The sequence below is a fragment of the Melospiza georgiana genome, chromosome 6, assembly GCF_028018845.1.
Source record: "Melospiza georgiana isolate bMelGeo1 chromosome 6, bMelGeo1.pri, whole genome shotgun sequence".
In the NCBI taxonomy this organism is placed as follows: Eukaryota; Metazoa; Chordata; class Aves; order Passeriformes; family Passerellidae; genus Melospiza; species Melospiza georgiana.
This window is the reverse complement of record NC_080435.1, coordinates 61,187,800-61,259,432: the sequence shown is the minus strand read 5'-3', so window position 1 is coordinate 61,259,432 and position 71,633 is coordinate 61,187,800. Positions and strand designations below refer to the sequence as shown.

The following is a 71,633-nucleotide window of genomic DNA, read 5'->3' as shown; positions in this document are numbered from 1 at the left end:
TTTACAAACATGCAATAAAAACAAAATCATAATTATAGCAATACAGAAGCACTTCTCAGATGTCTTGGCTCTCAGAGTGTCACTGAGCAAGTTTCCTATGGGATGAAATGTATTGATAGCTCCATTATACAGTTTGGACATCTGCAAATTAAATTGTTTTGCCAAAGGTCAGAAAGAGCATAAATTAGTGGGAGAACTAGGAAAATTACTCCACAGCATCTTCCCCACTCTCCATCCCAGGCTGCCCATGGAACTGCAGAGCAGCACTGAGTGGCTTCCTGTTTGGACATGTGGATTTGATTAAGGCAGGCCACAAGTTCCCAGAATTTTTGGCCAGGTGGTGATTTAGCTTTTGGGTGTTAGAGAAATACAGCACCTCTGCCCTGCCCTGCTGGCACCCTGCAAACCCCCCTGCATGTAGGGAGCAGCCCTGCCCCATGCACAGCTGCAGGCTCAGAGCAGAGAGGGAAGGAGATGGGAGTGGGAATGTGCAAGTGGAGGTTAGGGGTAGCACTAGACCACAGCACACTGATTTATTTTGGCTTAAACTGCTATGGAATCACAGGTTCAGTGGAAAATGCTCCTTCTAGAAATAGAGCCAGTGTTCCTGTCCCTTGAATAGACTCATAACTGAGACACAGTTTTGTCCCACATTTTAAACTCCTCTCTGACACCCAAAATGCCTCTTTTCCTTATAAAGGAGTAAGATTTGCTCTGTCTTCATAAAAGATACAGAAAAAAAAAAAGCTGTAGTTTTCTGCAGCAGCTGTTTTGGGGTGGTTTTGTGGATCAAGGAGAGATGGCAGAAAGTGTTGCTGTCACAGCAAGCTTGTTGGGCAGCCAACCAGGATCACTGGAGCACTCTCAGAGAACCTCAGGAGTGCCTGGAAGTCACTCAGACACTGGGGATGTGTGGCTTTGCCAAGGAGCTACCAGAGGTTTCCCCAGTCTGAGCCTTTCCATAAAGCTGCTGCTCTGCCTTGCTCACCAGTTCCAAGCTGTCAGAACTGGAGCAGGTGAGACAACAAAGCACAAAATGCAGCTCAAATCTCCCCAGGTTTCATGATGGTGCTTCAAAGGGAGCAAAGGTGGCAGCTGACAGCGGAGGAAATTTGGGCTTGGGACTGAAGTACAGAAGTGAGGAGTAGAAAGTACAAAAATTTTTCCCATTTGACAGAGGAAAGTCACACAAGAAGTTGCCAGAGCTTTTACTGAGCCACACGGGAGATTAATAGAGGAATAACCTCCGTTTCCACTTACTATCCTGCTTAGATTGGGACAGGCTGTTTAGATGAAGACTCCAGTTCTGCTGAAGGAAGCACATTTTCTAAGTAAACCCCATTTTGAGCACATTAGCAGAAAAACAAGAGTATGGATAAAGAGTAGTCCCACTTCACATTTCAAGTGCATCGGAATAAAACAGGAATTTCCCATTGCCTAGCAATGGGAAAGGAATATGTGTTTCTCTCTGGATTCATAAAAGAAATAGAAGCTGATCTGATATTTCTCCTTATTTTTTGAATTGTCTCATCATACAGCTGGTTTGATTACAATTTGCAGAGACCTTGGAGATATTTAGATGAGAGAAGTAACAGCAGCATTCACACAGTGTATTTTAGAAAAACATTATCCCCTTTCTATATAACAATATGGACAGGCACATGAAAATTGCTGTCTCTTTTTCCTACAGGCCACAGCCAAGAGCTAATGATTCATATGTAAAAGCACAAATGCCATAATGCACTTAACCAGATGTGGAAAGCTGAAAATGGAGGTGTCAGTGGATAGCTGTCCTTAGCTCCTCAGTGTTGCAGTCATCTCTTTCCTTAAGACCTGGAGTGGAAGAGTTTGAAACTCCTCCATGCCAAACAAAGACAACTCCTCTCACTAAGAGAGTCAGTTCTTTTAAAAATAAATTGTTAGCTGGAATATTCTCTAGACTAGCTGTCAGCTCTTTGAAAATCCACTCTTTCACATTCCCACAGAGCTTTGGTACCACCAAGTGCACCAAGAGACAAATAATTACCTGAAGCAAACCTCACCCAAACACACCCTTGAGCTCCTCAGGCCAAATCTCAGCACAGGAGTGAATTCTGCCAACAGCAGCTTTTTCTTGACTTCTCAACCGCAGAGAGCTGAAGGGAGGCTCAGGCAGAATGGAAATGTGCAAAGTTACAGACTCTGCAAACATCCTCTCCTGGATCCAGCAATACCTGTGGAAAATGGGACAGCCTTCAGTCCTGTCAGCTTCCTAGGAAAATTGCTCATGGAAGCACTGGATAGCAGGCAGAATTAGCAAAGGTCTGCTGCTTACACCCTTTAAAATTGCCCTGCTCTGTTAGCCTGGCATGGGACACTCACAAGGACCTTGTTGGGACAGCTGGGGTGGCTGTGACAGGACAGAAGGGCAGGAGAGCAGCAGCAGCAGGGTGGCTCCAACATCCTTCCCACCCCACCTGCTGTGCAGGGCAGTGTCTGTCTCCAGCAAGAAAAGGGTGTCCAGGGGCAGGGAAGTCAGGCCTCACACTCTGATTACAATTTCAATGTGATCTTGAGCAAATTGTTTGGATCCAGATCCTTCAGGGGACTACTTTTACAGAGCCTTGAGTTACTGCTCAGAATTACACACTTAAATAGCTTTGTCATCTCAGTTAAAATTTCTCTGTTCCAGTGGTTCCAGTGAAAAATAAGACATCAACCCTTCCTTGCTTCTGTGGAATGCACTAGGAATAAAGAAAAGTCTCTAAGATGGCAGGGTAAGTATCAGCAGAGATATTTAATGAAGTTAACAGAGCTTGTATTAAAATGTCATTTTAAAAAAGAGGGTTTGGCTCAGCTTTCTGATCATACAGAGTCTGTTCTCTCCACAAACATCCTCACTTGCACATTTCAGTCATTAGTGCCTGGACTGAGAGGAAGAGGTTTCAGAGAAATTAAAGCCATTCAATGTTTTAAAGGAAGGTACCTCTTCTGTGAGAGCTTGGTTGTGTCCCACCACTGAGAAAACCTGTGGGACAAGCTCAGCCCTCATCAGGCTCAGGAATCCACAGGGCTAAGAGACTTTAGCTCTGCCCCAAACACAGAAAAACTTCATTCAGAAAATCCAATGACACACACTAACACAGGGACCATGAATAATTGTTCCACTCTTTGCCGAACTTCTTGTTTAAAAATCCTTTTCACTGCTTCAGGCATTATCACTTTTCCTGATGCTCACTCCTCTTTTGTGAGCACTTTGAGGAAATGGTTTAGTGGTGAACATGGTGGTGGTGCTGGGTTGAAGGTTGGATTTGATAACCTTAAAGGTCTTTTCCAACCTTAGCAATTCCATGATTCTATGATTCATTTACCTTTTCTTCTACACTTTATACAGGGTTACCAGACTGCATAGATAAATCTCTCCTTTTTCTTGATTTATCTGTTCAGCAGCAACCATGAGGACAAACTGTACCTACAGTCCCACATTCCCTGGGTAGTTCCACCCATCTCTGAAATTCCTTCATGCTCTCCCAGCACAGAAGTTCTTACCTTGTAGTTTGTCATTTGTGAAGTCCTTACAGTCCTTCCTGGACTGCGGAGGACACTTGGTTCTACAATGGTCCTGAAGCTTCTCTCTCCAGCTGGATCAGAACAATCCTACTGAGTTGTTATTTTAAAAAAATTTAAGTGCATTTGGCACCTTCTAGTATTGCTTGGTTTGATCAGCCAAGGACACAGGTGCTACAGTTCCTATTTCAATAATCTGTTGCAAAACAGGGAGGAAATGGTTTCTGTGGCTGTCCAGTGAAGAGGATATGGTCTGTGTGCCTCTGAATGGAAATCTTTGTACACACACATTTCCAAACCCCAAAACAGCATCAGAGACATCAATTAGGATTAAAGCCAGAGCAGCTCAAGGAAGAGCACAGAAACTGCCCACTGTGTCAGATCCAAAATCTCCTGAGCTCACCCCTGTCCCTGGGATGGAAGAGGGGAGAGAGTAGCAGATATTGAAGGAAGAATGTGCTCAGAGAGGATGTGGACTGCCCATCCCTGAAGTGTTCAAGATCAGGCTGGAGGGGACTCTGAATTACCTGGGGAAGGTGTCCCTGTGCACAGCAGGGGCTGGAGTGAGATGGGCTTCAAGGTCCCTTCCATCCCAACCCAAACCATTCTGGGATTCTGTGAATGCAGGGCCCAGGCCAGATATAGCACAGCTCAGTCTGAACCCCACCAGCTTCCAGCAGTCAAAGGGGTGTGGAGCTTCTGAGCCAGGGTTGCCACAAATAAGCATTTGCAAAAGTCACCCAGAACTTTATGGTTCTCACTTTTTGCCTTCTCTAAGTCGTTGGAAGGTCAGCTGTGATAAAATTCCAGAGCAATTAATAATTTTGTTATTTGATGAATTTCCTGAGAAAAAGGTAAAATGGCCTCTTTCACATCATCCAGTAGTTTTCAAACAGAATGTTACCTAAATAGTGTTTAGCTTACTTGAATCACCAGTTTTCACAGTTAAGATAAACCCATTTGAATAATTTTTGCATAATTTACATCTCCCTTTGCAAATTCAGATACTGCTTAATCCAACTCCAATTCCAGGAACCAACTCTTGAAATTTGCTGTAGGTCTGATCCCCTGATAAATCCCAGTTACCCATTTCTCCTGCCATGCAGAAGCAGAATTCCCAGTGTGCTCAGAAGAGTTGGCTGTATTGTCTGTTCATCCTTCAAATCTGTTTGTTCCTCACTCCCCAAGTGCAGGGACATGGGAGATGTTCTGAAGCAGAAAAGAAGAAACACCTAACCCCTAACTTTGGGCAGCTTAGTTAGAATTTAAAAATTGTAAGATGTTTTTCTGTAAGCAGAGGCTCAGGCAAAGTTTTCTCTGTGTCACTGAGAGTTTGTTCAACAGTTTTGAGGGACTCTGGATCATTTCACAAATGAAATGAGCTGAAGTTTTTGTGTCAGTTCTCATTTACCATGCAACAATCATGACAGAGGCAGCAGTTACACCCTGGAAGGGTGGAGGATTGGGGTTACTGAGCAGAGGATTCACAGCAACTGTCACCCATCATCTCTGCTGGTGGTTCCAACCAAGAATGCCATGGAAAATCCTGCAGCATTTTCCCCTGAAGGCATTCCCTAAGGCAGAGGGAAAGTAGGTTATAATTTGCTGCAGGAAAACTGGGCATTACTCCATCAAGGCAGAAAAAAAAAAGTGATATTTTAAAAGAAGGTTATGAAATCAGATGCCATCTTGTGGCCAAACCTCATGGAATTGCTATGGGAGATACAAAATCACCACAAAACACACAAATAAAAAAGAAATAAGGGATTAAAAGACTGGTGACACTATGGATACTTTTGGTCTCCAGGTTAAATGTTTTTCTGTTTTCAGGTGCAGAACCAATTTTTCCATACTTCTGACAATTAAACTCCAATAAAAGATTTAATTAATGATGAGATGGTCTTTATGACCCCTTCCAAACAAAACCATATTGTGATTCTATGCACAGAAAAGCTACTTATGGCCTTTTAGATGATTTCAGATCACCTCCCATGTCCCCTATGGCTGTATGTTCTATGTAGAATATGAAACCACCATACAATCAGGTAAAGACTTTACTGCCACCCTTTTAAAATTACCCTCATTCCTGTTTCATGGTTTTGTTAATGAGAAATTACAGGATCACAGATTGGTTTGGGTTGGAAACAACCTTAAAGAACATCCAGTTCCACTCCCTGCCACGAGCAGGGACACCTTGCACTGTCCCAGGCTGCTCCAAGCCCCATCCAACCTGGCCTGGAACACTGCCAGGGATCCAGGGGCAGCCACAGCTGCTCTGGGCACCCTGTGCCCGGGCCTCATCACCCTCCCAGCCAGGAATTCCTTCCCCATATCTCATCTAACCCTGCCTTCTGTCACTAGGAAGCCATTCCCCTCTTGTCCTGTCCCTCCAGGCCCTTGTCCAAAGTCCCTCACCATTAAATCATGTGCCCATCCCATTGCACTGCTGGAGGACCTCAATTCCTCACTGTGAACACCACAGATATAAAATTAAGTTTCTGACATAAACACAGGCACCCAGTGCCACTGAACACACCTTCAGCCTCAGGGACATCTGCACAGGATGGGGGAGACACCAGAGGAGCTGGAGGAGCCCCAGGCCCTTCAGCCCAGGTGGGATTCCTGGTGTGGACATGGTGAGAGATGCTGTGTTTAGGGAAATGACCTGCTCCCACCCAATGGAAACACACAGGACTATACAGCTGAACATAGAAAGAAATCCTTCTGAGCTGGTAGCAGCAGCAGCTGTGAGTAAGGGGTTAACTAGCAGCCATTACTACAGTGAGGAAATTACCCCAACAGAAGTATAATCCACATGGTAGAAGACAAGTGTTATTCACAAGTTATTAATAAAAGAGACCAAAAAGAAGGCAATGCTATACTGTTCTGTTAATCTCATAAACCCAGATGTTCTTGAAATGAAAAACAGTCCAAGTACATGACCTTTCATACTGATGTAAAGGAATGTTTAAGATATGATGGGATGTTATATATCACAGGATGTTAAAAACATCACAGAGAAAATTCAATATGGATAGCAAAAATGTAAAGAATTGAATACTTACAAAAAGATTTATCTGATAAGATAAAAAAAGCAAAAAAAAAAAACAGATTATAAATTTCCATAATCATTATTTAACACACTTTCATAGACACCACAGGTTTTACAGTGCCAAAGTACAGTAATGGCAGGAATCACCATGGCATGGAATTGCTACAAGTATTACACACTTTCTGTTAGCATGTAAGGAACTGTTCATTCTTGGGAGGACATGACATGGCTTTATGCACAGCAAAATGTTATGCAGAAAGCACCCTACATGCAAGAGCAATTAAAAATCTATGGAGTCTATTGCAGCCTGCTCTTGGAGTCAGTTCCTGAGGTAATCAATTCATTTGGGTGATTAGAAAAAACTGAGATTCTAAAATAAGATATCTCTGGATGCTGGTCACCCTTTTCTGTTCCAACCATGGTGAATGAACACAAGTGAAGAGCCACAGGTACTGTGGAGAGAACAGAAGGAAAATCTGTGTGTGCAGACAGCAAAGAATTCAGACAGAATCTTTTGGTCTTTCCTCTTGTTTCTTTTCTTTTGAGATGCTTCAGTGTGAAACATGTGGTTTACACTCATCTTTGTGTAAACTTCTCTGGGGTGATTTCAGAGCCAGATCAGGCCCTCTGTAAACAAGGTGGACAAAGCTGGGCCTCAGAGTGTGGAACACGTGTCCATTGTAGCTCTTTACTCCTAACACCACCTGGCTGAGAGGATTCTGGATTCTGAGCCACAGAGCAGCACAGATCTCTGGGAAGTGATGGAGTAAAGGCAAAGAAACCCAGCAAGATCTAAACTGGGGTCCCCACTCTCCTCTTGCAGCATCCCCACCCTGGCTGACACTGGTGAGGGGAGCAGGGGCAGGTTTGGGAGGTCAGTTTACACCCAGGTCAGCTCAGACATGCTGTGTACAGTATCAGGGTCTGTTTTCTATTTGCTTGTCAAATACCAACACCAGAAAGAAAGGAATAGTACTAAATCCACCATTTTAACCTTACACATACCCACAATTACAGCTGAAATAACTCAGCAATTTTTGAGTTACATGAGTGCAAAGAAAGCATCTGCAACCAATCACCTATTTTTTGTTGGTGGGTTTTTTTTTTTTTTCTGGCAATTCTATATCTTAAAAATTGTGAATGCAGTTCTATTTTTTTAAAAAAAACTTGTTAAAAAAAAAAAAAACAACACATGTGCTCTCAGGCTGAAAACACACATGCCAAATTCAGCCTGGAGAGAATTTTTACGGCTGAGTTATAAAACCCTGAAAATAGGGATTTATAATGGAAATGCTGACAGACCATTAACTACAATAATAACATAAATGGAGCAATAGAATTTCCAAGTTATCTCCTTTTTGTTTGTGTCAGCATTCCTGCACCAAGAGCCTGTGTAACACACACACAGCATTAGCAGCACATCACTGAGGGCTCTCTCCTGTGGTGTTCACAGGATGCAGAGGAAGACACAGCAGAGGAAGCAGCAAAGGACAATATGTGTGATCTATATCTTGGGATGCACCACATCTAACTCGATATAAAATCGAATTAACTCTTGCTGGACATGGGTTTTGTGAGGAATCCTGTCACCAAGCAAAGGCAAGTAGCAGACACCAGTTCACCTGTTTTGCTCCGTGCTGTATCCTCAGGAGAGCAAGGCACTGCGTGCTGATCCCACACACCTCCAGTGCCCAGCGTGAGGATTGCTCTGAGCTTTCCTTGTGACCCACAAAAGAAAGAGGGAGGTGATAACTGGGCATGAAACCAGGGCACAGGAGGACTGTTAAAGAGTACAACGACACTTTGTATGTCTTGCTTTAAAAGCTCAAGCTCTGTCTTCTCTGGGAAGATGAATATGCTAAAAGTATGCAAAGTGTCGTGCTGCTCAAAATAATTTGTGCCCTGTTACAGACAGGGATTAATTGTTTAAAATAAGTGGCAGCTAAAACTATAAAATCTGTGTATTCTTAACCCTTCCAAGAAAAAAAAACCTCTTACTGGTGAATCCGTATTTAGCCCATCACTGGAAGTTTACAATGAATTACACATTTCTTATGCAAACGGAATTTCAGATTCATAGAATCCCAGAATGATTTGCTTTGGACAGAACTTTAAAGCTCATTACATTCCAAGCTCCTGCCACAGGCAGGGTCACCTTTCACTAGACCAGGTTGCATCCAACATGGCCTCGAACACCTCCAGGGATGGGGCAGCCACAGCTTCTCTGGGCAACCTGTGCCAGGGCCTCACCTCCCTCACAGCCCAGAACTTCTTCAAATTATTCTGCACAGGGTTGACACTGGGAGCTGGTCAAAGGAAAATGACAGATCCATGTGCAGTCAGGATTTGTCAGATTCAGGCTTTGAAAGATCCTCCAATACAATCAGCATCTGGCTTGTTCCCTGGCTCGTTTGTCCAAAGACACCTGACATAACAGAGCCAGTATCACTCCCATTTTACAGATGGTTAAAGAAAGGCACAGCGGTGAAATAAATTCCTCAATATTACATATCAGATTTCTTTCAAAACCCAGGAAAAGAACCAAGTTTTCTCCTTGTTTTAGTAACCTCTGCTGTACAAAAACCAGATTTTAATCTTTTTCATTTTAAGGGTAAAAAGGCTCAATATGACCCAGGAGTTGAAATAACTCATCTGCTTCTCAAAAGCCCTGGTTAAGTCCAGAAGTGGAGAGCAAACTCTGAGATCACAGAAATTATTTTCTTCACAAAAATCCTGAGTTTTACACAAAGAGAGGAAGTTTGAACAAAAGAACAGTCTTTTTCTGCTAACATCATCAATGACTCTGACAATCCCTCCCTGCTATCACCCTTTGCTGACATCCACCAGCTCCCCCAACGGGGAACCATTCTCCTACAAACATTCTTCTCTATTCTCTGCATCAAAAGAAGGAAAACCAGTGGCTGTAACTACTCAAGCTGCTTTACTGATCCTCCTGCCACTATTGCTGTGCTTTTGTCCAACACACGTGTCTGAGGCTGGTCTGTGCTGGGGATATTTGGCAGGCCCAGCACCCTTTGTCCCCCTCGCACGCCGAGCGCTCACAAACTGCTCCCAGCAGTGCTCGGTGCTCACGCCACTGTTTGGATTGCAGAGCCTGGAGAGGACACGTGGCTCTGCCTATTGTTTACAGCCCAGGATAGCACAACAGACACTCCGTTGTCCCAGCGTCTCGCCAAGATTAGCACGTGGAAGAGCAGGAGCTGGCCAGGGCTATGGCTCAGCAGGACAGAGGTTAGGCTTGTGGCTAGAGGGAAAGGCTCCAAGGAGCGTTGCAGTTCCTTCAGAGTGAGGACACATGCTCATGGATTATCAGGAGAATCTGTGTCCTGGAAGGTTTCTTTCTCCTTATTGGTACTGAGCTCTCTCACAGCAACATCTGTGAGCAGCACTTTGTACCATCTCTGATAAGCCAAAAGGCTGTGGTACATCCACGTGATGCCCCAGCCTCAGAGATAAATGCTCTCCTCACTTCCCAGCTGGCCATGGCACTGTAGCCCACTTGGACTTGGAGCCTTGGCAGCAAAGAACCTCCAGATGGTACCAAGGGCTGTAGCACAACTTCTTTCCCACAGCCAATGTGGGCAGGTTGTTTCCTTGCTATCACACTGGCTGTCCACAAAATACTGTCCTAAATTCATGGAATCACAGACTGCTCTGGGTTGGAAGGGACCTTAAATACCATCTTGTTCCAAACTTCTGCCACGGGCAGGGACAACTTCCACTAGCCCAGGTTGCTCTAAGCCCCATCCAACCTGGCCTTGGACACTTCCAGGGATCCAGGCACAGCCACAGCTTCCCTGTGCAACCTGTGTCAGTGCCTCACCACCCACACAGCCAATAATTCCTTCCCAATATCTCATCTAACCCTGCCTTCTGTCAATAGGAAGCCATTTCCCCCTTGTTCTGTCACCCCAGGCCCTTGTCCAAAGTCCCTCTCCAGCTCTTTCATAAGTCTGCTTTATGTTCTGGAAGGGTGTGAAGGGAGTTCTGGACTGGAAGGAAGTTCTCATCCTTATTTTCAAAGGACCAAATGGCCTAAAGAAAACTGGTCCAGAAGCCTGTTGGCACCTCCATAGATCCTGTCTCAAGAATGCAGCCACAGCTGATATTAAAATGAGGATTATTGCCCTGAAACAGAGCTAGAATATTTTCTGCTGTACCCAAGCCAACCACAAGCACTTTCACCTTCCTATCCAAGCCCATCCTAAACCTTCCCTTCCACAGGAAAAATGCACTGCTCAACCCATCCAATAAACAGCAAAGCAAAGGCAGTCCTCCCTCCTTTTCCTTCCCACAGTTACACAATCCATGCACTGCCATGCTTTGAAACTGGAAAGAAGTGTTTGGTATTTGCAAATAATCACCAGAAGTGAAGCACTGAAGCAGCCAACAGAGTGTTAACCTGGCAGCTGACTGCACAGGGAATGGCAAGTGGATGACTATTCCCAGGAGGAAAACTTAGCTCAGTAATCCCCAGCCTTGCTGGCACTGCCTGAAGAAGGTTGGCATCTCAGAGCTTGATAATATGGTATTAATCATGTTCTTGTCCTGTACAGTCATCATCAAATTCAAACAGCAAAACCAAGAGGAACAGGAAATGCTGAATTAAGGTAACACTTCCCCCACATAAACCACCACTCCAACCTAATCCTGTTCCTCAGCCATGCCAATCCCAGTAAATGAGACTGCTCAAGCTGTTTGAAGTCCTGAGCAGCCAGCTCCAAAGTGAGGAGTAAGTATATGGCTCCCAGCCACATTTGCATTGCCTCCCTGCCAATTTCATCCCCCACAGATGCAGGTTCATGAGCCATGACAAAATTTGGGGGCAAAGTGGAACAGATGCAGGGAATCGTTTCTCCTGGTTTGAGGTTTCAATAGGAATGCTCCAGACAGCTTTGGTGAGGGCTGAAGGGAGCAGGCAGAGCTCAACACCTGCCCTCACCCCACTCCACACTCGGTGGTTTCACTGGGTCATGGTGAGAGGGACAAACTTTCACTATGTGCAGCCTTGGCTTTTAAAGTTACACAACTCCTTCTAAGTGATTTATAATAATATAAAGTGGTTTGAGTGAGCGAAAAACAGAGAGGTTAATTTTTTTTTTAAGTGCTTCAATTGGTTTGGTTATTTGTTTCATTATAAGATATCAAAAACAATCTTGGTGTTCACAATGAGCAGTAAAGGCCATTCAAATATGTTGGAATAAGTTTAAAAGCAGGTGGTTACCTTATTAAGTGTTAAATATTCAGAGATGAAATATGAGTCTGTTTCCACCTAGGGCATACAGTAAATGGCTTCCACATATGCATAACAGCCCATTAGCACAATAAAAAAAATTAGTTATCCAGCTGAAATTAGACCAAATATGTACTAAATGCAAGAATTTCAAAGGATCCCTTTTATTTTAAGAACGCTTGTTCAGCTGGATAACCCTGGGTCCCCTAATCTAAACAAATGCAGCAGAATAGAAATTATTCTTTGGAATTCTTTTACCCACAAAGTATTCGTGGGAGGGGAGGTGGGTGGACAGAGTGGTTTGAAATCATCAGGTATGTGACAAAGAACTTTCAGATTTTCATTTCCTAAAAGGATTGGGAATTCCATGGGCAGGAAAGCAGCTTTCCAGGACAAGATACTTCCTTGAGTCTGCAACATCAATAAAATTCCCTGCTGAAACTCAGCTTAGTGAAGCAAATTATGATTACTCTCTCATTTTGATGGCATTTTTGCAGGTCTCATCTCTGCATGACTTACCCACTACAAAATTAACTTGTTGAACTTTAACTGACTCTTTTGGAGCGAAATATTCACTGGCAGGTGGGCTCCAAAGGGACAAGTATCCAAGCTTAATAAGCATGCAGTCTATCAGCTTGTGTGTGTTTTAATAACCATAACAATTTTGTAGGTATTCAAAGAACCCAAAACAATTTTATTTTTACAACAACCTGTGGCAAGTCAAATCGGGAATAGGGCAGACTAAAGCCTAAATAAATGCCCATAAACTTTTAGCCATATATGCAAAAAATAAAACTTTACAATAAAAGTTGTTTAGCAGTCCCCATGCCCACGTTTCAGCTGAAGGGAACTGTTTCAGTCACATGTGCTTTTTCTCTGGAGAGTTATGTTTGGTATTTTACACTCAACTCTGGCACTATTTTTCACTTGTTAATTGGAAACCACAATCACTTCTGCAGTGTTTTGCTCTGCTTTCTGTACTTGTGATCTGCACTCAACTGTCAAATATTTAAAGTCCAAAGCTGTCCTGACAAGGGAACAACATCTGTCCCAGCTCTCCTTGGAGCTGACCTTCCACAAAGTGAGTCCTGGCTTCCATCTGCAGCAAATGGGGTTGTTACTGGAAAGACAAAAGCCAATTCCACGACCTGCATGAGAATGAGACTCCAGCACCGTGTCTGTTCACACCAGGGTGGGGTTCAGCATTCATCAGAATGTGTGCCTTTTGTACTGAAAGGGAGAAATTATAGAAATAGATGCAAATCTTCTTCAATATTAGCTTTCCAGTTAATTAGGGACTACTTGTGGTCATGTCACACAATGTAAAATCTGCTGTATGATACAAAACTTTATTGTTGAGGTTGTTGTCATGGACATTGTTGAAACAAATATCAGCCCCAGTGATGGCAGGGTGTATGTATCTATCTCTCATATATACACATACACACACATGCCTGTATATATATATGTGTGTGCATTGTAGCTATTCTCATGTCTTAGCAATGAAATTCCAATTTTACATAGCACCTTTATAGTTACAGTAAAAACATTTTGTATTTTTTAATCACTGGGAAAGAGACTGAGTCACCAAGGCTGTGCCAAACCAAGATTGATTGCTTCAACCATTCCAGTAAGTAGCTCCTCAAAAGCTTTCATGAACAAATCTAATTTTCATCCTGTATCTGCAGTAAAAATACATTCCAGCACTACCTCTCCTACCATTGAAGTGCACAAAAAGATCAAAAATATCTCTAAACAGAACAGCTCCCTACACCTGGGGACAGGGGTTAGTGGTGACCTTGGACATGCTGGGTTAATAGCTGGACTCGATGATTTTAGAGGCTTTTCCAGCCTAAATGATCCATGATTCCATTCCTCTGCCCAGCCTTGGTTTCAACTTCACCTGTTTCGTTCCCCAGGTACCTCACCCTGGTTCCTCCCAGCAGGCAGGGACATCTAGCGACTAAAAAAGGACATTGCAAATAAACAATCACATCTATTTCCTACACTGCATTGTTAAAATCAAACCTATTTTGTTGCTGTGGCCGATATTTTAAACACATTAAATTAGCCAATGCCATGTCCACTCACCCACAATCTTTACTTGGTTTAACTCTTATCAGGGAAAATCAGAGGGTAAATAATTTATTTTTTAATTCCACTCTAGAAAGATATATTTCCTTGCAGTAATATCGCAACAGGAAAAGCTGCCTTACAAAAATAATATTCTTTGCACAGATCACTAGAATCCTGAACTTCTTAAAAGGACATTCACAAGTTTTGTTTCGTTACATGTATCTTATGCTTCAAATAAGACATAAAGAAACATTCTACATCACTATCATCTTTCTTTTTCCTCTACATCTATAAATGCTCTCATGGAAAAGGCCCTGGTAAGTAAACCCATATTTCTGACCTGCTGCATGTCTAACATTTCTTCTTTAATAACTCCATGAGCATGGCAGGCTCTTCCTATTAACTACATTACATCATCATTATCAAAGACGAAAGGAAATTAATTTTGTTTTCCAAAGACTTGGCAATAAGTTGGGTCTTTACTTCATCAGACATCTGCTGTTTTTCTACGTATGTCATTTGTGAAGCAGAGTTTTCCTTATGACTTTATTCTCCTCACAGTTTATCATGCCACACTGTTTACCAGGGAAATAAAGCAGAGCAGGATTTCTCATTTGCCCTCCAAAAGTGTAAAGCTAACTTAAAGCCAATATTATAATCTTTATTTCAGTTTCACATGCCTTTTCTGGTTTAAAATAAAGCTCAGCAAAGACTGTCATGCAAATATAACCTCTCATGGTCTTTGCCTGAAATTTATTACTTGTGCTGCAGGACTTTGTTTTAACAGATGGGACTTTATCAGCAAATTATATGGGCAGGCCACCAACTTCCCTCAGGAATGGAGGAGTGCTAGTATTTACTTGGGCTCTTATCTATGCACTTAAAGCCATATTCTAACCACAAACTTCTATTTCCATTGATTGATGGAAAAGACAAAACACAGAGAATCTTCTGTTCCAAACACTGCATCTCCAACCCTTGTGTTCCCCATGTATGGGATCAGTGGCTGCTGTCAGATATTGCACAGGAGGAAAACTTCTCTTTAAAATTTCTCTTCCTTTTTAAAGTTGAAGAGATTTCACAATGTGTTTTCACCTTCCCCACGTAACCCCATTAATGCTTCCCAAAAGAGAACAATTGAGATCACTTTTCCAAATATTTATTTTGCTAAATAATTTGCTGTGGTTTGCTTGGAGTTTTTCTCCACAATTTACCCTGCAAATAATATTCTGTAAGAGAATTTTGCTCATGGGAAGTCCTTCTACAGTACAGCCACCAATGCATCAGGAACTGGAAGGTTTAGTGAATGTATCCAGAGGGGAGTGACCCCAATTTCATCTCTTTACTGCCTCAGCAGCACAGAAGGGCTCACAGAAGTGATCCTGTGGGGAGCAGGCAGGAGAGGGTGCAGGACAGCACGGGGAGAGGGAGGGAATCTGAGCCCCAGGGCAGCCTGGCTCCCACCTGCTCCTGGTGTAACCTCTGCGGGACACTGTGGGCTGAGAACGAGGCAGGTGAGGGAGAAAAACTAAATAAATAATAACTCCAGGGAGAGAAAGAAACAGTGATAAGCACTGAGTGTCATGCTAGCTGCCAGCTGCTATGTCCCATTACAGAACCTGATATTTATGCCTACTGCTAATCAAGATCTAAAGATGTAATTTATAATTTATCTCTGAATTGCACACAGCATCCTCAAACAAACACTTTTTGAAGGAATTTTGAAAATGTGCATTCTACATCTAATGACTCCACTCATGGATGGAATTCTAAAAAATATGGCACGTGGCTTATTTTAAGATTTTCCTACTGAAACACAGTTTCAAAGCAGTTTGAATTAATCCAGGTAAATTCTTTCAAATGGGAAAGAAAACTTTAATACAAAACCATGTAAAAACTTGCAAAAACTACTGAAACATTTGAAGTGTTTTGTTCCAAATCATTGAAAGTAGCATTAAAACTAAACTATGCCTTCCTGTTCAATGTAGCTCTCTCAATACAGTTTCATTTGTATGTGTGTGATAGGATCCATACTACAGGACCCAATCCTGTAACAATCCCCTGGAATTCTCTCATGAAACACACCTAGGAATATCTGAGCAATGCATTTAAGATTTGACATTCTGTCAGATGAGATTCTTTGTTAGCAGAAAGATTTCAAATAAATTGTCAACTATAAAGTTCAGAATCCAGCACAGAAACCACCTACATCTCAGAGAGACACACTTAAATGAACTGTTTAACTACAGTTAAATGCAATTTGTCTTAATTGTTACTCTTGATAACTTGATTATTCTGTTCTTCAACCACATATAAAGCCCTGCTAAGGAATGAGATACCTCCATTGTACTCTATGGGTTGACCTTGATGGCCAAAGTTGTCCTGTTTTATTCCCAGAATGAACAGTTCCCAGTCCAAAAATGTGGTGTATTACAAGAAAATGTATCAGAAACCAGACCTCAGAGCAAAACTTAGTCATACAGAGAAAGTTTGAAAATGCATTACAAAAGTAAGAGAATTTGTAAAGCAACCCTGTGAAAATCTGGCCATGGTTCTGGCCCAACAATCCATATCTGGATTTCAAATATTTTAACCTTTACCAAACCAAATGGTGTTATATGAACCACCACAAAGTTATTTTCTAAATAATCACCAAAACCATGCTTAGAGGCAATAAACAATTTCCAGAGCTGTAATTCATGTGAGAGCAGTTAAGCAAAGGCAAATTCCAAGGTATTTTAGCTGAATATGGCGTTCAAATTCTGACATACAAGGATAGGAACTCATGTGAAATGTGGACCTGGATTTCAATTTTAAACTTCTTGCCATTAAAGCTCAGGGTATGTTTGGGTCACACAGCTCAATATGGGTTTAGATCTCTACAGGATATCGGGGTTTTTTAAGATACTTTTCATTTTCAGATGTGACAGTTAAAAAATCCTGGGTACAATAAACCATTTGACTTGGAGAAAAAAAGTTGAGCTATAAACTGAAACCAAAGTAGCTCAACTTGGGAGTGTCCCAGCTGCAGAAAACTCTTAATTTTAAAACATTTTGATTGATCCCCAATCTCTTAGAATTACAGTGCAGAAAGGGCTGTGCACCCTTCTGAAATCGGGCTATGCCTCAATTACTTCATCTGCGGATAAATTTCATTGTTATTTGAAACATGTGCAAAAGGCAGATACCAGCATACCCTAAAATTGATTAAATATCTACCTCATTAAAATACAAACCCCACAGTATAAGAGGCCCTGCTAGGAGGGTTCACTTTGCATTAAGAATGCTAAACCTTGCCAGAGAAATACCATTCTGGATCTGGATCAATCCAGTTTAGTTGGACAACATCTGTATTTTAGCAGCTGGACACTTCCAGCACCAACAGCCTCATTAGGGCTTTCACAGAGTTCCTACTGAGAGTAAACACAAACTGACTCACCTGGTTGTCTCCAGCAATCCAAAGGAGAAAGGTAAACAGGAATCCTCCTCAGATAAAACCTGGAGTGAAAAGCTTCATCCCACATGAAGCTGACATTTTTGAGCACCAAATTTGGATCAGAGTATTTCAGAATGTTTTATGAATTCAAAAGTGACTCAAGGAAACGTGAAACCTGACAGGCTATTAGTCCATTCTGGGGGACTATTACCTTCCAGACAATTATTTTCAACATAAAATTCTGTGGTTTGGAAAACCCTTGTGCCACTTCCCATGAGGATTCACAGTCTACTGGCCAAATGTGACCCTGCCTTGTGATACAGCACACACAGTAACACTGTGCTTGCTGCCCTTGGATTAACAGACAGGAGGAAAATGTCATACTTTTGTTCTGGACATGATTTAAAAAGGACAATAATTATTTTAAAATTATACAAAAAACTTACATAAACACAAAACTGACAGAAAAAGCAGGTAAAGCCAGTCCCATCATGGCAGGGAAGCAAACTAGGTGAATGGTATTCAGACATTATGGCTGGATGGATCATTTTTCCTGACCTTCCCCTATAAGATTTGGGGTGCACAAATAGCAGGAATGGCACTTCCTAGAGTCTCTCAGTTTTCCATGCATGCAGAAAAGCCTCTAAGAATCACAGCATTCCCTTGGGGAAAAAAAAAAAAAAAAAAAAAAAAAAAGTCACAAATGTGTGCTGGATCTGTTTGATGAGGTTGTCTCCAGTTGATTGTTTTCTTGGGAAAATGCAGACTGCAAGCCAGAGGAACTGCCCAGAGATGGTACCTACACCTTGCTGATATTCTTCCCTGCAGCTCACATCTGGCAGCATGCCCCTCATGGAATGCAAGTCCAGAAACCCCACAAGGAAAACAGGAATTCTGATTTTGGGTTTTCACTATCCAAACAACTCTGGCAGCCAACACTGCACGCTGTGTGTGCTCCTGAGTTGCTACCTGAAAAGAAGGAGCAGATTGCAAACTGGTTTAATCCTCTGGGTGGGCAGTGCTGCAGCCTGTGGATCACAGCTGAGCACCCTGGTGATCAAGAACCTCTGCAGGTGTTTTCAGCCATGTTTTGCTACTAGAGCTCTGGGAGAAGCAGTTCAGTTCCACATTGCTGCTGCTCAAAGCCATGTCCACAAGGTGTACACCCACCCTGTAGTTAAGGAAGGAATTTGAAGGGGTGCTTGGTGAACAGGATGAGTTACAGAGTTGTATCAGGTTTAAATCAATTCCTTTTCAGCAGAGCACTTATGTATGTGATTACCTTGAAGGCTGTATGTTCCTCATTAAGGGTGGGGTTAAGTATGCCCTTAATGATATAACAACGATCAGAATATGCTTAACTCTTTTACAGATGGCAGCCTGAGCCAGGACCCTCATTAGTGCTCCCTCTGCACTGACAAAGGGACTGGGCCCTTTTACTGCAAGGGAAATGGGATGTGGTCTTTCATGAGATTTCAAGCATTAAATCCAAATGCAGTTTCCAGAAGAAAGCCACTCAAATCCACATGGACATCCCAGCTATGTTACTGTACATCTCACCTCCTGACTTCTGCATGGAAATGTCTTCTGAGTGTGCAAGTGACTGTCCCAAGCTCTTGGAGGATCGTTTGTAGACTTGGCATGAGGTTTGTTTTCTAAAATGCTGCTGTGAGCAATTTGTCACTGACTGAAAGTCTGACAAACAAGCCCCTCTAGGCTAATTCAGACAGTGAGTAGGAATCTGGAGCTAAGGATGGAATACAAGCTTTGAAAGCATTGCTTTTACTTATGGCATCCAAACACTGTCTTAAAATAAAAATAATAGTGACAATGCAATGCCAAGAATCCAAAAGTTAGGAAACGCCACAAACTTCATTCAGCCCTTTTTTGAGTCAGGTGTCCATTTCATGATCATGCACAATTCTTTTCCACCAACCCACCGCTTCATTTGTTGTGAGGACAGAGTTAGAGCTGTCCAGGAGACAGCTCACTGATTTCAAAACTGTTATTTGTCACAGACATCTTTTATGAAAAATCCTTTCCTTAGGATTTTTCCTCCTGAGAAGCTGAGAGGCCTCAGGAACAAAATGTAAACATTGATTATCTGCTGCTGTGGAATGCAACAGGTGCATCTGGGATTGGCCCATGTTGGAGGTTTTTTATTAATGGCCAATCACAGCCCAGCTGTTATAGCTGTTATAACAAACCTTTGTTATCATTCCTTCCTATTCTATTCTTAGCTAGCCTTCTGATGAAATCCTTTCTTCTATACTTTTAGTATAGTTTTAATGTAATATATATAATACAATAATAAATCAGCCTTCTGAAACATGGAGTCAGATCCTCATCTCTTCCCTCAGCCTGAGACCCTGTGAACACCAGCACAGTTATTTAACTTTTCTATTTTCCATTCTGCAGCCAGCCCCAGGCTTTATCCTGCACACGGCCTTAAACTCCACATTTAATATGGAATTATCCATTTCCTCACAGGCATTCCCAGTGTTCTTTTGACAAAACATCCAAGTACATCACACTGGATAAAAAGTTTGTCTTCACAACAGATATGGGAGAACAGAATTAACAGCTTCCACTCAGATCATTTGTTGTTTCCTTACCTCTACTTCCTACTTCCCTCCCATTTTCTCCATTGGAATTCCCATCAAGTGCTTCTTTCTACTATTTATCCTGAGTATGTACTTGAAAGACAGCACTAGAAGCAAAGAAAAAGAATTATGAAATGAAAACTTCAGAGAATTTGGCTGCCAAATCCCAAAAGCCTCTATAAACATCTGTGAACTAAAATCTTTTGAGAGCCATACAGTTTGGCCAGATTTGGGGAAAATTTCATAGGGATGCCCAAAAGATCCCAATTTGGTATCAGAACAACTTTCATGCCAGATTTCAGGTGTTTGACCAAGGCCTGCTTGGGCTCACAATGAGAATGGACAAACCTTTGGTTTGCTTGTGGGTTATTTGTGTGTTTGATTTCCACAGTGTTTTTTCATTAAAGCATTTCTAGTAGGTTGAGAGGAGTGTTGCTAATCAAAACTAGTTAAAAAGCTGTAACAGAGATCAGTGCATCATGCACTCAAAGCGTCTCAGTTCTTCTGGGGATGCCAATTGAGATTTAAAATAATAAAAAAATTAGGAATAAGGTTCCTTAATTTTAAGGGTAAGTAATACAGATTAGTAGGCAAAGGTGTGTTAGACCTTGCAGTGACTCCTGGTGGCCAGCTGTCCAGGAAAAGCAGGAATATCAGTGTCAAACCCATGGCACAGGGGTGCTGTTCACAGGCTGGCAGGATCCTGAGAGCTGCAGGCAGGTTCTTCCCCCTGGGCACCTTCCAGGGCTGCAGTTCCTCTGCAGCACCAGTGACATTCCTGGCAGCTGGGACTCAAATCCAGTCAGCAAGGGAAGCTTCCCAAAGGAAATCTCAAGAGTGCTTTTGTTCTGTTCTCTTCCAGCTATTTGAGTACCTAGTTCTTTCCTCATCCCCCAAATTTTGGGTCACAATGAAAATATAAAAGCCAAAAAGTACTGAATAGCAGGAAAATATTGGAAGTTTTATTAAAGATGGTAAAATGGTGTTTTTCCCCTTGCTAAAAATGTCAAGGAAAGTTAGATATTTCTGACAAATTTCCAGTAGAAAATAATTAATTTCAACCAATAAAATCCTAAGAATATAAAAAATAAATTTTCAGCATAAAACATTTTTTTGTGATTTAGTAAAAAAATTTCCACAAACATAGATATTTTCAATATAAAACCAAAAAATTCTACATGTTTTATCAGAAAAGATTCAACAGCAAATTCTGATCATGAATACTCTGATGCATTTTAAGTTTCCTTATTGTTGTTTTTCTGAATAAATCCTTGTGGGCCACAAAGAACAGCACCTTTGTGATTTCTTTCACAGAAACACAGAGTGATCCCAGAGGGCAGCCAGTGGGATCTAGGAATGATGCTGTAATTCCTCCAGGCTCTGTGGCTTTATTTGTGGGGATTTCTTTTCATTGGCCTCCAAAGGCTCTTCTCAAGTATGACTCCTCCACCCAGGATGTGAAAGCCTAATGCTTTAGGTCAGATATGTGCAAAGGAAAAAAGGGAATCTGTTTTAAATTCGAAGGAAAACAAAGCAGATAAAGGAGTGAATTTAAGTTAAGCTAATGAGAAGTGGTTATCTGCTTATTAAATCACATAATAATATCTGATTATTAAATCACATAATAATCAGGTTTTTTTATAAAGCTTCTGTGTCTCAGTAGTATCGATAAATAGAGGAAGTGGAAGGGTTTTTTTCTGAGCAAAGTGGCTGGGGATAGATTCAGCCTCGACACACTGTCTTTCTTTTTAATTCTTTTTAAAATTTATTTATTTATTTCTTATAAATAAAATAGAAATGTGCTTTTATAAATGAGGATTTTTGTGGAGGATGATGGCTGAGACACATGCAAACAATGAAGGCAGGTGCTGCTAACCCTAAACATGTAATCCTAAACATGCCTAACCCTAAACATGTAAACCACTAAGTTGTACAAAGTGCCTCCCCACTTTTAAATTTAATGAAATGAAATCAAAATAATTTGTTTTTAATTTATGAGTCAGCACAAGATTTCTCCTTTTCCTCATGTTCACTACTCTAGGCAGGAGTAAGGTCCCCCTGGCCACATGTGGGGCAGGATTTACATTGAAGGCCCCAGCAGTGATCCATGGAAGAGGCTCTGAGCAGCAGGAGCAGCACCAGGCTCTTGGCTTGCTCCCCACAGTTGTGCTGACAGGTCTGGAGCTGCCTTCACACTGCCACAGGCTGCTCGTGCCCCCTGTCCCCTCCATGCCATTTTATTTCTTTGACTGATATTTAACAAAGCTCCACACCTCCATCCCTAAGGACTGAGGGCCCCCATTCCTGCTGTGCATTCCCAGCAAGCTCAGCCAAAGCTCCACACTGAGGCAGCTTCCAGGCACCCCTGTGTGGGATTTCCTTCAGAGGCTTCTGGGGCTCATCCAAACCCAAGCCCACAGAGCAATTCCCCCACATTGTCCTACCAGAGGACTCCAGCTCCAGCCCAGTGTCACTGCCACCTCATCAAGCTGACATGGAGGTGCCAAGAAAGTGCTGTCCTACCCCAGAACTCCAACTTGTCACCACCTCAATGTGAGCCAGTGACATTTCCTATTATTTGCACAGATCTCCAGGGTGTGAATCTGGGATATGGGCTGTAAACATAATTCACAAAGCAAGCTGAGGCTGCACTGATAAATTGTATTTCTTACCCCTTTAAACACTCAACACAGCAAATACATAAAATATCTTGTTTATTAACTTCTTCCTGTGTGGACAGACCCACTCCAGAGAATCAGCCCATTTTTTTTATGTCACATGAATGAAAATCAACATTGGATGACAATCTACTGTGGACCCATTTATGGTGATTTATTGAAGCTTAAGACATTGCTTTCTAAACATATTTTGTGTAACCCACCTGAGAGTCTGACCATCTGGTTAAATAAGATTTTCTAACAGAGTTCAAAATGTTGCTGCACTTGGCTTGAAGATACTAATGTTAAAAACCTCAGCAGTAAGGAAAAAAGTCCAATTACACAAAGGCACAAAGAATTCCTGATCAAAATTCTGCAGCAAATCCTGAACTGCTGCAAATTGGCATAAAACAACTTAGAGGGGGCAGGAATTTGGTGAGCTATGTAGGTGTGAATGGCAGCAATTCCACAGGATCTGAAATTCTTTTTCTGGAAGAACTCAGGCAATCAGGGTTCTCCAGACTGAAATGAGGATCTTACAGGCATGATGCTGTGAGATAAAAAGCATGCTGGCTGTTTTCCAGCAAGGAACTTGAGCATGTCCTTATCTGTAAGCTTATGAGCAGTCACACTGAAGTCTCATGCTTTGGGCCTGGAATTAAACATTAACTCAAGGATTTGGGCCAGAGCCAAGGAAATTTTAAAAGTGACAACTCCAAAAGCCAGGATTGTTTTGGGAACAGTTACTCAGGTGTATCTGGTCTGAGCTCAGCTGACAGACTCAGGGAGGGGTGAAAGTGCTGTTACCTTTGTGCTCTCCAGTTATTTCAGGCCTGACAGTCTCCCATTTACCCCTGGGAAACGTTTTCAAGTTAGTAAATAGCTATTGAGATAATTGAGAGGATTTAAAATAAACTTATATAATGCCTTGCAAAATGTAGCACACATACACCTTCTTCTCAGTAATCCAAAATACAAATAGAAGAAAATTAAAAATCTGTCACAAAGCTTTGAATTAACTGTTTTATCAATACCTGAGCATTTTTCAGCATTAACCTGCAACTTCAGCTATTAAAGTAAGTCAAGGAGACAGGAAGTGAAGATGGAAATCAGAAAGAATAAAAGCTGCAAAATTGAGCTGTTCTCTTTCACATGTGAAATTCCATATAAAATACTTCCCTATAAATAGTTGTCAATAAACACAACTGCTGCAAATGTATTTGGTAAATGTTGAGGTCAAAGGCCTCAACTGTTTATTGCCTTGTAAACTCAAAGGCAAGTAAATTTATTGCCTGAACGAGTTTCAGAGTATTGGCCACCATAAAAACTCTGCATCCAAGGTACAAAGCAGCCATGGGCTGCATCACAACTATTCCACACACAACTCAGGACCACCACATGGAGCATAATTCCAAGGATCAGAAGTACATCAGGAATCTATTGCTGCCATGCTGGATGTACACTGCACTTCACAGCTGAAGGAGTGGATCTCACCATTTATGTCATCTAGGTCTCACAGAGAGAAGATTATTACTTTATAGGTGGAGAAAAGGTTGAATGGGTTCTAATTCTTTCTATAAACTGATTAGAACCATGGTTAGTGTTTAGTGACAAACCCTCTCCTTAGATCCATTATTCATGACTATACTTCCAGCATTACTGTTTTGAGAACCTTGTTATCTTCCAGCTCCAAAACATAAAAGGGCCACTTGAGACACAAAGTACATATATGAATGTGTGTGTGTATATATGTACACACATATCTAATGTATGCATATATATGTTTTCTTGACCAGGGTTCTATTTAAGGAACATTATGTTTCTGTCCTCTGAAGTTACAGCTCTAGAACTGAATGTGCTCAGTGCCCTCCTTCACATGATCCTCTCTCAAATATTGTGTGATTATTAATTATTGTAAATTAAGAAAGAACAATCTGCACAAATTGGATCAAGAGAAAGTTCTAGGCTCAAGCTAATATGGCATTTGGGATAAAATACTACACTTAGTAATCTAGCCTGTTAACTCCTCAGGGATTTTCCCCTCTAATGTTTTTCTCTGTACTGTGGAATATGCAGCCAGTGATGGGAACTTTGGGGTAATTCCAATTTTTAATCCCCTTCAGTTGTGTGGTCATAAGGAGCTGTCTGGCTGCCCAAAGTGTGCTTTCCAGTTTAACTGGAACTGCACGCTGCCCCCACTCTGTGAGTGCATTTGTGCCAGTGAGCAGCCCCACATCCCCACTTCAGCTGAGCACACACACCTGCAGACAGACACAGGACAGTGCAGGCACACAGACAGTGCCCCTGAAGGGCAGGAAACCATCAAACAACAAACAGCAGCAGATTTTAAAATCTACTTCCACAGATCTGCAAGCTCAAATAAGTCAGAGATTTAAACACAAAACACCCAGGAACATGCAGAGTTATCCCTCATTTCCTAGACAGCTATGGCACAGGTACAGAATGCAGATTTTTGGTTTTACTCCAGACACATCTAACTGTTTTCTGATATTGTTCCCATCAAAGAAAACTCAGCTTTCCACCAGCCCTTTCTTGGAAATGTTAAATGGCAAACATTGCTCCATCTGAGGAACTGCCCCAGCAAATTCCATGCACAAACACCTTGTCAAAGTCAACAAACCAACATTTAAACTGAAAGGAACTCTCATGCTGACCCTCCTTCTTCTATTTGCACCTTCTAAAAATCCACAATTAATCCAAACCACACATAGCATGTGACAAGCATAACACCAAAATACTGTTATGGATGAGTGGGTAAATGAGAAAATTTAACACTTTTCCCCATGTTTCCAGAACAGCTTTATCCTGGGCTGATAATACACAAATGCAGAACACTTGTGACTGAAGACTTCATTGGAGCAACGGGCAATATTTCCATCCAGGAAATTCAGCTCCTGCTTCTTTCCACACCAGAACCACCTAACACACAAGTGATGAGGATTTATCACTTACAGGCACTGACTGCCTGGGGGAAAGGCTAAGAAAGCAGTTCCTCCCTCCCTAGCCAGTGTTACCTACCAGAGCATTACTCATGGTAGGAATTCCTCTGGGCTTCGTGGGACTAATGAGAAGAATGGTTAGGGTGAGGGAGAAACAGACTCCAAACTAACACAGGGAGAAAATAAGCCAAATAATGATAATGCACAATATGAAACATCAAATTTTTCCAGGTACTTCTGTCCTCTAAGTCTGTTTAGCACAATGGAATAACAAGTGAGTGTTAGAACATTACCCACCCATTACCCTGTCACCTGACAAACAACACAGCCATGAACTTTCCTTGGCACAATGTGGGATAGAAATGGGGTTCTGTTGCTTAATCCTTCTCCATGATGTTTATAGGGGGGAAATAAGAGCTCAGTATAACTAGAGGCCACAGGAGGGACACTTTAAAGGCTGCACTGCCATGTGTGTCAATACCAAGAGCTCAGCACATCTGGCTTAATTCATTTTTTAGCTGTTTGCTAACTGGAGACCAGGTGTTATTTCCTCTTTGAGATGGGAAATGCCTTTAATTGCTGCCAGTGTATGTCCCTGGTGCCAAATGGGCACTCAGCAGACCCTGTGAAAACCAGTGGAGCTGAGGGAGAAGCTGGGCTGGGATTTGCCCTTGGTGCCTCTGCAGACCACAGGCCCTTGGAGCAGAGGCTGTGGCTGACTGGGCTCTTAGTCTGACAGACCTGAGCCCCTGCAAGGCTTCTCAGTGTTTTTGAAACAGAAGTGTAGAAGATGGCTAACTCCAAACTCCCTACCCTCCTCTGAACAAAGGAAGTGCACCTCTTTAGCATTTTGTCTTCCAAGATTTCTTCCAGAACAAGTTACAGCCTTTGAGGGACTCTACCCAGCAATCCTTTTTAGAAAGGCAGTTTTTAAAAACAATCACCTGTTGCTACAGTCTTTTGGGGAGACCTTTTGACAAGTTGGACTCAGTTTGTCTTTCAAAACTCAGTTTAAACATTAGCAAAGCTGCTCATGAATAATTTTTCATAAGAAGCTTTTTTTTTCACATCCATGTTTGGCAGAAAGTAGAAGCAATCTGAGGCTGTTAGAGAAAAATCAAACTTGCCTCAGATGATCTGTATCCCCAAACAAGTTTAGAGCACAGCTGCAGATAGGTTTTGGAGATATGAGCTTTGTGCACTCACACAAACATCAAACCACATTACCGGCCACAGGAACATGCCAGAGAAGTTCATTTGAAAATCATTATGCATTCATTTCTACAAGTAACACCTTGTGGTCCCTGCTGTGAGTGTGGTTGTGCTGCAGCTATTTCCTTTTATGTCAGAAATGTTTGTTGGAAGTTTGGCAAGAGAAACACACTAATACTTTTGTTAAGAAAAATTTTGGGTTCCGCAGCAGGTCCTTGAGAACAGCAGCATAATGGAAGTACTCAGATTTTTATCATTTGTAACTCAATTTCAGCTTTGCCTTCCATTCAGAATAAAATCCCTTCAAAGCTAATTTCAGTCCTGTCCCAAGAGAGCATTTGTCCATATCATGAAAGCAGGGATTTTATTTAACACGATTACAAGCACATGCTGGTGCACTCAGATGCCTGGCTGGAACAGCAGAGTTAAGACAGGTCAGGATGAAGGTGCACTGGTGGAGCTTGGCAGGGAACCTGCTTTTAGTGTTTCTGGCTCTAGCTGAGAACATCAGTTTCTCATTGGTGAGTTCTGAAAACAAAATTCTTTCCAAAGAAAAAAGAAAAGAAATAAATCCCTTCACAAATTCTACTTCGGGCAATTGTGTGTTGGTGTCGTAACTTAAAATCAACAAACCATACAAAGGAGGTGAATCAAAGTTAAACACATCTGTGGACATGACATTCTTTGATTCTGTTTCTTACACCCACTTTTCAAAGCAGGCTTCTGATGCATCAGCCTCAGCTGGCAGAGGCATTTTATTCAAGTTCTCCCAGCCAGTGCTCCTCCACAGGTATTAAATCCCTCTGGGGAATGCAGGCACAGAGGTAATAAACATATTCGTTTCATTACAACATCTTAAAAAATGTAAAAATTCTAAAAAACCAACTGTAAGCTGACCTGCAGCCAAAGTACACATTAATTATACAGCTTAAGTCAGGCGGATGCTCAAGGAAAAGAGATATAATGTTACACCCAGCTGGATACTTTGTAGTTAGCACAAATGTAATATAAAGCGTACCAGAGTTTGTCAAGTGTCTGTCTGGATTTTCAGTTTTCATTAGTACTATAATTAAAACCACATTTTCAGCTATATTACCTATAACAAGAAAGGAATGAGAAATGAGGTTGTCAAGGTCAGTCTCTTTCTGCTCTTTATCCTGAGTATCTGCAGGCCACAAGCTGTTGAATTTGGTGTAAACCAGAGTAATAGGATGGAATGTCACGTTACAACCAAACCTTTGTGGCTGCAAAGACAAACTGATGAGGTCACTTCCTTTTAATCACCAACGGAGGGTATTTATCAACAGCCACATAAGTCAGGGGGACAGGGAGGCAGATGACAGACAGACTGACAGATATATGGAAATACAAACACCCCAAACACAGATACCACAGAGCTGATGCACAGAACGTTCCTTTGCAGAGAGCTGCACTTGATCTTGTGCTGTCACAGCCCTTCCCAGCTATAAAAGACACATAAATGCTTTTTATGCCCCTTTCTGTGGCTTGTCACAGAGGGCACAGCAAAGATTTGGAAAACGGGGACAATGGATGATTTGCACAAGATTTAGAGCCAGATTCATATTTTTAAAACTTTCAGAGAATTCACAATTTTGCTAAAAGCCTCTAAGGCAAAGTGAGCAGGTAGCAGAGAGCAGAATTCCCAGGAGAGGGACATGGTGTTACAATCACTATAGTGGATGCCTTCATTAGAGATGGGTGGTGAAAAGCAGCAGAGCTTCATTAAACTCAGCAGAGTTCAACATTTTGCAAGGATCTGACCCACAAATTCCAGTACCAAAAATGCAATTTTTTTCATATTCAAGTGCAGATAAATACTTGAGGCAACCAGTGAATGCAAATGGAATTCCCTAGCTGTGGTCTAGAAGGTAAATATGGGTTTAGCTTTCATGAAACTCAGGGAAAAACAAAAAAAAAGAAAAAAAAAGAATAAAAAAGCAAAGCAGCTGATCAGTCATGTTAAATATAAATGACAGTTTACTTGTGATACTAAAACGGGATTTTAGCTTCATTAAAAACAAAAGCTAACTACTATGAAGGAGATGAGTGAACTATTACAACATTGAAAGACTTAAAAACGATACCCCAGGAGATAACATTCTGAGAATAAAGTGAAAGAGCTCATATAAAATACAAAAGGTGTGTTGTAAAGAAGGATCAGAAGGGCAGACTTTGAGCTTCATCCAGTCATAAATCAAAAGCTTGTTCTCCATCATTCTTGTCTATGAGGTCAGCTTTGATTCCCAAGCCACAATTCCCAAAGGATGGAGGTATTTCTATTGGCAAGTATGTGTCTTTCTTCCCCCGGGCTGCCTCTGCCAGCCCTGCTGTCACCATGGACTGTCATTATCTCAATCTCTTTACTGCCCAGGATTGTTCCATCCCGGAGCCACAGGGAACTATCACAGGGCTGCGAGAGGAAAACCCATTCAGAAGACTGAGGGCATTTGCAACAGATTAATTGACAAAGAAGTTTATCAAGCCAGGCCATCTGCAATAGTTCAGCGATTCTCCTTCACGGGGACCAAATGCTTTAGCACTCCAGGTGACATGGCAGGGATACAAGCTGTTACACAAAATAAACGTGTTAAAAAACAGCTCAAAAACTCTAACTCACCAAAGAATATAATATCACTTCTTTACCCACTCATGTACTTCATATCTTTGCATTTGAGTAACTGAAGTAATCTGTGAGCTTTAGCTCAGGCAGACCAGCCACACTCACAAGAACAGTTTACTTGTGATACCAAAAGGGGATTTTGTGTAAATAGGGCTCCCCACCTGAGCACTGGAGACTGGTTCAGCCCCTCCGTTTGCAGTCAGGCATCAGACGAAGGGCAGACACTTCCCAGACTGAAATAAACACAAAACACATTTAGCATGTTGTTTCCTCAACCTTCATGTAACATATTAAACCAGATAACTTCTCTCTTAAATCGAAAAAAAAAAAATTTCAAATAACTTCTTGAGTATTACTCAACACACCAGATTTCTACAGTGTTCTTGCACGGTGAGTTCTATTATTTGGTCCATTAGTATCCTAAAGGTTTTACTTCAGTAATTCTCACTTACTATAGAGCAACGTTGCTGTGTGGTGTAAAACCTGATAGTTACTGCGAGTATCCCTAACAGAGATAACATTTACACAGAATAATACAGACATCTGATCCCGTATGTTTCTGGAGATAAAAACCTTCATTCTTCTGACAACAATTCGTGAGGGAAAGGCTTCGATGGAGGTAAAACCGAAATTTTTTAATACAAGATCGCCCTCTGCCGTTCAGGAGAGAGGAGAACGAGTGAGGATCGCAGAGAAGGATTTGGGTTGGAAAGGATTAAAACCCATCTCGTTCCAGCTCCTGCCTTGGCAGGGACACCTTCCACCACCCCAGGGTGCTCCAAGTCCTGTCCAGCCTGGCCTTGGGTATTTCCAGAGATCTGTTCCACCTATTGTTTTTTACTCTCCATAAACAACACCCTGGAAAAGTAAAATGATTCCTTGTGGGATGTTGTGGTGCTATGACTGGGGGAGGGCTCCCAAAGAGACCTAGGACACCACATGAATTAATCAGGCTCACTAAAACTTCCAGAAAGTGAGATATGAAATGAGAAGTGACAAGTCTTTGACATCACAGATGATTGTATGAAGTTAAAATTTATCAATGTTCTTCAAATTATTTTGATGATTTGGATATTTCAGATCTGATTTTATATCTCATTGCAAGGAAAAAATCACATCTATAGAGCTTGTTTACTCAAGGTTTATCTTTACCTAAGAGGATACACCTTCAATCTCCTCCATTCCTTGTTCCACACCACTCCCCTGGCTCTCCCTGCCACACACTCACGTTCATTGCAAGCTTTTACCTGATGTAAATCAATTATTTATTTTGTCCATGAAACCTGAGAGCTGAATGGCAGATAGGAGATGTCACATGTGTGCAGCACTCTGCTGTCCCCAGAGATGAGAGCTCTTCTTGTGACCCAGGGACAGCAAAACCAGGTTAGGCTTGGCTGTGCTTGTCTGGAATTTCAACATTTTACTGGTGTGAAAAGTTATGAGCTTGGGATATAAAGTTATGACCTTGATATAAAGTTATGAACTTGGATATAAAGTTATGAACTGGGATATAAAGTTATGAACTCGGGATATAAAGCTCTTCACTTTGGCTGGGGCAGGACCTGCAGGCAGATGTTCCTGTGGGTACACCTGGCTCTTGTGTCTGCCTGCACCAACCAATTATCTAAAAGCCCAATTAAAATTCTGATTAAATCATACCTTTCACCAACTAAGTCTTCCAAATTCCAAATTTCAATCTTTATCTTTTATCCACTTCACAGGCCCCCAGTTTATGAACTGATAAAGACTTCCAGAATGTAAAGCCTTGATGGTGATGTTCCCCTTTTTATATGTCAAAAGGACACTTTTTGGCAGAAAATTAATCTTTCCTACAAAATACTCAACAAACTATTTGATGTGCTGGGCAACAGCTCAGTTTAAGAAATAAGCAGACCACCCTTAGGCAATCAGCCAATAAGCACAATATTTGTCATTGAATTCTGGAAGATGCCAAGGGTAATAAGGAGACTCACAGGACTTCCCAAAGTCTGGATTTGGGGTTCTTTTTCCCAATGTTTTTCCTAGATCTAGTTCAAATTTCACACTTACTATCCCTATTTATTTCTGCCACAGCCATTATCACCATTTTCTGTGCAATACCATTTTGATTTCCACTATATGAAGGCACCCAAAGTCCTGAGAATTCTTTTGATCTTTTCAAAGAATGACCAGGAGCATTACCATTGTTGCTCTTTTTATATTTATTTATCAACCTCACACTGCTGCTTCCATAAAGCTGCAATCCCCAGAGTTCAAGTCTGCAATAACTTTCTGGTGAATAGGAAAAAATCAATAGCAGGGGGAAAAATACAGCAAATTTCACATTTTGCTCAGAGTGTTGCACGTGATATCTAATTTTTTAGCTTGTTTCACAGCTAAAAACAAAAGCAAACAACATACCTGCTCCTTTGTGCCTTTCCTGAGTTATTAAAATCATGTTTGCAGCTACAGTGACTGGCTGTCCTCACGTTGCCTCAATCCTTAGGATGTATTTCTTCCCATAATTCATCATAGCCTGCAACATCTGGATTGTTTTAATTCCCCATTATGCTCAGTAATGTAATTTTTGTACCTCTGCTATCATATTCTGAGTTTCAATAAACTTCTCCTTGATCCTCTCATCATCTGTTCCTTCATTCCCTGAACCCATCCTAAATACTGGCTTTTCAAGCAATTTGCTCCTACAATCCTTCTCAGGCAGGTTTCAATAAAACGTCCAGCTGTGGAACCAAAGTTACTCATGCAGGACTAAAATTTAAAATCTCCACACCTGGAGATCTTGCACTGGTCCTACTGGGAATCCCACCAAGCTCAAACCACTTGTGCCCAGCAATTCCTTTGACTTGGAACATCTTTGGAAGCCTCCATGGCATTACACTCCAAACTGATGCCAAAATTTCCTGTTTATGCCTGGATCCTTTAGAGTGTAGCTCTATGTATGTCCAAACACAGGCTGTAGAAATGCCTTAAAATAATTTTAATAAATAAAATCCCACACTGGTAATTCACGTTTTTCTTTTTCTTGATTAATGGCCAGGGTTACTCACAGAATAAATCAGAAATTCTGCAAAAAAAAATCTACTAGAATTCCGTAAGCACAGGCAACAGCCCAGCTCTTAAAAAGATGGAGCCAAAAGTATTTTTGCCTCCCTGGAGCAATCCTTCTCGCTAGTTATGTTCAGATAAAAACTCCATGCAAGAATCTCAAAAAATTATTTTTACAGCACGATTGAAAGCAAGACCATGACAAGAATATTTGACTTCAAGTTCATGGCTTAAAAGAGCAGAAATGGCTCATTTTTTACTATTGGAAAGGTCCATGGTCTCTGTACATGGAATTGACCACTCAAAGCCCCCACAAGGCACCCGCTCAAGACCATCCCTGCTCTTGCATATTCTGTGAGTGAAGGCTCACATCCATCTCCATGTTGCATCATGGAATCACGGAATGTTTTGGGTTGAAAGGGAATTTAAAGCCCATCCAGTTCCACCCTCTGCCATCAGCAGGCACCTTCCACTAGACCAGGCTCTTCCAAGCCGATCTTACAACATTGCCAGGCATGGGGCAGACAGATTCTCTGGGGAACCGGTGTCAGGGCCTCACCACCCTCACAAGGGAGAGTTTTCCTGCTAATATCCCCTTTAACCCTGCCATATATCTTTGCGAATTCATTCCCCCTTGCCCTATCACTGTCAAGAATCACAGGGACTACCAGGAATAGGATAATTAGGAACACACCCTCAAGAGGGATTTTAAATGGAATTAGGGGCGGGGGATCCGCCCACGTCCCTCCCTCGAGCCCTCACGGAGCCCTCACGGAGCCCCGCCCCCGGCGCTCGAGACCGCCCCTCCCGCCTCTCCGCCTCACCCAATCAGCGCAGAGATCACCACACTATTTGCATATTAAACCCCGCCCTCCTCGCTGTTCACCAATCAGCGTGCTCCTCTCATGAAGCCGGGGGAAAGCCCTGCTGGACTTTCCACGCACCCGCTGAGCCGCAGCTTCCCATTGGGCAATGGGCCGGTGGGCGGGGCCAGTTTGAACGGGCGGCGGCGGGGAGCGGCGCCATGGTGAAACCGCTGAGGGACCGGGATCGGGATCGGGATCGGGATCGGGATCGGGATCGGGATCGGGATCGGGATCCCGGCACCGCCGAGGGTCCCGGCCCCACGATGAGCCCCCCGCTCTCCCCGCAGCCCGCTGCGGCGCCAGCCGACGGCTTCGCCTCCTCAGACGATGAGGCCGCCGAGGAGGACCCGAGCCCGCTCCACATCTCCTGGTGAGGCGGCACCCGCGGGGTCCTTTCTCTGGGGAAATTGTATTGTATTAAATTGTATTAAATCTCTATCCTGAGAAACAAGAGGGTTTTCTCTCCGCAAGGAAAGCCCGAGCCGGGCTCTGGTGACCTTCCGGTGGTGCTGGGGAAGTGTCAGCGGATGGGGTTGGGGTTGGAAGGGCCGCTGGGGCTGGTCCGACCGCCCTGCCCGGGGGCTCACCCACAGCAGAGCCAAGCATCACACCCAGGTGGGTTTGAAATGTTTCCATTTAAAACTCCACAGCTTCCCTGGCAGCCTGTTCCAGGCCTCCATTCCCTTTACTGACAGGGTGGAGATGCCCTGGCACAGGTTATCCAGAGACGCTGTGGCTGCCCCATCACTGGAAGTGTTCCAGGCCAGCCTGGACAGGGTTTGGAGCAACCTGGGGTGGTGGAAATTGTCCCTGCCATGGCAGGGGATTGGAACAAGATGATCTTTAAGGTCCCCTCCACCCAAACCTTTTGTCACCCTCAAAGTAACATTTTTCTTCATCCTCACTTCCCATGTTTTACTTTGTTCCTGTCCTCATTGTCACACCAGACACTGGTGAAAAGTTCTGGCCCCTTGACACCGCCTCTAAACTTATTTATACATTTAAATAATTGAAACCTTCCCTTCTGATTTTTATTTTTTGTACTTTTTATTTTCTGATAGGTTGTCTTTGTCTCCTCTCTACTCTTCAGAGTTCCTGGGACTATGTTCCCTTCCAGGTAAGAAGCATTCACTGAAATTTGCAGGCATGTTTGAGAGATGAAGAGGGGTAATACCTTGTACCCTAAATTCCTGTGTTGTGGGTGACTCCTTTTGTAATCTACCCCTGAAATAGGTTTGGAAACACCAAAGCTAATCTAGAGAATATCTTAATGCAAGATCATGTTTTTTAAGTCAAAAAAGTAAACATATAAATTTTGTCTGCATTTTTAATTACCAGAACTGCTGCCATGGTGAATCTCCACTCAACTCTTAAGTGATCTTTATTCAGCCCTTTTATTTGCTGGATGATTATTTGTGTTGGTGGGGGGATTTTATGCTGTATCCAGATTTAAAATATCCAAAACTTTTCATCTGGAAAACACACAGCACCTTAAAACCTTGGGCAGATTTCTTTGGTTAATCCTATTGCATTACAGTATTAAGCAGATAATGGTGTTTAAACTGCCTTCTGCACCAGGGATCTACCTGCAAAAACAAGAACTGTTTTATTCAGGCTGTGGCTTCGTTCCTTGCTTTGATTTTGGGGGGAGGCTGCCTGTGCTCTGTTCTGCTGCTGCAGCCATCCCATAAATGTCACTTACCTGCAGTGGTAATTGTTGTTCATAACTTGTTTCAGGTTGCAGGTTCAAGGATATCAGAAGAAATCTTCAGAAAGATATAGGTGAGTGTTCTTTGTGCCAAGGGCAATTCCATGAATATTCCATAATTATGGAATAAATAGTCAGGATATTTCCAGGCTGGAGCTGCACAGTACCCATGAGGCAACTTCAGAGCAGCTGGGATCAAGATGAATTACAAACTTGTAGTCTTCCTTTTTCCCAGAGAAAAGTGAAATTGGGATAGAAAGGATGGAATTATGTAAAGACTTGTGCTGAGTATTCAGCTGTGAGCACTAAAGAGCAGAGACCAATAACAAATCCTCTCAGTGTTTGGGTAAGTCAGGCTTAGGAAGGAGCTGCTGGCTGTGAGGGTGGGCAGGCCCTGGCACAGAGCAGCTGTGGCTGCCCCTGGATCTCTGCAGTGCCCAAGGCCAGGCTGGACAGGGTTTGGAGCAGCCTGGGATGGTGGAAGGTGTCCCTGCTGTGGCAGAGGTTGAATGAGATGGGCTTTAGGGTCCTTTCCAACCCAAACCATCCTGGGATTCTGTGATTTTAACTGGAGATGGGACAGAAGCATCCTTAGGTGGATAACAGGCTGTCCTGAGTGTTCTCCAGTGAGATTCTCTCAGCATTCCCTCTGAACTGAGAAAATTCCTCTCCTGGATTACCTGAAGGGAAATGTGGGGGAGGCTCAGTGGAAGAAAGAGTCCTCCAACCAAAACTGCTCACTCCAACTGTCTCAGCCCCAAAGATTAAACAAGAGATCAGGACCAAGGTCCTTATCTGCTTATCCTTAAGCTTGATTGGCTTTTGTTTATCTGCAAGTGTCTTAATCCATTGGCAGGAGAACTAAAGAGCTGTGGGATCCAGGATGTTTTTGTGCTTTGTACCAGAGGAGAGCTCTCAAAATACCGAGTACCAAACCTGATTGACACCTACCAGCAGCACGGGATGTGTGTGCACCACCACCCCATTCCTGATGGGAATGCTCCCGACATTGCCACCTGCTGCAAGATCCTGGAAGAGCTCAGAGCCTGCCTGGAAAATAAGCAGAAAACAATGATACAGTAGGTTCTGCCTCCCCATCACCCCACATTCCTGCAAAGGATGCCAGCTTCTCTCCAGGTGGATGAGCAGGGGAAATAGGATGGTGTGAAAAGGCAGTTGCACTCTTTAGGGTTAGCTCATGCTGTGAAGTCTGCTTGTTCCTCCTCCTGCAGCTATTTGGAGAGAATTCTTCCTTTCAGAAGATCAGAATGTCCCATTTCAAGATTAGAATGTCCCATTTCCCCTTGCTCTGTCCAGCAAGAGTTTTAAAGTGTGTTTTGAGTGGCACCACAGGGCTCCTTGCCCCCAGCCCACCTGGATATCAGGGGTACAGAATGAGTTGGCAGCTAAAACACTCCTTTGTCAGAGGCTGTGACTGCCCATCCCTGGAAGTGTTCCAGGCCAGGGATGGGGCTTGGAACAACCTGATCCAGTGGAAGGTGTCCCTGCCCATGGCAGGGGGTGGAATGAAGTGACCCCAAGGTCCCTTCCAACCCAAACCACTCTGTGAGTCTATAACATTTCCCTGGACTATTTATCAGGGACTCAGTGGCTTCCAGCAGTGCAAAATTCACTCCTGATTTCCATGAAAGGGTTTAAAGGAGTTTATTTAGCTGAGCTCAGAAGAGAGGGGAAGAGCTTTCCAAATTCCATGTTCCCTGAATGATCCCACTGACACTTTCCTGTACAGACATTCACTGAGTCCTTGGTCTTCCTGCTGACACAGAACCCTGCTCTTCTCACAACTGTCCTCAAACCCTTAATCTGGAGTAGGATTTAAAGAAATTTGAAATTGTCCATCCTTCTACTGTTTCCTGTCCTCCTGTACCTTTGGGACTATGGAATGAAGGGGAACTTTAAATTTGAAGTTTCCATGGAAAGATACAAAAGTTCTGGAGAATAAATAAGATCTATCCCTGTAGGTATAGAAATAGAATATAGAAAATACATAGAAATTCTTGTTCTGACTTTTTTTGTACCACTGTTCCTCTTGATTGTATTAAGGCAAGAACTGTGTCCATCTGTTTATGTGCTGGGGGGGTCCCTGGGTGCTGCAGTTTGCTACAGCTCATTCCAACCAGATGTTTTCTTTTCTCTCAGCTGTTATGGTGGCCTTGGACGCTCATGTCTTGGTAAGCATTTGTCTCCATCCCACACACCCACAGAGCCAAATTCTGCTGGGAGCTTGTCTGTGGATGCAATCCACACTGCCACTACCAGGAGCAGCCTGGTTCACATGAAGCAATTCCTCTGCATCTGATTGATGCCAGTGTTGCCCCTTAAAGCCTTCAGGAGTGTTAGTTACTGTGTGTTCCCAGAAGGAAGGGGTGGGGATATGGCCAGAAGACACAAAGGGGAATTAACTGGGTGTGCTGGCACTCATTCCTGAAAAGCCTAAGAATGCATCCAGATGCTGCTGGGAAGGCAGTGGGAGGGTTTTCACCTATCTCTAAAGCCCATAGGCTGAGGCAGGAGCAGCAGGGAGATGGGCCAGTGCCCAGAGATAGGATTCTGCAAGAGATCCAAGAGCCCTGGGACCTGGATAGTTTGCCAGGGTGGTTTTCATGGGACAAACCTGTGGCTGTGTGCAGTCAGAGGTGCTCAGCAGCACTCAGGTGTCAACACTTTCCCTTGCAGTGGCTGCCTGTCTCCTGCTCCAGCTTTCAGACACGCTGGCACCTCAGCAGGTGATAGAGAGCCTCAGGAACCTGAGAGGATCAGGGGCCATACAGACCATCAAGGTAAGGGGGCTGCACAGGTCCAAACAGCAGTGAGAGCTCGGGCAGGCCCCTCCTTCACTTCCCAGAGATACCTCTGCCCTAACAGCTGCTCTCTGGGGTTTGAGCTGTGTCCTGCTTCCAAGAAACAGCTTCTCCCAAGAGGAAAAGGCCTCAAGTTGTGCCAGAAGAGGTTTAAGTTGGATAATAGGGAAAATTTCTTCACTGAAAGGGTTGTCCAGCCCTGGCACAGTTGCCCATGGCAGGGGTGGCATCCCCATCCCTGGAGGGATTTAAAAGCCATGTGGGGTAGTGGTGGTGTTAAGAGTGCTGGGGGAATGGTTGGACTCAAAGTCCTTAGAGAGATTTTCCAATCTAAATGATTCCATGATTCCAAATAAAGCAGCTTTGAATTCTGCCAACTCCCACCTCTGAGGACCACGTTTTGCATTGCCTTGGGGTAGTGCATCACCTGTGGCCATGATGGGGAACCACAGGATCCGAGTCAACATCCATGGGATCTGTGTCTGACAGCGAAACGTCCCAGAGGATGTGGAGTAAGCACACAAAGAACAAATGGGCCAGAGGGTGCAGTTTTCATCCAGGGGTATCAAACAGCTTTCTGCCACAGGTGGTGCCTGTTGCCAAAGCACAGAGCACTCAGTGCAGCCTGGTTGTGCATTTGCAGCAGTACAATTTCCTCCATGACTTCCGGGAGAAGCTGGCTGCACACCTGGCCACCAAAGAGCCGCCGCTGAGATCGGCGTCGCGGTAGCTGATCCTGCCACGGGTGCCTGTGTGCAAAACTCCTGGACAAGACACTTCTCTCCTGCCTTTCCTCAGTGCTACTGCCTGTGTGACACAGCTGCTGCCTTCTAATGTGTAAAGTATTGGGATGGGGAGGAAATCCTAGAGAACATGTGGCATCTTCCCCTCTTTGGTGATTTTAATACTCACTGCCTGAAAAATGCATGTACATGTGTGTTTGTGTCCATTGCTGTTCTGCTGGGAGAATGGAGCTGGATAGAAATTCCATCTCTGGAGCTGTTTAAAACACCCTCACACCATCAGCTCTGCTGTAAAGCAAAGTCAAGCTGGAGCTCTCACCCTTCTGAGCTCGTAACAACTCTCTCTAAAATGTCACAGGTTCTGCTCGATGTGTTGAGGGCTATTTGGGAAGGAGCCTCCTCATTCCAAGAGCAGGAGGTGTTGTACCACAAATCTGGGACAAAGCCAGCAGGGGGGTTGTAGGTGACTGTGGCAGGGAGACTCTGCTGCAGCTGCGTGGGTGAGCTGGCACAGCCCTGCTGCCAGCACTGAGAGTAAACAAACAATCAGCTGGGGGCTGGCAGGCTCCCACAGGAACACTCCTCTAGCAGTCTCTCCTGTTTCACCATATCCATTCATAAAAGCACGATGAAACAGCTCCTGGCTTTTGCTAAAGTTCAGGATTTTGCTAAAGTTCAGGACCATCTCAAGTTAAAAGTTAGGATGAGATTCCACACAGCACCAGGGGGCTGGAGTTGAACAAGTCCCTGCTTTGTGAACTTCAGAATTTATCTTTGAACATTTGAACTTTGAGCAGAAAGGTGATTTCTGCAGATTAATTAGTGTTTACTGCCATTCCCTTCCCCACTCTTATGGCAGACAGGAACTTTTCCAGTTTCCACAGCACAGAATAATTTACAGCAAATACCCTGCCCCAAATGTGCTTCAGTACTTACTCCTTGCATCTAATGGTTTTCAGATATTAAATATTTATCACATGACTCGGCAGGAAGCTTGCTAAGGGTGGGAGAAATGTTCTTTAACTTCTCCATAATACTTTGCCTCCTAGAATTCCAAAACCAATGATCAGGTCCACATTTTGAATGCCAAAGGCCTGGTACTCCAGCAAGGCATCACACAAGAGCTACTGCAGCACTCCTGGGACACAAGGCTGATGTTGTTGGACAGGGATGGTGTTATCCACAGCCCTGGGCAGCTGGGAATACTCCTCTGCACCCCACACACCCAGTTAAAGCTGCTCAGGACAGTGCAAACACTTGGGTAAATATTGCTGGGCCCTTGGAGCAGCTGTCACTTGGGCTCAGTCAGGCCTGCATTGTTTATTCCAGTGTGGAATTTGGCTCAAACCAGCCCAAATGCCAAGGGAACAAGAGATTTGTTTAGAATTTAGAAGGTTGAGGAGAGCCAGGGGCTACAAGCAGCCAGTCTTGTTTCCATAATGGATTAATAAACATACAAACATAAGAAAGGTTTAATGAGCTTTGCTTCCACAGGCTGAGGTCACCTCTTATATCTTTGGAAGAGTCAAGCAGCAGAAAAATAAAAATGATCCAACAGGAACAGTATTCATGAGTTTCCAAAAAAGCCTTTCAAAAATTCTTCCATGAAAAACTAAAACTTATGGCTGCACAAGGAAAAAAATAATCCTGGAATGCTGAAGCTTGAGCAATAGGGGCATAGGAAATGCTCAATAAATGCAAGGAAACGTGAGAAAAACAATTTTATGTACAAAGCAATCAACTGTCAGGGCTATTCTTACTTAGGAAAGAGAATCTGAAGTTACCACAGCCTGAATATATTTAAAAAAAACTAGAAACTCCCACTCTCCATCCTCTGGGAAGGCTGTGGAGGAGAAAGGACAGTCCCAAAGCTGTGGAGGGACTTCCAACCAGAGAGCAAACAGACTTAGCCCCTGTGACAGGTGACTTGAGTAAAGTCTGTTCATTCACACCCAAATAAGGGGGAAAAGGGGACATTTTCACCACATCCTAAAAAATAAGAGTGTAGGGTCACTAAGTGAAGTTGGCAAAACTGCTAAATGTATGGTTTTTACCCAGAAATTCTATTGCAGAACTCACTGCCAGCATTGCCCAGAGCAGCTGTGGCTGCTCCATCCCTGCAGTGCCCAAGGCCAGGCTGGACAGGGCTGGGAGCAGCCTGGAATAGAGGAAGGTGTCCCTGCCATGTCCCTCATGGAATGAGATGGGATTTAATTTCATGTCCCCACCAACACAAACTGCTCTGGGATTCTGTGATCTTCCAGACCAGGCTACAAAACTGCTCTAAAAGCAGCTGAACTGATGGCACAAAAGCCATTCAGAGCTTTGTAAAATGCCAAAGCCCACTCAGGACATGTGTAACACACAAATTTCCAAATTTCTCACTCTTCAGGCAGATACTCAACACCTGCCCTGTTTCAGATTCCTTTCCTCAGCCACTGGCACTGCCCAACACACCAGTGTTGGAATATCTGGATTTCTGGTGGAACCCAGTGCAGCCATTCATACATTTCTACTGCCCCTAATTACCCAAGAGACCCAAAGTGAACAAATACACAGTTTATGCAAAAAAAAAGTTTTACTAGAATGGGGAAACTCTGCATTGTTCTCCAGCACAGATAAATGAAAAAAGATTTCTAATTAATACTTGGAAATTAGGCAGCTGTTCACAGTCACAATTTACAATGCAATATTTATCTGAAACATCTTGCTCTGCCCTATCTGCTATTTAACTTCAGGAAAAAAAGCAGGAACTCAGAGCTCCCCTTTTCCAGAGGTAATTCAATTCTGTGTTCTATTTTTAAAGGGAATGCAATAATTCACTGTAAAACAACTGATGAACACAGTGAGGATCTGTTGAATTTATAAACAAAACAAAAGGCACCACATAAAAAGAAATGTTGCTGAATTTGAGATTTGTTTTTTATTATCATTTATTGCACTAAGGAACAGCGGGGCAGTTTCACAATCTCACCTTCTGCTTTGAAAAAGTCTGTAGTATTTACTACTCCTAAACCCAAGAGTGTTTTCATCATTGGACTTGATAAACATTGGAGGTTTGTCCATTTGTTAATCAGCACAGACATTAAAAAAAAAACAAAAAAACACCACATTTAAATTCATTCCTTCATGGACAATTCAGCTTCTCCTACCACAATGGCACAGGCTCGAGATTAAAGCAGGGTTAATGTTTGGAGAAGATACAGAAGGCTCTGGACCTATGGATGCACATACAGGGGAAGATTAACCAGATAATAAAAAAAATAAACCAGAACAGAACTATTTTTGCTTTTGTGTCCATGAATTAATATCCTAAGACCAACATCACCTATGGGCAAAACACAGAGCATTCCAGTTGTTGCCAAGCACTTGGAGCCAGGGCAGGTTTAGAGTCAAGAGTGGGATACACAAGTCCAAGTGAGCCCCTACAAAGCCCATCCTACAGCAAACCCCTAGAGCACTAAGGCTAGTAGTAACCAACACCTACTCAAAGGTTATGGCTGTTCCTTATGGAGTGCAAAGTCAAAACTTTTCAAACCCCAGGCATCTTTGTATTAATTTACACATAATTCATCAATTTCAGCGTCCCAGTAAAATATAAGAAAACAGTCTTTCCACAAGTATAAAATGTGGAAATATTTTAAAAATAGGGGAGTCATTGTTTTCTAACTCAATTGTGAACATCAGGTTCCAGATTTAATCTTGGTCAGAGGTTCTTGTTGTAAAGAATCCATGTTTTTTGTGGCTTTTGCATGCACTTAACTGGAACAAAGCTTGCTGAATGTCTTCTTAAGAGCTCACCAGAACATAAATCATGCTGCAGAAGAAAAAAAAAAATATTAAGATGCATCATTTTGATTAGTGTTACACATTTAATTCTAACAGGGTCTATTATAAGGAACAAATCCATGTGAGATACATAGATTGTGACTGAAGATCTGACAAAATGACTCTTCTACTTTTCACTTCAACAAAATCACATTTACATCAAATACTTTCCTCTGAAAAAAAAGTTTCAGCTTCTTAATTAAATACCCTGGGATTTATTGTATTATGCTTAACAGAAGAAAAGTTTGAAGCTTTTCAGTCTACAGTTATGGAACAGAGATTCAAAATAGTAATTCTGACCAAACTGGATTGTGTTTTAGAGCAGAATCAGGGATGAATGTGGATTCTTTAGCAGGAAAGCTGGCACTGTAGGTGACCCTACAGATTCCCAGCATGTTTTGTGTTGGAAAGACTTTATAGATCCTCTCACTCCAACCCCTGCAATGGGCTGGGAGACCTTTGGCTAGGCCAGGGTGCTGCAAGTCCCCTCCAACCCTGCCTGGAACACTTCCAGGAATCCAGGGGCAGCCACAGCTTCTCTGGGTAATCCGTGCCAGGGCCTGCCCATCCTCACAACCAGGAATTCCTTCCCAATATCCCATCTAACCCCACCCACCCTCTGGCAGTGGGAAGCTATTCCTACATGTCCTATCATTGCACACCCTGGTCCAAAGTCCCTTTGTAGCTCTCACAGGCTCCCTTCCAGCACGAGAAGGATCATATTCCTATGGACAGTATTTCTCTCTGCACTGAGCCAAAGCTTCAGACTGAAGAGGAAAACTTACCCATATAGGTAGTAAAAAAAAGATAGAAGGTAGAATGCTAATTTGCACCATCCTTCTTTCTGGCAGTAGGCTAAAATATCTGCATTCATGATGGTGGTGGGATCGTAGAGCCCCGGGCCGCTCATCACGGGTCTGCTCATGTACCTGCAACGAGGCACAGGCAGGTGTGGGGTGACAGCCACAGGGACCTGGGTCCTGCCCCCACCCACCAGGGAATGCCACAGCTGAGACATGGGTAACACCCTGTACAGAGAAGCAATTCAATTCCCATGTCTTAAGGAATGGCAGAGGAAATTGGAATTGCTATTTCAACTGGCATTCCACACTGGGAATTGTCTCAGTGCACCTTTAACACACACACACAACTCAATTCCCACACAGCACAAGAGAATAAAACCCACCCAAGAAAGCCAGGTGATGGCTCTCATTGTACAGCCATGACCTGAACTTCCCCAGAAAGCATCTGGGTTTTCCCAAGACACAGAACACTGGACAGAAGACAGGATGATGAGTAACAATTCACTGAGCATAACACACTCGCCAAAATTACCTCCAAATATGATAAGCCAACAAGGGCATATTGAGACCCAGTGTGAGCCACTCTGCTGCACAGAGAAACATGACACAGAAGAATGCATGGATGAGGTACTCTGGAAGTACAAGCTGGAAAAGAAAAAGGTGAGTTAGAAGTTTTGATTGCACAGAGCAACACGTGGCATTCAGCTACTTTGGAGGCACACAATTGCTTCAAAATATTCTTTAAAACCAACACTAACAAGAACAAGACTGTGGAACGTGAAAGCAGCAGCCAGCACTATGTGCCTTGCTGTTTTCACATGCTATTCATGAACCAAGGAGAAAAATTTATCTGATTTAATGGTCAGATCAATATTTTTTAATTGCTTCTCTTAAATTAACAGATTCCACACTTTATGCGTGACACTCAGAAGAGGTCACTGAGATATTTCTGCTCATGCAACAGAGAAATATCAGTAGGAAACATGCTCTGCAGAATGGTTTATAGGCAAAAAGATAAGTTTGTGTTTTCCTGTTTTACAGATCCAGAACTTTCCAAAGTTGAACTATTCCCAAAATGTGACACCCCAGGCAGAGCTTTACCCAACCAAACCAGCGGTGACGTGGTGGCACACAGGTCTGCACAGAGGAGCTGCTCTGCACAGCCAGTTCTCCCTCACAGTTCCCACTGTGCATGCTTTACAGCATCATGCTTCCAGCAGAAGCCCACAGAGCTCAGAACCAGGTACCATGGAGCCACAGGAAGCATGGAATGCTGCAGAGATTAGTGTTGTTAATAGGAACAACATGGAGAGGGACAGAGAGTAAACACATGCAAAGAGCTGAGGAATCTCACACCCAACACAGGAGTTCAAGTTTTAAACAAGTCACCCCAAGGTGTTGCTATCCACTGCTTTATTACCTGCTATCCACTGCTTTATTACCAGGTTCAGAAGGAATCATACAAATCAAACTGGTTTGGGTTGGGAGGGACCTCAAAGTCCATCCAGTTCTGCACTTTCCACTATCCCAGGTTGCTCCAACCTGGCCTTGGGCACTTCCAGGGATCCAGGGGCAGCCACAGCTGCTCTGGGCACCCTGTGCCAGGGCTCAGCACTCTCATTATGAAGAATTCCCAATTCCCAATCTCCCATCCTCTGGCAGTGGGAGCCATTCCCTGGCTCCTGTCCCTCCATGCCTTGTCCCCAGTCCCTCTGCAGCTCTCCTGGAGCCCCTTCAGGCCCTGCCAGGGGCTCTGAGCTCTCCCTGGAGCCTTCTCCTCTCCAGGGCAGCACCCCCAGCTCTCCCAGCCTGCTCCAGCCCTGGAGCAGCTCTGTAAAGCTTTTGCCTTCTCTACTGAGCCCTGTAAAGCTCCTCATGGAAAACACCCCATTTTTACCCAAAGGTTTAAATTGTCTCTGTGTGTGTGCCTGTACACACACAACACACTCTGCTCTCTTTTTGTGCAGTGTGATTAACATTGCATGGGATGATAACATCAAAGTTTCAGTGGTTTACAATTTTTTTTCTTCTTTCAAAACCCCAGAATATCTTCCTAGAAACCTAAAAGCTACCAACAAACACACTCACCACCTACTTTGCTGACATTCTAGTTCTCTAAATGAAGAATATCAAAGTAAACTTGCATCAACACCACCAAAATTCAGCTGTTGGACACAAAATGTTTCAAGTAAATATTTTCATCCAGATCCTTCTTTGCATACTTACCATTTACACATGAAATTATTTATAGCAGAACAACCACCTTGTCCAACACACGATGCATTTGGCAGCCTGCTCAGACAGATTCACCAGGCCTGAAAAATCTGTATTTATTTACCTACATATCTCAAAATATGTTTTTCTTTTCTCTTGTTTATTGTACCCTGCTCCCACACCAGGATCTCTGCCTCTTTCTAATCTCCCCCACTTGATCCTCCCTGCCTGTCCTAAAGAAAAATGAATTACATCAGATCCTGCCATATTTATCACAGAAGTGAGGGAGGATGGATCTGGTTGCTGAGAAAAGACACGACTATAAGAGGAGCAGGGAAGAGAAGGAATCAGCAGTGCACTCAGGAGTTACTATTTTAGGCTAATCTCTCCACTGAGGTGCATCAATTCCTACCCAGATCTTTGGTTCTTTCTACAGGAAAACAACACCCAGCATCATGTACCCCTCAAGAGCCTGAACTGCACTTTTAGGGACTAGCCTGCTTCCACAGGAACAGCAAATATGAGATTATTTCAGACTGTCAGTAGCAAAGCTGCCATGTAAAGGACACTCCATGCACGTGGGGCAGCAGAAGGTTAATGTCCAGTTAAACATGCACATTTTTACACTACAAAGGTTGCAGTAAGGTCAAAATGCATCGATGTAATGAGAGTTGGCCTCTCCCACACTGCAGCAGAGATGACTGGAACAGACCAAGCAAGGGAAACTGTTAGATGCACAGCTCTCCTACAGCAAACCTCCTCTCCTCACACTGAAATATTCACTTTCATTCGTGTGCTGTACATAGAACACACTCTCTGCCCCCTCCTCCACCCCCAATTACAGCAAATTTATTTTTTGGTGTGTATTTTACTTAAAACACACTAAAGCTACAGGTCAGGCCACGCTGCTGTGCTGCCCCTGCATCCTCCCTCAGCCTGGGCACACACAAAGGAAAAGCCATAAGAAAGGCACAAAATGCTGCAGGATCAAGCTCTGTGCTCTTTAACAAGCCTCCCTGATGCTGCTGGCCTGTCAGAGATGCAGGCACACAGTTTGCCTCAAATTCCTTTCCTAAGCCAAGGAGTGTCTGAGCTGCATCCCAGAGAGGACACTGGGACACAGCCCTGATCCTGGAACACAGAACAGAGAAGTGAGGAGAGCACCTGTCACCTTCCACTCACCCAAATCCTCAAAAAAAGATCAGAACTGACTTGGTCAATGCTTAAAAAAATCCCCAAGTATTCTCCTCTAATCTGAATTCAGTATATCTGACTTGAAAAAACACAATTTATTTCTGCCTGAAGTTATTTTCTGACACCTAACAGGCATGTAACAGTTTTCCCCAAGTTGCTGGGTAAGCAAGCAGAATTGGTTTGGCACAAAATATGGAAATCCATGAGGTTGTTAGAAACCCCAACAAACAAATAACGAGCAGATGAACAGGCAGACTAAACAAAACAGCTAAATAGTATTACAGATGTTCCTAACAAAATGAAAGGGAAGTTCAAAAACATGAAACTGAAAAGCAGTACACACCTTTAATGCAATTTTGACTCTTTTAATCTTTTTGACCTTTTCAACTGTCTTTGTGCCGAAAATGTGGAAAGCAGATTGAAAGAATGTTAGTATGACAGCTGACAAGATCACCATCAGATTAATAACAGTCAGAATATTCAACTTGAAGCTAAAGAATCACACAAAGAATTTCCCTACAACTTCTAACAACAGCGAGGGCTTCTCAACCCAGATGCAATTCTATTGCCCAGGCTGATTGCATCAAGATAACACCAAAAATAAGCATTTTACACATATTTATTTAGCAAAACAAAATGTCTGGTGTGCTACTTACAGGATTGAGCGTATTACACTGGTCTATGGGGTTCTTGTAATCAGTCTTCAGTTCATCAAATGCTATAATCTAGAGAAAAAACATGAAAGAGTTTTGATTCCCCAGGAGCAATTTTGTATTTTATCCATTAAAAGTAGCATTTTGGCACAGAGCTGCTACCTTTGTTCTCAGTAACATTTCACCTAAGTTCTGCCTCCATCAACTCACAGGTAAGACAGATGTGGAACAGGTTTTACAAATAGGAAAGCAGTCGTTTCATCAGATATTCAAAAGCCTCTGACTACTCCCCAACTTTTTATCTTCCCACCTGCAATGAATTTCCTACATCCCCTTTATCAGTTTTCAGCCCTGTGCAGACCCCAACCTCACCCAGGACTCTCTTGGTGGCCAGCAGGAATCTGGCGTGGGGTTCCTTAATCCACAAAAAGAGCACATTTAAAAGCCAACAGATATTTTTCCTCATTGTCATAGTAAATGCTGAGCCCACATACATCCCAGAATCACAGAACTGCTGGAACTGGTCGACCATCCAGTTCAACTTCCCTGCCAAAGTAGGATCACATACAGAAGGTTATACCTCCTAAAGGTGTATCCATTAAAAAAAAAAAAAAAAAAAAAAAAAAAAAAAAAAAAAAAAAAAGCAGCAAACCCAAAATATGAACACCGGTCTTTTTCTTAACATAAAGTTGCAGCATACAGTACAAAAGGCAGTTTTACACCATAAATATCCTGCTAAGCATCACATCCTCCCTCAGAGCAGCTCATCTCAGGCAGGGTCCTGTTGGCTGCTCTCCCAGTGCCAGCCTCGAGGAGCAAATCACAGAATTATGGAATGGTTTCGGCTGGAAAGGACCTGAAAGATCCAATTCCAAACCCTGCTACGGCAGGGACACCTTCCACCATTCCAGGCTGCTCCAAGCCCCATCCAGCCTGGCCTTGGGCACTTCCATGGATCCCGGGGCAGCCACAGCTTCTCTGGGCACCCTGTGCCAGGGCTTCACCATCCTCACAGAGAATTCCTTCCCAATATCCCATCCATCCCTGCCTTCTGTCAGCGGGAAGCCACTGCTCCTTGTCCTGCCACTCATGCCCGCACAAAAACCCATTTTATCCGCAGGGAGGCCGATTCCCGCTCCTAGGGCGGTTCCGGATGCGGTTTCCCCGCTCCCTCGGCGGCTGTCCGGGGACGCCCTGAGGGCTCTCCGGGGCCCTTCCCCGGGCAGTCCCCCCCTCCACGGTCCCCGTACTCACATGCCAGATGGCGAAGAAGATGAGGGCGGCCGTGAGCAGCAGCGCCAACATATAGCAGAAGGCGGCGAACGTGAAGGCCATGGCGGCGGGGCCGCGCGGGGGCTGCCGGGCGCCTCAGCAGCCGCCGCGCAGCCGCCATGGCCGCGCCCGCAGCGCCCCCTGCCGGCCCCGCCGGCCGCCGCCATTTCGTGAGGGGGGGCATGAGGGGATGGAACAAAAATCCGGAGTTTTCACCTTAAAGTGTGGGTGGAGGGAGTGCGATCGCGCTTTGCGGAGCGCGGTGTGAGAGAGGGTTGGCGTAGAGTCATGGAGTCACAGAATCTAGTTTAGAAAAACCCACAAGATCATCGACTCCAATGACTCTTGTGACTATCAACACACCAGAGCACTGAGTGTCATTTCCAGTCATTCCTTGAACACCTCAAGGTATGAGAAAAGGGATGGGGACTCCAGACCTCTTTGGGCAGCCTTTTCCCAATGACTGACCACTGTCTCCATGGACAATTTTTCCATATTATCCAATCCAAACCTCCCCTGAGGTTTTCTGAGGCCATTTCCCCTTGTCCTGTCCCTGTTCCTTGGAAGCAGAGCCCCACTCCCCTGGCTGTCCCCTCCTGTCAGGAGCTGTGCAGAGCCACAAGGTCCCCCCTGAGCCTCCTTTGCTCCAGGCTGAGCCCCTGCCCAGCTCCCTCAGCCTCTCCTGGCGCTCCAGACCCTTCCCCAGCTCCATTCCCTTCTCTGGACACTCTCCAGCCCCTCAATGTCCATCCCGAACTGAGGAGCCTAGAACAGGGCACAGCACGTGGTGGCCTCAGCAGTGCCCAGCACAGGGGACAGTCACTGCCCTGGTCCTGTGGCCACAGGCCAAGGGCCACCGACCTCTTGCCCACCTGGCCAAACCTGGGCTCGTGTCCAGCCCCTGTCAAACAGCACCCCCAGGTCCTTTCCTACTTTCCAGACCCTCTGCCCCAGCCTGGAACGCTCCACGGGGTTGTTGTGACTCAAGTGCAGGACCTGACACTTGGTCTTACTCAACCTTGGACTCTTGGTCTCAGTCCATTGATCCAGCCTGTCAAGGTCGTTCTCCAGGGCCTTCCTGCCTTCCAGCAGATCCATACTCCCACACAATTTGGCATTGTCTGCAAATTTGCTAATGGTGGACTCAATCCCCTCAGCCAGATCATCATAAAGACATTAAACACAACTGGGCCCTACACTGATCCCTGGGGGCACCACCAATGTGCAGCATCATTCCCCACTAGTGTTTGGGCCCAGCCATCCAGACAGTTCTTAACCCAGCCTAGGGTAAACCTGTGCAAGCCATGGACTGACAGCTTTTCCAGGAGTTTGTGTTGAAAGGAACTTAAAAACCATCAATTTTCAACCCAGTGTCATGGGCAGGTACGCCTTCCAGACCAGTCCCACCTGGCCTTGAACACTTCAGGGATGGGACAGCCACAGCTTTTCTGTGCAAGTCATGCCAGGGTCTCACCACCCTCAAAGGGAAGAAATTCTTCCTAATACCTCATCTAAATCTTCCTTCTTTGAGTTTACATCCATTCCCCTGTTTCCCATCCCTACCTGATCATGTAAAATTCCCTGCTCAGCACACACTACATCTGGAGAAAAGGGAGATGGCTAATTTAGGAAGAAATGCTGAAGAAGGCTGTGCTGTGAGAGCCCTGGGGAAGGGAGGGCTGCTCATACAATCCCAAATCAATACAAATTGGAGCCTGTCCAACAGAAACAGCAAGATGAGAAAACAGTTTGAGGAGAAGATCACCCCACTCTCCTTTCCAAAGGTCATGTAAAAGTTGTTTCACTTTAAGCAGTGACACCTTGCAGTAAAGGCAAGCTGGGGTGACATTGCTGCAATCATTTCCTCTGGAGCAGAGTGAGGGATGATTTCCATAAAACCAACAGCTGCCAAACTAAATAATATTTTCCGGTGTTATCTGCTGGAAAGCTTTATACACAATTAATGGAGTGTCACAATGAGAGATGAGCAGAAACTTTATTTCCCTCACCAAAATACAGGAAAAGCTGTAGCAAATGAGCTGTCTTTAGGAAATCGGCTGTTGCAAAGATAAAGTTGATGTTTCAACATAAAATCACTCATCTCATCCACAAACTACTCCCAGTAAAAGTGCTGTGGCGTCATTATGACCTATGAAACTTTGATGTGAAACCCAGAAAACAGATTTTAAAATAAATTTTAGTGAAGATAAGCCCTGAAAAACCTGTTCTGGTGGAAGGTGTCCCTACCTGTGGCAGGGGGTTGGAACAAGATGAGGTTTGAGGACTCCCAACCCAAACCAGTCTGTGATTCTGTGACTCAGATTAATAAGAAGGTGAGAGAACACAAGGCCAGGAGAGTGGGTGCTCAGAGCTGCTCTGAGCCATTCCCAGCTCTGTCCCAGGAGCCTTCCCATTGCCTTGCAAGGACAGGCAAGACCACTGGGCAGTGAGAACACCAGGAAGGGCTGAGCCTGTTGTGGTTTCCTTGCAGCTCAGGGTGCTGTACAGGATGGGTTAGGAAGAGAGGCCCTGGCAGTGCATCACAGCCACCTTCCAACCATTCCTCAGGAGCCAGAAACAATTTCTGCAGTCCCTCTGCAATAACAGCTTTCTTCACATCACTTGATGCTTCTTTAGCCTTATTTATTTGCAAATTGTTTATTTCTTATTTGGAATACCCTTGAGCTGCACAGGCACATTTATTCCCACAGACCTTGCACTGGACTGTGCTGGAAACTCCCTGGTGCAGGCTTTTCCAAAGCCAAAGGCAGTTTGTCTCACAAGAGCTGTGGGAGGTAGAGAAACAGGATGTGTGCAGAGATGCTGTCATACCTTGGGGCTGAGGAATGCAGGTTTTCCACTGCAGTTTGATCCGTTCAAGGTAGATATTTCTGTATTTGATGATTTCTTGTACATGAAAATGTTGTGCAACAGGGATGTGCAGTCTCAGAAGTAAAAAGGTGTGTCAGCCACATACTTGCATTTGCAATTAATCCTGGTTCTGCCTGGAGGAATGCAGTGTTTTATTCCCTCGGGTGCTGGCATACCATTCAACTGCAATTATCCTGTCAGGAAAAGAGGAAGGCAGCTGTAATCTTGCACAACAAAGATTTCTGCACTGAAGGATTTCTTTATCAAAGATTTTATTTATTTTTTTTTAAGATAACACAGAAGGAAATGAAAAGTAAATTCTGTAGAAAATGGTCTAATCAATTCTCATTTCACTCCAATTGGTATCCAATTGGTATCTCAAATCAAACAATGACTGAGTATCTTCTCTGATTAAACTTTGAAAACAATGCCAGGAAGCCACAGAGGAGCTCTGGAGATGGCCCACAGCTCTTAATGCACCTTCCCGTTAGTCTGGACACACTGACTTTAATCCTGATTGGAATCCCCAGGGAAAATGTCAGTGTCTGTTCCCTTCATCTTAAATCCCTCTCGAGTACTTGTCCTTATTGGAAAACAGCCGTATAATCAGTCATAATTCAGTGTGTAACACGCTGTTCATGAGGAAGATTTTGGCAGAGAACTGAGAGGAAAGATTATGGAGCAATTTCTCTGAATTATGCACAGGTTAACCACATCCTTCAACACTAAAAATTGTCATTTCAGTTATAGATATCAAGGAGAAATCTAATACTATTGAACTTGGTAATAAAAATCCCACTGAGTTTAATAGATTTGACTCACTGGGTTTTCAGGAGAGGAAAAACTGAGTATATATCTACAATTTAAGGGGGTCATAAAAAGTGGGGGGGGGACTTTTTATACAGGCATGGAGTGACAGGACAAGGAGAAACAGCTTCCAATTGTTAGAGGGCAGGGTTGGATGGGATATTGGGAAGAAATTCTTCCCTGTGAGGGTGGTGAGGCCCTGGCACAGAGCAGCTGGGGCTGCCCCTGGATCCCTGGAAGTGTTCCAGGCCAGGCTGGACAGGGCTTGGAGCAGCCTGGGATGGTGGAAGGTGTTGGAATGATAGTGGAAGGGGATGGAATGAGGTGAGCTTTAAGGTGCCTCCCAACGCAAACCATCCTGTGATGCTGTGAATTTAGCAGAGACTCTCTGAGTATCTAACAAAGTCCAGCCAAGGTCACCTTCCTGCACCCCTGTAAATCCACATCAGGAGCAGCCAGAGCACAGAACTCCTCACCCACTTTCCCTCTTTATCCACTAGCAGACATTGGTTCAGTCTGTCACCAGCAGGGTAAACAGATCCCTGCACTTGCAAGTGCCCCAACTCCCCTTCCTCACTGGCAAACATCCTTTCCTATTGCACTAATTAACTCACCTCCAGAATCCCTGCTTGGGCTCTCCCATTCAGTAGAGCTCAAATAAACAAATTAACATGATAAATTCCATTGCACATGAAAGCCAGTCTCAAGAGAAACAATCACATTGAAAACCCAATTTCAGACACGGGTGCTGCCAGGCATCTCACCAGGACTCATTACAGAATCCACCCGTGGCCTCAATCCCTCCAACATTCACGGTCAGATGGCAACAGTTTCCATTTAATACGCTAAATACTGAACACTCAACCTGTCCTCATAAATAACAGGGCTTGTTTTTCTCATGCTGGGTAGAGCTCCTGTTAATGGCTTTCCACACAGTTCTGAGCATAACAGTGTGTGGACAGGAAAAGAGACCAAGAGTTGTATTAAAAAAAATAATTATAATGCAAATCAGGATTTGGCTGCTCATCAACAACAGAGGGGATTTTCCAAAACATTCTGCATTAGCCTAGCTGTAGCAGTCGTGGCTCCAAAAATGTCATCCTTAGTCCTTAGCTCTTAGAATCCCAGAATGGCTTGGGTTGGAAGGAACCTTAAAATCATCCAGTTCCACCCCCATGCCATGGGCAGGGACACCCTCTACTAGACCAGGGTGCTCCAAGTCCCATCCAGCCTGGCGTGGGACACTTCCAGGGATTAACATCCAAAAGGAGGCGAGATACACACAACTTCAGCTTTGTCTCAGAAAAAAATAAGCTGTGGAGGGCTCTGACTTTGGTCTTCCTGTTCTCCCACACACATCCCTTGTGGCGCTGAGTATGGCATCTTCAGGCCCAATGTGTATTTATACACTTAAATCACACTAAATAGGATTTCAAAAGCCTCCATCCACATCTAAATTCCTTCACAAATCTTGCTTTTGATCTCTCCAGCTACATCCGTATTATCAAATCAGCTCAAAGCTGTACCAGTGCTAGAAATCCACCCCACTGGTTGTTCTGGATATTTAAAGTCCAGCTCTGCCCTGGCTGTGGCTCCCACCAGTAACCTCAGGCACGGGAGCTGGGTGGAGTGGCTGACTCACACTCCACATCCACAGCCCCTGTGCATGAGGGCACACAGCCAGTGCCTCCAAGGTTTTAGGACCAAACCACAGGAATGAGGCAGCAGCAGTAAAGATGCTGAAGTTCTCTGTAGATGAGAACAGCTTTGTTCACCTCCCAGACAGGGAACTGGCTTGCATTAAACTGTACTTACAGACCTTGGAATGGGGCCATCCAAGGGAAGAAGGGCTCCTGAGTGGATGCTTCTATTTTTTTGTTCTCCCAGTAATACAGCTATACGATTTGTTTTGTACTCCTGAAGCAAACAATTGCACATTCACAGTTGGAGGTAGGGTATAAATATTGTCTCTGGCTGATCCCTTGATCCTGTCGTCCTCGCTGAATTAATCACACTCGCAGATCAATCCAGGATTTGTTGCTGGCAGAGCAGATGGCCAGGCAGTCTGCAGTTGTGAGCAAGGCAGGCACGTTCTCCTTCCAATTATCCAGCAGCATTTTCCAACAGTGGATATTTAAAATTAGACATTATTTTGAACAAATGTTAGATCTCTCTTGTTCCTTCTTCAGCTCCATAGGGACAGTGACCCCTGATTTCTGCTCTGCTTCCATGCTTTAAGACTCAGCAGAAGTACAGGATGGCTGGTGCCCCTTTCCCTTTCAACTGAATGTTTTCTGCCCCATTTTCTTCTGCTGTCTTCCCATTTTCCACAGAAATGAGGTGACAACACCAGCTGCTGTTTAGCACAGGGATTTCAAGGGTGCATTGTATTAATTGCTGAGCCAAGGGCTCCAGGAGAGGGAAGAGAAGCTGCATTCATGGGGCTCATGGCACGGAACAGCAGGAACGGGGGTGACAGTGTGTGCCTTTCAAACAGCCTGGACAGGACTTCCCTGTCACAGGAGTAAATCTGCCGTGAAAGACAGACAGACGTGCTGTTCTCACAGTGTTTACGTCTGTTCTGCATTCAGAGCCCCTCTGGATGATAATTGCTGCTGTCTCCCCTCTGTCCCCTGCTGAGGAGCTGTGAGAGCTGTCAGGGGAGTTTCAGCCCAGCTCCATCAGTTCTGTAGGAGACACCTCACGTTGCTCCAGAGGTGAACAGGGTTAACCCAGAGCATGTCTGCAGTCCCTGAAGGAATGAAACACGACAGGACAGTCCAGAGGAGACGATCCCCCCATGCTGGGCACAATGGGCCACTCTGATTAACCACAACTATGGAAAGGCATCGACATCATCCCCTTGGCTCCATGGCCGGAGAAAGGACAGGGAGGTTACCCAGAGCACAGCGAGGCTGCACAGGGTGCTGCACACACACACTGCATCACACAGCCTCTTATCCACACAGGATCACAGCATCCAACAGCACCCAAAGGAACAGCACACATGGAAAACAGCCTGCAAGGCCTCAGAGGGGAACAGTGCCCAAGATTACACTGATGTGAAATTAGAATTATGGAATCTCAGAATGGTTTGGGTTGGAAGGGACCTTAAAGATCATCTGGTTCCAATCCCCCTGCCCTAGGCAGGGACACCTTCCACTATCCCAGGTTGCTCCAAGCCCTGTCCAGCCTGGCTTTAAACACTTCCAGGGATGGGACACCCACAGCTTCTCTGGATAATCTGTGCCACTGTCTCACCACCCTCACAGTCAAGAAGTTCTTCAGATATTCAATCTAAACCTACTCATTCAGTTTGAAGCCATTCCCCTGGTACTCCAGGCTGTTGTAAATATTCTCTCTCCATCTTTCTTGTAGGCTCCTTTCAGGTGCTGGAAGCCTCCTCTTCACCAGGTTGAACAATCCCAATTCTCTCAGTCTTTCCTCACAGCAGAGATGCTCTGTTCCTCTGATCAGCTTGGTGGCTTCCTGAGAGTCACTCCAACAGGTCCATGACGTGCCAGCACTGTCCTAACCACATTCAGACGATACTCACTTTAGTATTTCACCTTTTGCTGCTTCCCACAAAATGAAAATAGAAAACTTGAGGTATGCAATTGCTTAGCCTTATGTTCAACCTTTCAATATAGAAACCAGATACAAATGTGTATTAATTTGAAAAGTTAAAAGCTAAAGCCAGGGGTCCTTGTACTGCAGAACTGTATTTATTAAAACAATGCTGGAATTTACATTTCCAATGCCTTGAACACAGCACAAACCAAGTCAGTGCCACTCCCATACTCTGCAGCCCAGAGAGAGGATGCCAATTCCCCAGAGGCTGATCCCAGATACATATTTTGAGAACTACAACTCCTTTTCCCTGCTGTGCTGTAGGAACCTACACGCCTGCATGTCTGGCAGTTCAGGGCTGCTCTTCAAGAACACCAGGGCTGCCTCTCAGATCCCAGAAAAACTCTCTCTTCCCCAGCAGTTTTCATTTAAACTGTGTTCCCAGAGCAGCCTCAAGGCCAGCTCAGCACACAGGACCAATTCCCTGGGCTGAGTTTCCTTCTGGAGGAGGTGGGAACAAATGACATCATCTCCACAGCTCTGCCTTTGCTGGCAGAGAGAAGCAGTTACCTACCCTAAGGGAAGCCCTGCAGAGGATGGAACCAAACTGGAGTTACACACATAGAGCCAAATCCAACACCTCCAGCATTTATAAGTCCCTCTGTGCAGGCTTTCCCACAGGAGGCTGAGCTTAATTTCTTTAGACCTTGTAGTACATCACCAAAACTGCAGCTGACACAACTGTGCCAACCAACAAGTGCAGGGGATGACCCACCTGCCACATCTTCAGTTTTGTTCCACAGGGTGAGGCCCACCTTGAATCCTCAGCCCTGCCATACAGGAGTGCAGCTGAACAAATTCCAGCCACTCTTACACCCAGAGCACCTCCTGTCCTTCCCACAGCCCCAGCAGCCCTCCCTCCATGCCAGTTCTGCCTCAGTGGCACCGTCAGAGCCTCACTGCCTGTGCTTGGCTTCCCACCCTCACCTGCACCTGAACAGGAAACTGCAGGAACTTCGCTGTGAGGAGCCTGGGAGAGCCAGCTCGTGTTCCAGTCAATGAAGAGCAGGCACAGGCACACTCACACACTGTCACACACAGACAGCAACTGCCCCAGCTTCCATCCCTTGCAGTTGGCTGGGACAGGGCCTGGAGCAGCCTGGGATAGTGGAAGGTGTCCCTGCCATGGCAGGGGTGGAACTGGGTGGGATTTAAGGTCCCTTCCAACCCAAACCATCCTGGGATTCTTCTTCCAGCTCTTCCAGAACAAATTCCATTTCTCCTCTTCTCTGTGTTATTCCCAGACACCCTGCCAAGCCACAGATCTCCTTAGCAAACTTCCAGCCCTGGAAGGGAAAGCACCCCTGTGGGATGCTCAGGTGCACTGCAGGCTGGTCCTGCTCTGCAGAGCTTTCCCATTTTGATCCCTACTCCCCCTTTGCTTTGACTTTAACCACCACTCAATTGACCTTTTCACCAGAACTATGAGAAGCCACTGACCTTTCCTGAATGGAGGCAGCTGCCCTTCACTTCACATCCCTGATCTGGCACTTCTCTTTACTCTGCTGTTGTTTTATGGCTGTATGTGGCAGTACCAATGAGCTATTGCCCATTTCCTAGTGCAGCACACTCAGTGACGAGCAGGGAATGCCACAGGACCCCACAGGTGACCTTCTCCTCCCATAGGAGAGCTATTTATTAATTTTTTTTTTCTCCTTTTCAGTAAAACCATTCTTCTCCCTTAGCAGCTTTTTCTTCCCCGAGCTTCTGGCAACAGATTTTGCCTTTCAGTGCCTGAGATGCCATCAGGAGCCAGATGTGCTGAAGCAGCTGTGCATTTTCTCCTTCACAGAGCTCTCTCACCTGGGAGCAAAGGGGTTTATTTCTGTCATGTCTAATCAGTGGCCTATTAATGCTGTTCCTTGGTGTTCACAGAAACAACCTATGGCAGGTACTGAAGCTGAATTCCTGGGTTATACTTGGCAGTTTTTTCAACAATAGAGGAATCAAAGTCTCAAAGATCACAACAGGATGAAACAGCAAGAATGCAGAAAATAAGGACTTAAATCAAATTAATGCAGTGGTCTCTTGGGCAGGAAAGAGATGAGCCAATGACTGTGGGAAGGTAAAAAACCCAAGTTCCTCTGTCTCCTTCAAGCTCTGGTTTCCTTGACAGCTCTGTTCAGGGGGCACCTGCACTCTGCATTGTATTGCACAGCTCCGGGTTCTGCCAGGAGCCTTGTGGGAGAGGTGGGGCAGGGAAGTTCCTGTGACATTCCAGGCTGACACTGAGCCCCACGCTGCCTTGCACCTCATCTGCAGGCAGTGGGAGGTCTGTGACACAAAGGTGCAAAGCAGCAGAGCACAGCAGTTCCCTGCAGGATTCCAGCAGCTCCTCTCCTCCCCATCACAGCAGATGGAAATGGAATTATTTTAGGTACAACAGCAAATGAGGGAGCAGTTGAGACTGAAGACACCTGAAAGTCCAACACAAACTCCAAGAAGCTGAGAAAAGGAAGAAGGTCATACCAAGCATCACCTGTCACACAGGGACCATTTTGCAATTAAAACAGGCCAACACAACTTCTTAATGAAATATTTTATTTAAACCAATACAAGCACCATGCTTAGCAAAAAAAAAAAAAAAAGATTTGGTTTAAAGTAAACATGCAATGTGAAGTAGCAGAGACTAAACAGCATATGGAAGTTGTACTGGTTACTGGTATTTTCATGGAACTGCCAAATTCCCAAATCTGGCCGTGAACCTCTCACACCTTTTAAGACAAGTCTGGACCACAGAACAAACACAAGAGTTTCACTGAGCCCCATCTCATGTCCCACTTCACAGTCACTACATGTATGTATAAAAACAACATTCATGGTGTTTATTTTTGGAATGCTCTGAAGTAAGGAATTGAATTCTCTTGCTTCTGCCTGTTTGAGTCAGACCCGTCAGCAATTTAACATTGTTTCTGGACCAGCTATTTTACAGTTAAAGATACAAAAATGGAATCCTGGTACAAATGCAGAGATGCTCCTTTGGAGAAGTGAAAAAGGTGTCAACACCTGCATTATTGCCTCCTTTAATAGATCAGAACAGTATTCATTATACTAGAAATACACTTAAACCATCAAATACCAGCATTTACAATTTTTTGTTAAAAATATTCAAAACACTACAAGTCTATTTCATGGGCTGACATGCAAACTCATGCTTAAATTCAGCTTACCATCAGTGAATAGGATTACAAGAGCTGTATCCCAGCCATCTAGTCAATATTTAAAGCAAACCTGATTAATTGTGGCAGAAGTCTCCCTTGGAGAGACCTTTAACTCCAGACCGAGGATTTTATGGCCAACTTACTAACTCCTGAAAAATAGGAGCTCCCAATGGAAAATGCTGACTCTCAGACCTTTAGCTACAAAGGCTCCCCTAGGCTAATTTATGCTGTCCTTTAGAGGTCTGAAAATTCAAGAGAAATGTGTGATTACAGATGGGCAATTCACCAGCAAAGCCCAGCAGGAACATACTGGCCTGAACATGGACTCATCTGCCTCCCACTGAGCCCAAGGGGGCAGCAGCACAGAACACACAGTTCTACAGATAAGGTGGGGAAAGATGTTATGAAAACAAGGATTATTTGTGCAGGAAAGACCTGGACATAATGATGTCTTTGTTTAATCAAGTGTTAGCACTACCTGCATCTCAAGAGCCCAGGACAATTAGCAGCAGCCAGTTGTGTCAAAACACTGCATGAAGAGCAAAGAGAACACAAACAAGGCTGGAACAGCAAACACCCTCTGCACACTCATCTTCCCAGAACCTGCAGCTGCTTCCACAGCTCAGCCAGGGAAGCAGGAGCAGCTGCCAGGCAGGGCTGGCTGAGGAGCAATACTGGTGGGCTGAGCAGCATCAACAGCACCTTCCAGGGGAAACTGGGCTTGAACACTCTCACAAGGATCTGTCTGCTCCCTGCAAGGCTGGAGGGGCAGCACCCAAGGCAGAAAGTGCTTAAGTGAGGCACGAGGACATGAGAAGTGGAAGAACTCAGCTGAAGATACAGCTGTAAGGAATAATGTTTTCTTGGCAGAAGGGGGAGCAATCCAGAGATGAAAGGTCAAATTTCACCATTTCATGCAGCAGCTCCTCCCTTCCCTCCTGATACAGGCCTCTTGTACAGTTATTTTTGTGCAGACCTGTGCAGGCAGCAGTTGGCTGCTGGCAGCCCACCAGTGTACAAAGTACAACAGACATGATTAATCCAGTTTTTCCCCACTGCAAATCAAGCTGAACATTCCAAGCAGCAGCTTCCCTCTCGTCCACACTGTACTTTGATATGCCTCACCTTTAGTACAATCCCAAAAAAACCTCAAAAGAGATTCTTGCTGTTCCCAGACTGATGCTTGGAATGACACTACCCTTTAAGCCAAAGTCTTATTTATACAATGTTTGTCACAAAAGACATGGTTTTTATTGATCTGCAGTACAGAATGATCAAGCAACAGTTTCATAATCAACATTTTTTCATCCAGGGAAATGAAATTGTTTTTCCAGTTCAGTATGTTAACACAGAAATTTAATTACAAGCATTTCATTCCTGCACCAAAGTATCGATTTAATTGGATAATTCCAACATGTATTTTGAAAAGCTCCTCTCAAGTCAGATTTATATACAAATAAATGAGCAGTAACATCAAACTAGGAAGAGATTTACCAACACTGAAGACCTTTGCAAATGAATTCCTTGTGATCTTGCAGGAGTTAGTGTTTTACCACTAACACAACCTAAGTTGACAAAACTAACCCCACTTTCAGCAAAGGTTTCACAGCATGAAATACTGGCCTCCAAAGTGAACACTGCATTCCTCCCAGCGAGCAGATTGGTTGGGGCAGCAGCATTTTAAGGTATGTTATCAACAGGAAGCTGCTCCTCCGCAGCCACTTGCTCAGAAGCACAACAAACACTCACGAGCAAGACAGGGAGAGACTGTGCCGTGAGTGCTCCTCCTTCCTGCCACAGCACGTGCTGAACGTGGCCCACACCACACAGCTACTCTATTCATATAAAACAGACCTGTAAAAAGACTGGTCATTTATAAAAGTTAAATACTATTTTCACATTAGATTTGCTGTTTCAAAGAGATGAACCGTTAAGTAGATGAAAATCAAATGATCATTTATGCAAAAGCTTCATCTGGAATGTAATTTTGACCAAAAAGCCTTTAAGAAAGTTAGAGGTTGTAATTAAAATACTCAAAAGCTACGTGTGGCCAACTTTTATAACAAAAAAGATACAAATCATTTATTATCATGAAAAGCTTTAACCTCCTGACTCCTACAAATGGAGCAGATGATTGGAATTTCAAAGAAAATGAGGTTGGCTTTTTGTTTTAACAGATGTCAACTGCAGCACGAGGCACTAGGAACAAATATTACTTGGATTCTTTAACAAAGTTTTTACCAAATTTGTAAGAAGTGGCAGTGTAAAATTCTCAAGTCCTTTTAAAGCTAACAAATGAAAGGCACACAGTATCACCAGGTGTTCAGATAACAGGAAATGAGCAGAGGTAAACTTCTCAACAGTGTCAGAACAGAGATGCAAGAAGAAATCTGGTGCAAGAGGAACCAGAGTTGTAGTTCAGCCCTTAGTTATCAGCTAGTTCCTGTGAGACTGTATTAGCATGAGAACTGGACAGTCAAAGCTTTGCCCTGAAATTTAGGAAGATTGACTCAGGCAACTGAGGAATTACTGGAATGACAAAAATTAGTTCCAAGAATTTGAGACAGTTCACATGGACTCGATGGAAAGATAAATGGATGGATTTGCAGTACAAGGATTTTGACTTTTTAGTACCAAACAAATGCTTCCAGGGAGCTTCCAACAAATGCTTCAAAATTGAGAAGACATTAAGTCAAAAATTACTCTGCTAAGTGAGAGTACATAAATTCTGCATATAAATGGCTAATGTGTGTCATAAGGATGCATTTGTAGCTCAGAAAAAGTTAGCGTCAGCTTCCAAATGATGTTTGTACACGGTTATAAATCCAGAACTGAACTATTTTAGTTACAGAAATATTAGTCACAGGAGTGCAAAAGGAGTCCCTGCAGAGGAGTATTCCCTTTTAGCAGGTACAAATAAGGAAACACCTGCAAAGATTTGTTACTTCAAGGAGACAGACCTGCTATTCTTTGCACAAACTCTGCACAAGAGAGATACTGCAGGAGACAGCTGTGAATACAGTGCATTGCTTGGATGGAAGTATTCATGTCTGGTTCCAGTATCACCAGGATGGTACAGAAACACTTAGAGGTTTTCCTTAGTGGAAAAAGCCCAGTTTCTCACGCAGCCATTCTTCAGTTAGGTCTTCTGTATTTCTGATTTCGAATACCTAAACAAAATGGCATTGCATCAGTTCCTGAGGGATGGGGCTGGAAGGGACAAGCACACAATGCAGCAGCACCTTTCCACACACATGGCTGAGCTGCAATAAAACACAACCAACCTGCAATTCTCAGGTGCTTTCTTGAAAGCATCAGATCAGAGGAAAATACACAACACTAAGTGGCAAAAACATCACTAACATAAACAAGAATCTTGTCATGCTATTTCTAGGTTTTACTCTTATCCCTTAGAATGTGAGAAAAGCACATGTACTACATTTTAAAATAACCCTGAAGTGGCCCCATCTCAGCATGCATTATCTCAGCAAGATGGTATTTTGAAGAATACAAATAATGTAATATCTGGATTGATTTAAGCCCAAAGTTCAGCAATTTTACTCAGTCCAACACACAGTTATTTTTTCTTTCAACTGAAATAAATTCATAGTAGCCAGTAGCATATTGTTTCAACTGTAAACTATCTCAAAATAGAAAACTTGGGGAAAAAACCCAACAAAATCCTAAAGCACAGAATGGTTTGGGTTGCAAAGGACCTTAAAGACCATCTAGTTCCAATCCCCTGCCATGCCAGGGACACCTTCCACTGTCCCAGGTTGCTACAAGCCCCATCCAATCTGGCCTTGGGCATTTCCAGGGATGGGGCAGCCACAGCATCTCTGGGCAAACCCCCAAAACAATCTAAAAGCTACTAACCCAAAGCTTTGTGAAATCTTTAATGAAGCCTTGAAGCAGAAAACAAGGTCCAATACACCAATATACACTTTAAATTCCATGTGGGCAAGTAACTGGTTAGGGTTTGGGGTTTGCTTTTAATAGCCTGAACAGAAACAATGTCAATTATGATTGATTACTGGAGTCCATGAGATGCCCAAAGACAAAAGTCAGGTAATTTTACAAATTCACAGGTCTTAAAAGTGAAGAAACCCCAAAAATCAGTGTTACAAGAACAGAACAGTTTAACAGGAACCAAGCTAATATGCAAGTCACTGGAGACTGAGAGAACTCAGCTGAGTCATGAGCAAAACTCACAGCAGGAGGAAGTCCCAGCAGGAGTTAAAATGAAACACAGCTCAGCAAGTGGCAAGAATAAAGCACATCTGAAGAGCAAGCAGGCAATCCCAACTGGAGACAGCCTGTGCTCTCTGCCTTCAGGAACCATGAATGAACCCAGCCCTGGACTTGCATTCAAAAGCCATTCAGGCTGAGTTTCTCCCATGTCAGAAGTGATAGGAACTCCAACTCTAACTGAGCTACTTCCCAGGCTTTCACCTTCTTCTCACCATCCCTTCTTCTTTCTTACTAAAAACTGTCTACCTCCTTTCTATCAGTTATCAGGCCTCCAAGATACAGTCTCAACAGATCTAAAAAAAGATTTCTTGGGGCTGTGCTGATTGTTTCTGCCATCTTCTGCTGCCTTCCTACTGACTCCTGTTAACCTGAGGTCTAATTTAGAACAGAGGGGTCTTCTCTTACAAGGTACAGCTGGAAGAGGCAAAAGCTGGACAGAGCTTGGAGCAGCCTGGGCTGGTGGGAGGTGTTGGAACAAATGAACATTAAGGTCCCTTCCAACTCAAGCCATTCTGTGATCCATAGTTCTCTTAACATTTTTACTGGGATGTTGAAGGACTCAGCAGGATAAGGAATGAAGGCAACAGTGCTGTGGGAAGTGCTGAAGTCATTTCACATGGTATGCAAAACCTGCAGCAGCTACTGACTCTATTAAGCTTTACTGCTTGAGGCAAAAAGGAGTCTAGGTGCCATTGAGGCAAAGATTTCAAAGAAAATTTTTCATTTCTCCAAAATGAAAAATAGGTGACATTTCTTAGATTCTAAAATATACACACAGCCAGACCTAGTGAAGGCAGTGATTTCTTCTGGTGTCAGTACTGGGAGAACCCAGCACAGGAAGAAATTGTTCATCCCTTGGCACATGTTACTTACCCTGCAGGCTGTTCTGCAAGCATGCAGCCCCAGGAACCAGCTAAACTGATTCACACCACACTGAGGCTTCAGTCTATTCTTCCCATCAGTAAATTCCTCCCCCACAGCAAAGATGTCCATCCTACTGAGGGATATTTTTGTTTTACAGAACACTGTTCCTCCTGGTGTTTTAAGGTACAGAAATCTCCATACATACTCCTCCTTCAGCTTTCCTAAACCAAACTCTGTTCACTGTAATCACAAACTCTCACAAAATCCTTCTTGCCACTGCTTCAAGCAAGACACAAAACAACAACCTGCAGTGAAGGGGGAGTTATTTCAAAAGCCAGTTATACCTTAGTGAGTTCAGCTGTCTGTACAAGCTTATTCTTGCTTCCAGCATACATCATCTGCTGCTCAGGCTTACATCCTGAAGTTATAAGGAAAAAAAAATATTTTTAAAAGTTATTTTCACTGCAACAATTCAAAAATAAGTTGGGGCTTTTTTAAGAATTCTAATCTGCAAGCTAAAGATATTCAAAGGAAGAGTGTCAGGTAGCTACAGAAGAATATGCTCAGTAGTTGCTAAACTCTTTTATATACCTAGTTACTCTAGCTCTGAGAAATGAAGGGTAGAACAATGCAATCAGTTTATCTTCTTCCAGGGGATAACAAGGATAATCCAGTAATACCAGCAAGATACATTGCTACAGTTCAGAACACAGATGGAAGCCCAGGAGCAATTCAGCTCTGGAAGCCCAAACCAAGACCCAGGTTATTTGGCTCCTGTTAAAATGACACAGTGCCCTGTGCAGGTGAGTTGATGGTGAGGGTTGCTGTGACACAAGCAGAGGATGCTCTGAACTGCTCTCTACAAACCTGGGATGATCCAGGATTAGTCTGTTTCCCCTGGAACAGTCTGTTTCAGCACTTTCACATGCTCAGATCTGAGACAGGGAGCCCTCTCTTGCTCCTTTTCCCCCACAGCAGTGACAGCCCTTTAGACTGTCCCCTCACACCATCCTCTACTGCTGCCCATTACGCTCAGGCCCCTCAAAAACTCCTCTCAAATCCCATCCTAACCCTCCTAAAGTCCTGTTCCTTTCATGGGTAGAATGAAAGGAATAGGATTCTAAGATCCACAGAAAGAAATGGGCTCTCATGTCCTAGTGAGATGAGAGGCATTTCCTCCCTCCCAGTCACTTATGTCTGAGTAGCAAGAGGGAGCAGAGCAGAATCACTCAGGAACAGAGGCAGTGTCCTGCAGCCCTCTCTGTGCTCCCTTCCTGAGCCTTACAGGGTCATGCTTTGAGGACTCCCCAAGATCTGAGGAGTGAACAGGTTAAATGAGGTTAAACCTCCATGAGGGGAGGCAGAGTGCTCCAGCCCTGCCCCTGAGAGGTTGCTGAGCACACTGAGAACAGGCACTTTCAGGCAGACACACCTTCTGGCAGCTAAGCAGGAAACCAACGCTCCAGCTCAGCCTTCAGAAGTGGGAAAGAGAGAATCTCTTCTCTCAGACATCTGAAGTGCCCTAAATGTGAACCTCAAAGGCAGGAAAACTTCCTTGAGAGCACCAAGTACTAAGTTTTATCTTCCCTAGAAGAGAATATTCCCAAATTTACAACACACAGTAGCTACAGAGTTCACTCACCAACTGGGCTGGAGAAGATAAAGCACAATGGATAGGAAACTCTTCCATCTTCATGCTGGTACTTGTAGCTATACACAATAAATGTTTTTTCTGAGGTTAAAGAAACTAAGAAATCAATTATTTTATAGGATATAATGCTCAGTTATCAGAGCTTGATGCAGGCAGAAGTCAGTGTTGCATTAAAGATGATGTTTTAATTTGGTAATAATAACCTCACTGTTTTGTTTTCACTTCCACATCTGACTTTCAGAACTGGCCCTGCCTCAGTGTGAGGGCTGTCTCTGTAGTAATGTTTCACATCAGAGCTAAAAATCACCCTCTCATCACAAATATTCCTCTGCCAGCTTTGTAAAAAGACTTCCCACACCCACCAGTGTGGTTTTGGCTTTTAATGAAAGCCAAATTCTTTCTTTGCTGACCAAGAACTTCGTTGTTTCAGGTGTTCTGCTCAATTTGAACTGCAGTTTTAGCCAGGACTTCTGTTTTCAGCCTCCCACTGCACTGTAGGCATGAAAGGCAAGATTCAGAACAGCACAGGGAATGGTGCCAGCCAGCTCTTGAGGCTAATAGGGCAGGTATTTTCTTCACATGTAACTTAAGTACCCCTTCTATTTCACTAGTTAATTTACCTCACCCTCTTTTGTTCTTTTTCCAAAACAGGGATTCCTCCCTGGATCACATGGCCACAGCAATTCCAGAATCAGTAACTGCAGCAAAACAACAACAGCCACATCCTGAGAAAGCACCAAAACAGATCCAGAGTTACACAGGCAGAACTCTATATTTAGAAGTAGCCAGTGACTGGTACATTTTACTCACTTCTTTACATTACCAGCAACGTGGCTTTGCTTTACTTCCCCAAACATTATATAGTGTAAAAGGAAATAAAATGTCAGGAAAGGCTTAAATGAGTCATTGTTTCAGCAAGTGGTACAACAGTTCAGTGCAGCCTGAGAACTGATCCCTGGGTTATTTCCCAAATAAAGGATCAGCAAGATCACACTACAGCAATTACTGGCCTAAAAAGGTGAAGTCCAACACTTTGAACAGCTTCCAGGAGTGAGTAAGTCCAAATGGCAGCAGCATGGCAAGGATATCGAGGTTGTCTCTCAGGCAGCTCATCCTTTAGCTCATCAGGAGAAATACCCTGGTGACATTAAACACAAGCAATGTTTGAGCAAGTACCTCACACTGGAAGGTTAAAGCAGGGTAATGGACACAAACACCTGCAGGGCAGATGGTGATCTACAGGTGAACTGATAAGGACCTCCCAAATTACTACAGCAGTTTAGGAAGATTTGTGTGCCAACAGACTCCTATGACTAAACACAGAATTAATGTTAGTGTGAATAATCACCCCTATTTTAGGCATAATAAATTGAGCAAACATTTCTGGCATAGTTGGCTATGCTGGCAGTGACCATGCTTTGCCAACCCTAGTACTAAATAAGTAAGCACACACTATAAAGTAAGTTAAAATCAGCTACATAAATCAAAAGTTTGAAAATTTCAGTCCTTCCTCCTTCAGCACACAAAAAGGATTCCCCATTACATCTGAGTGTTACATTAACATCTACATCCTAGGGAACAAGAGCTCTGGTTAATGCTCCAAGCCCTGGGAAGGATTTAATTTTGCCCTATGGACCGTTAAGAAACACCACACACTGGGCTGACCTTATTATGCCACCCATCAAATTTAGAGTCTGCAGGGGATTAGCAATCCTGCTTCTAATTGATGGCAGACCAGCTCAGAGACAAATGTGCAGATCTACGTGGAAACACAGCAGAAATCTCTTCAAAAAGCCAGCAGGTGCCAAAGATGCTTTTTACATCGTTAAAACAGCTTTAAAATAACTTTGTTTTTTGTGCAATTAATTAGTCAACTCAATTGCTTCTGCATAGTTTCACTATTAATGGTGCTGTGCTTTACATGCAGAGTGACCATGCATTTAAATAAGCTCATGACCCAAATTAGATTAAGAGTTTGATAACAATTTGAAACTAAGGCAGTACCTTAGAGACAACAATACATTGCAGGCTGAAGATACTCTTATTTACAATTCATTTAACAAACCTCATGCTCCTCATCCAGCACCACCAACTGCTTATCCTTGTCGATTTTCACTATAAATCAAAATAAAACACAGATCAATGTTTTTTTCAATCAATTTACAAAATGGATGCATGAAGCTTTTCAGCACTCAGCAGTTCTAGTCCTTGTGATTCTGTTTTTCTTCTCCAGCGTATCCCATGACTTCCCAAAATCATTTTACAAACAGTGGTAGACTCTGAGCCATAATTAAATATAAATACTCTGCTAAGAGCAGATGGAGACTTGAATCCTAAGAACAGCACTATTTGATTGTTAAAATTACAGGCAGAATTGGAAGTGCTGCAGCTCAGAGAACAAACACCCCCCTGGCTCATGTTTACCTGATACAGCAGAAATCTCACACAGGGAAGAAAAGAGGGGAGAGGATTTTCTGACAATTTTTGTCAGGCACGTTTGGGACTTACTTATAATGGCAGCATTGTTGGTCTCTTTGCGAAATCGGAATTTTCTCAGTTTCTCCACCAGGTCTTCAGCAACATCACAAACCACCAGAGTTTCACTCTGCAAAAGGAAATGGCACAGGGGAGGGAGAGATAAATCCTTCCACAAAGTGAAACAGATAAAAAAAAATCCCTGTGTCACCCACATCTGTGCCTAAACACTGAAGAGGGCCTGCATGCAGCTTGTCCAAAGCTTCAGAGCATCACAAAAACCAGAAAAAACGTGGGTGAAAGGAAATTGTTTTGGTTTTTTTTAAACCACATTAACAGAACATTTTTCTGTTTTAATTTCCCTCTTCAAAGCCACACAGTTAACTAGGAGTATTTATTAACTACTCCTGAAGAGGGATTATTCTCAGAGCTCTTAGAAGTCAACTTTACACTTCAGAAGTAGAATTTATACTTCTGCACTTACAAACTGAATTTTAGACCTCATTTTCCGAGCCCTGAAATAAGGGAGTCCCTTAGAGCAACAGCAAATGGGATCAAGTAATTTAAGCACTTAACATAGTAAGAGCTACTATTGGTATTTAAGAACAACATTGTCCTTGTTTATTTTTACCCACAAAAATATGGAGATTCACACACACAGAAAGAGTTTCAGACATTTTAACCCAAAACCATGCAGCCATTTCCCCCTGTGCACACCAAGCCCTCAGAGATGCTCAAGTCACATATTAGTCATCCCACTGAAGATGAGGAAGGAAATTATTGTTTCACAAGCAGCCATGCAGGTTATCTTCCCTTACACAAGCAATTTCTGAACTGCACCAAGCCAACCACTGCCATTTCCTGAGCAACATTTTATACACACAACATTTTATACACACAACATTTTATACACACAACCTCCATCTCCAAGGGCTTCATGCCAGCTTGATAAAGAAGTTACTTAAAATCTGCAGCTTGAACTGTATTTATGAACTCCCAAGGCATCAAGAACTTTGTACCAAAGTAACTGTATTTCAAGGTTTCCTTAAAAAAAAAATCCTCAGATAAAAAATTGTGCAAGATTACCAATCAAAAGCTCTAATAAAGAGCTCTTGCATTGAGATAAATCACAGAATGTCATTATTTAAGCCCCCAGTTTTGTCTCCTCACGTTCAACATTGTGAGATTTCCCCCCAAAAGCAGATGGGTGGCTCTGCTTCCGCACTTCCCATACCCCACGTTTGTTGTTGCTTGCTCCTAAAAAGATTTCCACCTTGATCAAATTCTGGCACAAAGTTTCATCCCTGTGCTTCCTCTGGACAGCTGGAGAGGAAATCAGGCTCTGCTGTGACAGCAGAGCTCAGGCACTGCCTGTACAGTGCCCCTGATTTTGCTTGTTTCCCATAAATATCAAAGATCACCCTTGGCTCCCTCTGATCAGTCCCTCAACCCAAACAGGCTGAAGTCGATGATCTAAAAGGTATTTTCAAACCTAAGTCATTCTGGATTTTCTGAAACATCCCTACTGTCCACTCTCACTCATTGAGGGAAAAAACCCTAAAAAATACTTTAAAACACAAGAGAATTCAGGGCCACATTCCATAGCTGAACTTGTATTTCATATAAAATGTCACTTACACCCACTCTCACTCACCCAGGAGGTCTCAACTAAAAAACCCAGCAGGACTCAGGGCTGCATTTCAAAGCTGAGGTTCTATTTTATATAAAATGCTCTTTTGTGAAGGAAGCTTTTCTCCCCGTCCCCTGGGCTCACCAGCTTCTCCCAGCAGACAAGCCATGCTCCTGCTCACACCTGTGCAGCCACACAAACACAAATCCCTGAAGGAAAACACTCGGTAACATCAGAGTCAGACTGTTTATCGGGGCTAAGCCGGCTCGCCAACGCTTGGCTTAACAAAAACTGAGCAAAGGCAGGGCAGGATTGCTGCACAGACAGGGACACACCTGCCAGCACCACCGAGGGGGGGCAGCTGCTGCTCCCCGCACCCTCCTGAGCAGATCCCCCTCAGGACACCCCTCCGCTCACCCTCACACTGACAAATAAACGTGAATCTCCTAAAGAGCCTCCAGCACGGCTCTCGCCAGAGAGACACACAGCAAAACAGCCCAAGATTTGATCAAATTTGCTCTGCAACTGCTCCTTCCACAGGAGGGTTCAGCTCCCCAAACCTTTACTAAAACCAGCATGCATGTCTCTTCCTTTCTCCACAACCATTACTTTACCCATTAACCAATATTAATGCAAAGTACCCCACAGCATTCATCCACTAGTCCTTGTTTCCCTTGGTCTGTTCCAACCAGCAATCACAGCTCAAGTTCAAATTCACCACTCGGGTGAATGACTTCAATGAGCAACAATCAGACGCTCTTCAGTGAATTAGCTCGAAACATTACAAGACAACCAACAACCAGGTGCGATCAAGCCATCAGTCGTTTCACAGACACATAATCAGTTCCTCAGAGGTCAGATCACGCGTTTTCCTGTTGATTATTCTATCATTTCCCTATCGAATCTTTCTGAATCAGCCAACTATGCAGCTTTCAGCGGGGTGAGCCCCCTCCCGGCCGGACCCCCCCCCGCTCCCCTCCCCTCACGATCCCGCCGGGTCCCCCCTGAGGGAGCGGCGCGCGCTCCCCCCTCACCATCTTGGCGCGCGCACCAACCGCAGCCGCTCGCGCGCCGCCGCCGCCTCCTCCTCACTGGGTTGCGCCCCCTCCCTCACCGCGCCTGCGCGGCGCAAGCCACGCCCCCTCCATCGCCCTCCAACCAACCAACTGCTCTCCCGCGGGATGGGCGGGGCCATGTCACGCGTCTACGGGCAGCGGGGAGGTTCAAGGCCGCCGAGGGCGGGAAAAGGCAGGGTCACGTGATGGCGCAGCGCCACGCCTCTCTCGTTTGCATTGCATGCCAGGCCACGCCCCCTCACTGTTGCCATGGCAACTCGCGGGCTCGCCCTCAGGCGCCATTTCGCTGAGGGGATCTGAGGGAAGCGGGGCGGCGCGGGGTGAGCTCCGCTTTATAGCTCATAATGTGCCTTAAAAAGGGCAAGGACTGAAGGTTTGAACCATGGAATTGAAGCATGACATGAATCAGAAGTTGTTGTGCTTGCTGTGCTTGTGTGTAGAAGTGGAGTTTAATTCTGGAAGTCATGCAGGGTCTCCAGCACACGAGGCACAAACAGGAGCGGCCAGAGCCGGGCACACGCTCTTTGTCCATAGTGGAGCCTTGATGTGAAGCTCTCCTGATGCTGGAGTGAATATTTGGCCTTTTCCATGCCGCTCACAATTTTAGATGCTGTTAGAGCAGAGAAAAATGC

General features: G+C 43.9%; 3 protein-coding genes across 4 annotated transcripts; 1 reads left to right on the top strand and 2 right to left on the bottom strand.

Annotated features, from left to right (window-relative positions):
* Window positions 1-33,560: 33,560 nt before the first annotated feature.
* On the top strand, window positions 33,561-38,806 carry CDKN3 (cyclin dependent kinase inhibitor 3; the record flags this gene model as incomplete). Its single annotated transcript, XM_058026731.1, has 7 exons — window positions 33,561-33,718; window positions 34,410-34,465; window positions 35,086-35,130; window positions 35,913-36,135; window positions 37,217-37,248; window positions 37,754-37,857; window positions 38,522-38,806. Coding segments are annotated over 7 exons (705 nt in total), but the record flags the coding sequence as incomplete, so codon positions are not given.
* A 2,713-nt stretch (window positions 38,807-41,519) lies between these two features.
* Window positions 41,520-48,686, bottom strand: CNIH1 (cornichon family AMPA receptor auxiliary protein 1). 2 transcript variants are annotated; one of them, XM_058027059.1, is made up of 6 exons: window positions 48,568-48,686; window positions 47,317-47,385; window positions 47,004-47,051; window positions 43,785-43,897; window positions 43,235-43,378; window positions 41,520-42,438 (listed from the first exon to the last, which is right to left on the bottom strand). In XM_058027059.1, exons 1-6 carry the CDS (start codon window positions 48,646-48,648, stop codon window positions 42,411-42,413), a joined length of 483 nt encoding a protein of 160 aa, XP_057883042.1. In that variant the 5' UTR covers window positions 48,649-48,686; the 3' UTR covers window positions 41,520-42,410. The 2 variants fall into 2 exon arrangements, with proteins under 2 accessions (XP_057883042.1, XP_057883043.1); XM_058027060.1 differs by lacking the exon at window positions 47,004-47,051.
* An 11,596-nt stretch (window positions 48,687-60,282) lies between these two features.
* GMFB (glia maturation factor beta) lies at window positions 60,283-71,035 on the bottom strand. Its single transcript, XM_058026809.1, has 7 exons — window positions 70,960-71,035; window positions 68,329-68,425; window positions 67,886-67,935; window positions 66,909-66,958; window positions 65,812-65,894; window positions 64,514-64,587; window positions 60,283-62,224 (listed from the first exon to the last, which is right to left on the bottom strand). Exons 1-7 carry the CDS (start codon window positions 70,960-70,962, stop codon window positions 62,153-62,155), a joined length of 429 nt encoding a protein of 142 aa, XP_057882792.1. The 5' UTR covers window positions 70,963-71,035; the 3' UTR covers window positions 60,283-62,152.
* Between the last annotated feature and the right edge of the window lie 598 nt (window positions 71,036-71,633).

Coding starts and splice junctions, on each gene's coding strand:
- CNIH1 (XM_058027059.1), bottom strand. CDS start 48,648: ATGGCCTTCACGTTCGCCGCCTTCTGCTATATGTTGGCGCTGCTGCTC. Junction 47,052..47,316: donor AGTGTAATACGCTCAATCCT/GTAAGTAGCACA, acceptor TTCGGCACAAAG/ACAGTTGAAAAGGTCAAAAA. Junction 42,439..43,234: donor TTTTTTTACTACCTATATGG/GTAAGTTTTCCT, acceptor TTTCTTCTGCAG/CATGATTTATGTTCTGGTGA.
- GMFB (XM_058026809.1), bottom strand. Junction 65,895..66,908: donor CTGCCTGAGAGACAACCTCG/ATATCCTTGCCA, acceptor CTCAGAAAAAAC/ATTTATTGTGTATAGCTACA. Junction 64,588..65,811: donor TATCTTCTCCAGCCCAGTTG/GTGAGTGAACTC, acceptor TTATAACTTCAG/GATGTAAGCCTGAGCAGCAG.